Here is a 71820-nt window from a genome sequence, read left to right as displayed (position 1 = left end):
CAAAGGCAATCGCCCAACCAACTGAGCCACCCAGGCGCCCTTTCCTATTCTTATTTTATAGGTATTATATCTTGTTGCTCCTCTTTAAAGATCCTAATTATATGAACCAGAAACTTTTTTTTTAAGGTTTCTTATGTTCCCTGCATCATTTTGTTTACTTCTCGTTCATTTTTCTATTTATTTTGATTTGGAAGCCTTCCTTATATACCTTTTGATCCTTGATTGTCTATATCCACTTAAGAGTAAGACACGGAAATGTCGATTGAGACCTCTATGTATAGGTGGAGTTTTTATATTGATAGACTTCACTTTAGGGGATTAAATAGGAAATCAGTAATTCACTAGAGGACCTCCAAGTACCAGTATGTTGAGGCTTGCATTTCTGGGGTTGTTGTTTCTCCAAAAAAAGAAAGAAAGAAGGAAAGAAAAAAGTCTTGTTTTTTTACCTTTTAGTTAGATGTTAGAGTTTTGCACTAGGTTGAGGAGTGAGATAAAACTAAGTTTTCTTTTATTCAGGGAAGTTCCCACCCACATTCTCTCATTTACATTACCTACATTTGAGTTTGTGACCCATAGTATTGTAAGAATTTTTCTGTACAAGGTAGACTTTGTGCCACTCTCAAAATTCTCTTGCTTTTGGCCCACCATGTTCATTCTTGTTGCCAGGTACTTTACAACAACATGGCAGATACTGCAAGTTGCCTACTCAGCAGTCATTCCAAATGCCTTCTCCCTTGCCTGACTCTTACCAAAGTAACTGAAAAAGCCAGATATTTATGTTCCTAGACCACTAAGCATCCAGGAGTAATCATGTGATTAACCTGGTAATGACCAATAAGACATAGGGCTACTCCTGGGGGAGTTTTGGGGAAAGATTTTTCCTCCATGATTAAAGGCAAGAGATATAGGAGGAGAAAGAAACGGTCCCATACCCTTTTCCTCACCTCCAGCCTTTGAATGAGAGTGTATGAGGATTGAAGCCATGGAGTCCATCGTGGTTCATGATGGAAAGGCCAAGAGCATCCCAGAGTCACTGAAGCAGTGTCTTGATACCAATGGGCCATGGGTCCCAGCTGGCTCAGTGGCTTTGACTCCCTGGTTTTTCTGAATCACCTTTTCCTCCTACTCTTTCTTTTCTTACCTCCCATCTCCTTTCCCTTCTCCTCTCTTCTCTTCACCCTCCCACGTCTTTAAGGGTTTTTGAAGCTGGGATGGGATGGGTCAAGGACACAGGCAAAGTTCCAGGCCCTCAACTGCCCTCATTAAGTCTTTTCTGAAACCAGACGGGGTGTGGAGAAACAAAGGAGTGGCTCCCCCTCTGTTTATTCTCGCCACCCTCCCATCTCTCCTCATCTGTAGGCCACTCTCCTGCTCTTGTCCTCCACTGGCTTCTCATGTCCTATAGGATAAAATCTAAATTCATTAACCAGGTTTCTCAAAGCTCTCCGGAGTCTGACCCCTGCGTCCTCCCCACCCTCATCCTCCACCACTTGCCCTGTGCCCTGGCCTTGCTGAGGCACTCGGGGCTCCTGGAGTGTATGCTGTGCCATTTCATCTCTGGGCCTCTGTTCTTCCTGCCAGGAACACACTTCTGCCCACAGGCATGAACCGCCCCTTTGTTCAAATGTCACCTCCTCTGGGAAGCTTTCCCCTCTCTCCCAGGCATGGCTAGTGGCTCAGCCTTTTAACCTTGGAGCGTCCCCCTGAGAGAGCTGTTTCCTCTTTGAAGTGAGTGCATTTATGTGTTTCTGCAAATGTTTTCCCCACGAGACTGTGAGCTGGTTGAGAGAAAAATGTATGTCTTTTTTTTCTTTAAGATTTTATTTATTTGTTTGACAGAGAAAAAGACAGCGAGAGCAGGAACACAAACAGGGGGAGTGGGAGAGGGAGAAGCAGGCTTCCCGTTGGGCAGGGAGCCTGATGCGGGGCTCGATCCCAGGACCCTGGGAGCTGAAAGCAGACGCTCAATGACTGAGCCACCCAGGTGCCCCCCAAATTTTGTCTTTTTTTGGTATCCCCAGCGCTGAGCATAGAGGTGCACCCAGACATGCCTCTTGCAGCTTTTTAACTCTTCAAGACATTTCACTTCAAATGAGGAGTTCCATACTTAACAAAAGTTTGCTGAATGCTCACCATAGACCAGGTACGATATACCAAAATAATCACATTGTAATCAACTTGTAAAACAGAGAAAGGCAGAGGATTAACCATCCATAGTCCAACATCCCTTACCACGTTTGTTGTTGGGATTTAGGTATTTACTGCAGGTATTTTTGAACAAACCAACTTTTAAAGTGGTTCCAGTGAGCCTTATTAGCTGCAGTGTCCATGGATCTCTGTGGTGCTTCCATTAAAAGTTTACAGGCCCCAAGAGAGGTGGACGAGCCAGCTTAGCCCTCCCTTGGGTTATGACCTTCCACTGGGGCCCAGCAGTGAGTTATTTTCCAATGGGGATTGTCAATAAGGTTGATAAACTATCGTTTGAATACACTTTCTATTTTCCATATTCATACAGCAGCGGTAGTTCATATGTTCTCATCTATAACCCTCACTGTGCCCACTGCGCAGATGAAGAAATGGAGGTGCTCAGCGAGGGGTGATGGAAAGAGCATTAGTAAAATAGTGCTGTGTGTAAGAACCACTATGCTATTAACCAATCATCTGACTTGGAGCAGGTTATAGCATGTCTCCAGGCCTCAGTTTCTACATTTGTAAAAGTAGAACGTTGGATTAGATGACCTCTCAAGGCTTCATAGAGCTGCAAAATTCCATGACTATTTGTGCTATTCAAGGTTATGTATGTAGGGTTCAAGGGCAGGCTTCCCCAAAATGTGCCACTTCGGCATATTGATTATTTTAAATAAAAGTTACTCAAGAGATGCCCTGTGCAAGAAGGACACTCAGATCCTCCTCTGTCCCCCTGAGAGCAGGAAATCAGTTTCCTATGTGAAAGTTACCCTCCTTGTACCAGGAGGTAAAAAGACATCCTTATCACCAGAGGCAGGAAATTTAAAGCCAAAGAGGCAGCATAAACAAGGCTTGTTGCTTTTACTAATTTACTACGCCTGCCCAAATTCTGTTTTAGAATTCCTTACTAATTGAAGCTCACAAAGTTTTTTTCTTTGTCCTGTCAATGCCTCACAGATTTGTTGTCTCTTTGTCTAGAAATTATAAAAACTGTCTGCTTTGCTTATTTCTTTAGGTCTCAATTTCATTGTTGGGTCTCCGTTTGCACATAATAAAACTTATGTTTTTTTTCCTCCTGTTAATTGTCTCATATTAATTTAACTCTTAGTCTTGTTGGAAGACCTTGAAGGGTAGAGAAAAACTTTTTCCTTCCCAACAGTTAGTTACATGGCTTGTTTGTGGCAGAACCATGGCAAGAATCCAGTTTTTTTTGGATGGTCCAGTGCTTGTCCAAACATAACTACAAAATAATCTGAGTTCCTCCATGAGGAGGAGAATTTCCTCCAGAATGAGTGGATGCTGTGGCTTCTAGCCTCCTTCTCCTCCATCCACTGTTGGGATAGAAGGATTTGGCTGGAGGGAAGGAACAGGGAGGGGGCTGGGTGAGCTGGGAGGGTAGATGAAGTAAAGAAAGAACAAAGCACTTAAATCTGGTCTGTAAGGAAGAGGAATCCAAGGTAAAAGTAGTAGAAATCTTGGGGAAAGTGGCCAAGCCACTTTTTGGGAGCATTTTGAAGAGGAAAAGAATGAAACTCAGTCACATATCCTCAACCTTGAGTAAGGCAGCTTTTAAAATAGTAAGATAAAAATAAATCTGATTTTAGGGCACCTGGCTGGCTCAGTCAGTAGGACATGCGACTCTTGATCTCAGGGTCATGAGTTCAAACCCCACGTCAGGGGTAGAGTTTTCTTAAAAAAAAAAAAAATTCTGATTCCATAAGCAGAAATATCTCTGAAAGGTAACATAAGGCAGGAGACAGGAGAGGCACCTAACCAAGGGCAGATGTGGAAGTTTTGTGAATCTGTAAAATAGCCTCAAGGTTAAAGCAGGAATGAGCTGAGCCTTTGGATAAGGAAAACTAATCCAGAGCAATTTGCCCAGGAAAGCGAAGAGACCACAGAGCTCTTAAGCTCCTGTTAACTCCCTTTCACTCTAGCAAGGGGTGACTTTTAAAGCAGAAAGGACCCAGGAACACACATGCATGCACATGGAAATGAGACCCTGGAAAGATAGGAAGATGGTAAGTCCAGATCATCAGGCCCAGGCAAGCTCACCTCTCAGGCAAACTCTGACTGCGTGTGAACTTAGCCATGCTTGTGATCTTTTTTCAGATTGGATAATGTTCATTGCACTATCTTCAAGTTCACTTCCCATTGTCATCTCCATTTAAGCCCCTCAGTGAGTATTTTATTTCTGTTGTATTTTTCAGTTCTAAAATTTCCATTTCGTTCTTTTTCTACAACTGTCATTTCTTTGCAGAAAACTGCTATCTTTCCCTGTGTTTCAAGGGTGTTCACTTTTACCTCACGGAACATGGTGATAATAGCTACTTTAAAGTCTGTGTTTGATCATTTCACATCAGCATCATGGTAGGGTTGGTGTTTATTGTCTTTTCCTTGCAAGTTGTAGAGAGTTGTCCTGTTTTCTTTTTCTTTTAATGTTGAATAATTTTGGATTTTATCTTGGAAATATTATGTTGTGAGACCTTGAGTCTGTCAACGTCCTCTGGAGAATGTTGACTTTGTTTGTCTGTTTAGCTGTCAGTTAATCCTTCTCATCCTGACCTAGCTTGTGTGAGGTGTGCTTCCAATGTCAGCAGACTTCAAAACCTTTATAGTTCTATTATGGTTGGCACCATGTCTGTGTCACCTAGGAGCCAGGCTGGGACCCTGTCAGTGGTGCACACTATACCTCAGTTCCGAAAGCTTTTGCTACGCTACTTCACATCAGTGCCGCCTATGTACGGATTTAAGGATCCCTTTCTCTCCATCATTTATGACGTCTGGTTTCTAGGGACCCCTTTTCCTGGTGCTCTGGCTACAAAGCGAGGGTTTTCACATCCCTGTGTTGTCATGAAATTCCTATGACTAAATCTGTCTTGGAACAAAGTGGTGAAAATTGAGAGAGAGAGAGAGAGAGAGGAAAAAAAAAAACCCATGAGAATCCCCCACCCTCTATTATATGGACCTTGTGAGTCTCTTGCCAGATCCTCTGGCAAAAGAGGGGTTTGGGTCAGAGTCTTAAGTGTCTGTGCAGTTGCTGCAGGATTGTATTTCTATGACCGGGCTTTACTTGGGATAGGTCCAGGAGAAGAAAAAGAGAAAGAGGGAAAAATGGAGATTTTCCCATATATTCTTAGTTCTGCAGTGGTCCCTTTCCCAGTCCTCTGACCATAAAGAGAGGGCTTTTCTTACACCTTTTTTTTTTGGTACACATCCACTGAACACTTCTGGGACTCTAGAATCTAAGGCAATAGCTATGGAAGGGAAAAACAAGTCAGGGAACCAGCTACCATATTGCTGGTATTCAAGTTTTTACTTCCCTTCCCAAACAGCCTGCTATGCTTTCTGTTTGGTGTCCTCAGATTTTCGTTTTAGTCTGTAATAAGTGGGAGAAGTTGGATGGTGCCTTTAGAACCTCTACATGTACTTTTGATTTGTTTGGTGGACATGTCCTTCTGGTGTGATCACATTGTCCTTGGGCTATTACACTGTTCTTTAGTCTTTTCTTTCTCTCTCTCTCTCTTTTTTAAATTTCTTTTAACAACTTTGTATGGGATTTTCCCTTAATTTTTTTTCTGTGGCTTTTTTTGTGTGTGTGTGGAAGTAGTTTTGCTGAACTTTTGGAAGAGGGCATGATTCACACATCCTCTCTCTGTTGTTTTTATGTAGTATTCAACAATGTGGTTTCTTGCTTTCTGAGATTTACTAGCTCTGTTAGAGCCATCTCTGCCCTCCCCACCATTTTTGTCTGTAACGTCTATTTCCTTTGTTTCTTTGTCTCATCTGGATCAGTTTTTATTTCATTTCCAGCAGCTTCTCTTCCATGTGGGGTGTGTGCTGGAAAGAGGCTCTGGTTTATCAGTTCTCAGAGATTTGACTCCAAGCTTCTTACATTCACCCTCCACTGGATTTGGAAAAAACCACTCTCTTTTAGCTGCTATTATTGAATTGGCTTGCCATACTTTCCAGAGAATACCTGTTGGCTATTTTTATTTTCTTCTTTTCAGTTCTGTTAGGCATCTTGTTGCTTCCCTCTGCTTCCTCCTTCACAGATGCTGAGACCATGCAGCCCTTGTGCAGGGATTTTCCTCACTTGCCTGTTGGGGTTTGTGGACCTTGTTATCTGGTTTTATTGTAAATGTTGTCTATGGTATTTACTTTGCTATCTATTGTTCTGCTGGTTTTTTTTTCTAATTATTTTATTTTGGAGATAGGGAATAGAAGTTGAGAAAGCGTAAGTGACATTCCAAAGGACATACTGTTAATTTGTAGTAGACCGATACTATAGCATATGTCTTCTGAATTCTGGTCCAGTGTTTTGTTGTTGTTGTTGTTGTTGTTAACTAAAATTATTGTGGATTGATATGCAGCTCTAAGAAATACTAGAGATTTCTTGTGCATTTCTTATACAATTTCTTCCAGTGGTAATGTTTTATAGAGGTAGAATCTCATCCAAGATACTGCTGGATATTTTAAAATATTGAAATCATATAAAGTATCTTCTCTGACTATAATGGAAAGAGGCTAGAAATTAATAAAAGGAAAATGAAAATTTTCAAATATGTGGAAATTAAACTACATTCTTAAACAGCAAATGGATAGAAAAAGAAATCACTAGGGAAATTAGAACATACTTTGAGATGAATGAAAACAAAAACACAACACACCAAAACTTATGGGATGCAGTAAAAGCAGTACTTGGGGGGAAGTTTATAGCATACATGCCTACATTAAAAAAGAAGAGGGGTGCTGGACTGGCTCAGTCGGTAGAGTGTGTGACTCTTGATCTCGAGGTTGTGAATTCAAGCTCCACATTGGGTGTAGAGATTACTTAAAAAAATCTAAAATAAAAAGAAGAAAAATCTAAAACCAACAATCTAACTTTAAGGAACTAGAGAAAGAAAAGCAAACTAAATGCAAAGCCAGCAGAAGGAAGGAAATAATAAAGATTAGAGCAAGATAAATGAAACAGAGAATATAAAAAGAATAGAAAGAATTAACAAAACCAAAAATTGATTCTTTGAAACGATGAACAAGATTTAGAAACCTTTAGCTAAACTAAGAAAAAAAGAGAAGATGGGCGCCTGGGTGGCTCAGTCAGTTAAGTGTCTGCCTTCAGCTCAGGTCATGATCCCAGGGTCCTGGGATTGAGCCCCACATCAGGCTCTCTGCTCAGTGGGAGTCTGCTTCTCCCTCTCCTTCAGCTTGCTGCTCTGCCTACTTGTGCTCTCTCTCTCTATCAAATAAATAAATAAAATCTTTAAATAAAAAAGAGAGAGAGAGATGTAAATAAATAAAATCAGAAATGATATCAGAGACCAACTTTATGGAATGAAAATAATTTGCTAGAATAGAATGTATTACCAGCCTTATTGAAATGAAAAGGATTAAATAGAATACTATGAGCAGTTATATATAAACAAGTTAGATAATCCATATTAAATGGACAAATTTTTGGAAACACACAAATTACAAAGGTATTACTCAAGAAGAAATAGAAAATCTCAACAGATCTCTATAAGTAAGAATGAATTAATATTAAAAAACCTCCCAACGAAGAAAAGTCCAGGAGCAGATGGTTTCACTGAATTCTACCAAACATTTAAAGGAGAATTATCAACAATACTACTCAAATGCTTCCAAAAAATAAAAGAAAAAGGAACACTGTCTAAGACATTATATAAAGTCACCATTACCCTGATACCAAAGTCAAAGGTAACACAAAAAAATAAAACTACGGACCAATATTCTTTATAAATATGGAAGCAAAAACCCTCAACAAAATTCTAGCAAACCAACAGTATATTAAATCCAACAGTATGATTAAATTTATTTATATTAAATCCCACATGACCATGTGGGATTTATGCCAGGGATGTAAAGATAGTTTGCCACAAGAAAATCAATCAATGTAATATGCCACATTAATAAAATGAGGGAAAACCCCACATAATAATGTCCATAGATGCATTAAACACATTTTTATGATAAAAACCCTCACAAAATTAGGATTGGAAAGGAGGCATTTATTTTTTTTATGATTTTATTTATTTATTTTTTTATTTGAGAGAGAGAGTGGGAGAAGGAGCAGAGGGAGAGGGACAAGCAGACTCCTCAAGGGTGCCCAATGCGGGGCTCAATCTCATGACTGTGAGATCATACCCTGAGCCAAAATCAAAAGTCAGACACCTAACCAAGTGAGCCACGCAGGAGCCCCAGGAAGCCGGGCATTTATGAAACTCACAGCTAACGTGATAGTCAATGTTGAAAACCTGAAAGCTTTCAAGAAAAAGATGCCCACTTCACCACTGCTGTTTTCAATACTGTACTGGAAGTTTTACCCAGAGCAAATAGGCAAGAAAGAGAAATAAAAGGCAGGACAAAAAGAAGGAGGAAGTAAAACTGTTTGCAGAAGACATGGTTCTCTATATAGAAAATACCATAGAATCCACAAAAACTATTAGAACTAATAAACAAATTCAGCAAAGCTGCAGTGTGCAAGATCAAAATGCACATTTTAGTTGTGTCTCTATAAAACCAATTAGAAAAAGAGTTAAGAAAACAATTCCATTAACAATAACATCCAAAAGAATAAAATTTTAAGAAAAATTTAACTTAGGAGGTGAAAGACTTGCACACTGAAAAAATTGCTGACTAAAATTAATAAGGATTTAAATAAACAAAAAGACATCCCATGTTCATAGATTGGAAGGCTCAATGTTGTTAAGATGGCAATACCCTCCAAGGTGATCTACAGAATCAATGCAATTCCCATCAAAATTCCAATGGGCTTTTTTTTTTTTTTTTGCAGAAATGGAATGCACAATCTTCAAATTCATATGCAACCTACAAGGAGCCTCAAATAGCTAAAACAACATTGAAAAAGAAAAACAAAATAGGAGGACTCACAATTCCTAATTTCAAAACTTATGACAAAGCTACAGTAATCAAAACATTGTGGTACTGGCATAAGGATAGACATCTAGACCAATTGAAGAGAATTGAGTGTCCACATAAAAAGTGCTCAACATCACTCAGCATCAGGGAACCACAAATCAAAATCACGATGCGATACCACCTCACACCATTCAGAATGGCTAAAATTAACAAGTCAGGAAATGACAGACGTTGGTGAGGATGCAGAGGAAGGGGAACCCTCCCACATTGTTGGTGGGAATGCAGGCTGGTGCAGCCACTCTGGAAAACAGTATGGAGGTTCCTCAAAAAGTTGAAAATAGAGCTACTCTATGACCCAGCAATTGCACTACTGAGTATTTATCCCAAAGATACAAATGTAGTGATCCAAAGGGACACCTACACCCCAATATTTATAGTAGCAATGTCCACAATAGCCAAACTATGGAAAGAGCCCAGATGTCCATCGACAAATGAATGGATAAAGAAGATGTGGTATATATATGTACAATGGAATATTATGCAGCCATCAAAAATTGAAATCTTGTCATTTGCAATGATATGGATGGAACTAGAGGGTATTATGCTAAGTGAAATAAATCAGTCAGAGAAAGACAATTATCATATGATCTCACTGATGTGTGGAATTTGAGAAACAAGGCAGAGGATCATAGGGAAAGAGAGGAAAAAATGAAACAAGATGAAACCAGAGGGGGAAACAAACTATAAGAGACTCTTAATCTCAGGAAACAAACTGAGAGTTGCTGGAGGGGAGGGTGGGGGAAATGGGGTGGCTGGGTGATGGACGCTGGGGAGGGTATGTGTTGTGGTGAGCGCTATGAATTGTGTAAGACTGATGACTCACAGACCTGTACCCCTGAAACAAATAATACATTATATGTTAATGATAAAAAAAAAAACAAGAGAGAGAATTGAGTGTTCAGAAATAAACCAACACATCTACGGCCAATAGTGCCAAAGACATTCAATGGAAAAAGAGTCTTTTCAAAAAATAATGTTGGGACAATTGGATAACTATATGCAAAACAATAAAGTTGGACTCCTACTTCACTCCAGACATAAAAATGAACTCAACATGAATCAACTATCTATATAAAAGAGCTAAAACTATAATACTGCTAAACAAAAACATAAGAGTAAAGTTATGACCTCAAATTTGGCAATGGATTTTAAAATTAAAAAAGCACACTAAAAGCACAAGCAACTTAAGAAATAATAGATGTATTAGACTTCACAAAAATTAAAATCTTTTGTGCACCAAGCACATTATCAAAAATATGACAAAATAACCTACAGAATGGGATATGCTATTTGCATATCACACATCTTATAAGGGTTTAATATCTAGAATACACAAAGCATCTTTGTAACTCAAAAAACGAAGATAATTCAACTAAAAAAGGACAAAGGATTTGAATAGACATTTCTCCAAAGAAGATATACAAATGGCCATTTAACACATGAAAAGATGTTCAACATCATCGATCATTAGGAAATGCAAATCAAAACCGCAATGAGAGGTACAAGACAAGGATGTCCACTCTCACCACTTTTATTCAACATAGTACTGGAAGTCCTAGCCACAGCAATCAGACAACAAAAAGAAGTAAAAGACACCCAAATTGGTAAGGAGGAAGTAAAACTTTCATTATTTGCAGATGACATGGTACTATATACAGAAAACCCTAAAGACTCCACCAAAAAAACTACTAGAACTGATAAATGAATTCAGTAAAGTCACAAGATACAAAATCAATGTGCAGAAATCTGTTGCATTTCTATGCACTAATAATGAAGCAGCAGAAAGAGAAATTAATAAAACAATCCCATTTATGATTGTGCCAAAAGTAAAAGATACCTAGGGATAAAACTAACCAAAGAGGTGAAAGACCTGTACTCTGGGGCACCTGGGTGGCTCAGTTGGTTAAGCAACTGCCTTCGGCTCAGGTCATGATCCTGGACTCCCTAGATCTAGTCCCTCATCGGGCTCCCTGCTCAGCAGGGAGTCTGCTTCTCCCTCTGACCCTCCCCCCTCTCATGTGCTCTCTCCCTCAAATAAATAAATAAAATCTTAAAAAAAAAAAGACCAGTACTCTGAAAACTATAAAACATTGATGAAAGAAATTGAAGATGACACAAAGAAATGGACTGGAAGAACAAATATTGTTAAATTGTCTATACTACCCAAAGCAATCTACCGATCTAATGTAATCCCTATCAAAATACTGACAGGATTTTTCACAGAACTAGAACAAAAGATCCTAAAATTTATATGGAACCACAGAAGACTCTGAATAGCCAAAAACAATTTTGAAAAAGAAAAGCAAAACTGGAGATATCACAATTCCAGACTTCAAGTTATAGTCAAAGCTCAAGTAATCAAAACAGTATGGTATTGGCACAAAAATAGACACATACACCAATGGAACAGAAAAGAAAACCCAGAAGTAAACCCACAATTATGTGGTCACTTAATCTTTGACAAAGCAGGAAAGAATATCCAATAGGAAGACAATCTCTTCAACAAATGGTGTTGGGAAAACTGGACAGCAACACGCAGAAGAATGAAGCTGGACCACTTTCTTACACCATTCACAAAAGTAAACTCAAAGTGGATTAAAGATCTAAATGTGAGACCTGAAACCATAAAAATCCTAGAAGAGAGCACGGCAGTAATGTCTCTGACATCAGCCAAAGCAACATTATTGTAGATATGTCTCTGGAGGCAAGGGAAATAAAAACAAAACAAACTGTTGAGACGGCATCAAAATAAAAAGCTTTTGCACAGTAAAGGAAACAATCAACAATACTAAAAGATGACCTACTGAGTGGGAGAAGATATTTGCAAATGACATATCCAACAAAGGGTTAGTATCCAAAAGATATAAGGAACTACTACAACTCAATAGCAGAAAAACAAATAATCCAATTTAAAAATGGGCAGAAGACATGAACACACATTTCTCCAAAGAAGACATCTAGATGGCCAACAAACACATGAAAAGACACTCAACATCACTCATCACCAGGGAAATACAAATCAAAACCACAATGAGATATTACCTCCCATCTGTCAGAATGGCTGAAATCAAAAACACAAGAAACAACAAGTGCTGATGAGGATGTGGAGCAAAAGGATCCCTCATGCACTTTGGTGGGAATGCAAACTGGTGCAGCCACTGTGGAAAACAGTATGGAGGCTCCTGAAAAAATTAAAAATGGAACTACCCTACAATCCAGCAATTGCACTACTGGATTTACCCAAAGAAAATGAAGACCCTAATTCAAAGGGATGCATGCACCCTTATGTTTATAGCAACATTATTTATAATAGCCAAATTATGGAAACAGCCCAAGTGTCCATTGATAGATGACTGGATAAAGAAGATGTAGTACATATATACAATGGAATATTATCCAGCCATAAAAAAGAACGAAATCTTGCCTTTTGCAACAACATGAATGGAGCTAGAGAGTATAATGCTAAGTGAATTAAGTCAGTAAGAGAAAGACAAATACCATTTGATTTCACTCATATGTGGAATTTAAGAAACAAAACAAGTGAGCAAAGAGAAAAAAGAGAGAAAGAGAGACAAACCAAGAAACAGACTCTTAGGGCTTCTGGCTGTCTCAGTCAGCAGAGCAAGCGACTCTTGATCTCGGGGTTGTAAGTTCAAGTCTAATGTTGGGTGTAGAGATTACTTAAACGTGAAATCTTAAAAAAGAGAAAGAGACAGAGAACAAACTGGTGGTTACCAGAGGGGAGGTGGGGGGTGGGATGGATGAAATAGGTGATGGGGATTAAGGAGTGCACCTGTTGTGATAAGCACAGGGTGATGTATGGAATCGTTAAATCACTGTATTGTACACCTGAAACTAACACAACACTGTATGCTAACTCTACTGGAATTTAAAATGAAAACAAAACCACTATGAAATGTTTCACTCCCACAGGATGGTAATAATAAAAAGACAGATAATAAGTGTTGGTGGAGAAATTGTCACAGCTCAGATGCTGCTGGTAGGAATATAAAATGGTGCAGCTGCTGGAAAACAGACTGGCAGTTCCTTAAAAGGTTAAACATAGAGTTATCATATGAACCGGTATTTCACCTCCCAGGTATATATTCAAGATAATTGAATACGTATGTCCTCACAAAAACATGTGTGCATATATTATAGCAACATTATTCATAGTAGCCAAAAACTAGAAACAAGCCAAATGCCCAAGAACTGATAAATGATAAACAAAAGTGGTATGTCCACACAATGGAATATTATTCAGTTGTAAAGAGGTACTAATAGAACATGGAAGAACCTTGGAAACATTATGCTTGGAGAAAGAAGCAAGAAGAAAGAAGACTACACATACAACTCCATTTATATAAAGTGTCCAGAATGGGCAAATCCACGGGGACAAAAAGTAGATTAGTGATTACTGGTTGCCAGGGCCCGGGGATAGAACAGACTGGACAGTCACTGCTAGAGAACAGGAGGTTGCTCTCAGAGTGAGGAACATGCTCTGGAGTTAGACAGTGGCTGGTGATGGTTACACAAACCTGTGAATATATGAAAACCAACTGACCTGTGCACTTTATGGCATGTGAGTTCTATCTTGAGGGTAAACTTAGCCAATTTGTATTAAGGAGGTCACACTGGCAGTGAGGAGAGGTGGGGGTGAGAGATGCCTTAACAAATGGACATGTGAAAAAGGCTTTGGAGTTTACAGAGGGCATGACCGGGACCATGTCCTAGAATAGAGCTTACTTTTTCAACTACAGTGGTAGAAGCAGAGGTTGGAGGCCTTGCACTGCCCATGGTGCTGACCTCAAAGGATTTGGTTCTTATAAACCTCCCCGGGAATTTATTTCCCATAAGTTTCTTCCTCTTCTTCATCTTGGCCCTATGATCACTGCACCCGGAGCATTGGGACCCAAGGCAGTTTCTCAATGATAATGTGCATCTGATGCAACAGCTTACACACTTTTTTAATCACTCCCAGTGCTCCTGCCCTCAGCAGCCTCAGCCCAGCTTCAATTCATGAATTAAGCCTAAGTGTTTTTTCCCTGAGGAGTGTCTTTCCCTTAAGGCCAATCCTCTGTGTGTTCTTGGTCTGACAGAGGCCAGGAAAAGAATGGAGCTGCAGGAGAAGAGGGTAGCCTGGAGGGTGAAGGTTCTAGTCCCCTTGGCCACTTTGGGCCGGAGGTAGGTGATGGCTGCAGTGTCCTTCCCATGGACAAGTCCACACTGAAAAGGCTCCTGCAAAGCCTATTGTAAGGCAAGCATGGGGTGGAGGCAGGGTAGGGGAAGTCACTGGGCAAGAATGCTGGGGGACAGGGCTTGGGGGAACAATTAATTTTATCTGGAACTAAAACTTTTGTCTGTACTGGCTTATATGTTGTGTGGAATTCAGGACAGGGGGTAGGAGGGAGAGCAGAAGAGATACAGTTGGTTTCTAGCCCATCTCCCACACACATACTCCAGCTTCTTCCCACACCTAGAAGAAAACACCAGGTCTTTCTCTCACACTTCCCACTCTCTACTGTTTCCCTTTTAATCCTCTGTTCTTCCTCCTCCTCCTGCCCGCTGCTCTCCCACTCCGAGTCTCCATTCCTTCTCTGCTGCTGTGCCTCCACCCTCCCTTCTTCTCTATCTTGTCTTAATAAGACCTGTTAATATTTCCAAGATGACCACAGACTAGATTCACCCCCATTTTTGGAACCACGTGGTCCCCCTCCCCTCCTCTCTCAGCCCTGCATGGACGAGTTTCATTAAGAGCAAGATGGATGGGAAACAAGATTGAGCAACAACAAAAAGGGTCTGGAATCCTTCTCTTTCCCTGTTCATATCCATGCCCCTCAGTATGTCTCTTTATTTTGCTTTCCCATCTAAATCTATTCTTTTTGCAAGTAGGTGGAAGAATCATTTCCAAAGATTCTTACAAGTTCGTGGAAAGCATGCTAGCCATGCTAAGAGGATGCTTTTAGGTTTGTAAATCTGGTGATGCTGGGAATTAGGATTTGGGGTTCCCTTCAAACTCCCTTGAACTGAACTCTCATTCGGTGGCGACTTACTCTCTTTTCACCTCTCACAGTGGTCTGGCCCATCCCAGCACTCCGCCCACCATCAAGCCATCAAGCATTCTTTTGGGAGCCATCTATGAGAAAGGCTATGCGTGCCCTAAGAACCGCGTAGCACTCAACATATCAGACTTGCGTTGAAATTACAAACATAAGTGAGGAGACAGAGCCATCTTTATGGAAAAATACCAGTCCATGGTAACGTTAGGAAATAGCTCATTATTCTCAGGCCTTGAAGGAGGGGTAGGATTCAGATAGATGAACAGGATGGGAAGGCAATCCAGGTGGGGTACTGGCCTGATGAAAGGTCCTGGCGCCTAAGGACCTGAGGAGGGGATCAGTTTGGTTGAAGTCAAAGGTTCTTAGCAGGGAGCAAGTAAGAAGAAAATAGTAGTTAGGAGTGCAGAATCTGGGACTAATCAGACCTGGGTCAGAGTTCCAGGTCTGCTACTCACTCTCAGTGTGAGCCGGGGCAAATTATTTAACCTTTTTAATCCTCAGTTTATTTATCTGTAAAGTGGGGATAATTAATAGTACTTAGTATATTTTATAAGCATGCAAGTACTATATGAGAATCAAACAGGCTAATGTTTATAAATTGCTTAGCATAGTGCCTAGCACATAGCGAACACTCAGTAAATGTCTACCTACAATGACAGCAATTCCTGCTACAACTACAAGAAATGTTTACTACTTCAACAACAAAGGGTTAGTATCCAAAAGATACAAGGAACTTCTACAACTAAGTGGCAGATGGTTCTGCAAAGAAAGGTAGGAGCCCTTGAAAAGCCATCTAAGTGTGAATTCTTTCTTATAGGCAGTGAAGAATCATGGAAAATTTTGAAAGTTTTGATTTAGAGGGAAAAATGTCTTTTGGAGTTGACATTACAGAGTGTGCATCTCTGACTGACAAAGGCATATAGAAGTGTGTGACCGTTGTAATTTTTATAGGAATAAAGATAAAAATAGGGATAATAAAACTATGCTGTTGGCATTTTAGGAATCCATAATCAGGTGAGAGGGTTGGGGTTGGGGGTAAAAGGTTAAGGGTCAGGGGCTTTCTCAGAGAGGCCCAACCAGGCCATTTAAGATGCTGCCCACCCAGTCTAAACTTGACACCATGTGGTACAGCAAGGACATAAAGCTAGACACAAAGATGTATTACTCTTTGTAATTACTCTACTTTGTAGGGTTGTTCTGACAACGCCCCTGGAATGTCTGCTCCTCTCCCGCCTGTCTTGGGGATTTCTACCCTAGTGTGCTGGGATAAGCCTATTTTCACCTTGTTTCATCACATTATTTCCCACCAAAGGGCTTACAGGGGTTCTCAATTGTCCATGGGGACGCTTTTCAAATAGTCTTATGCTGGAAGTTGGTGAAGCCACAGAATAAAGAAAGTGTATCTTCCTGGAACACCATTTTACACAAATATTGGGGATAAATGTGAATTCTAGATAAAGTAAACATGACAATATTTTGAGTACTGTAACAACTCACAGATAATTTCAGAGATAATTCTGTTTCATATTTGTTGATAGAAATCTTTTTACACATATTCATTCAATTCCCTGTGAAAAGTACATCAGTGCAATTGCTATTGTTCTTCTCTTATATCCAGTGGGAACCAGGGAGGGGAAATCCTTTTATGTTCTAATATCTTCACAGGGTCAGGCCTCAGGGCAAATTTTTCTGAACAATTAGAGAAAATTTTAGAGAGGTGTAGCTCAAGGGAGTAGGCTTTAATATTAAAGAATTCAGTTTATTTTTCAAGTGAATGCCTTCTAGAACTTTCACTTACTGAACTGAAGAAATCTCTTTCTTCTTTATTCTATATTTTCTATAACTCCTTGGTTTTCATAATCAAAGTTTACAAGCCACAATACTTAAATTTTAAGAAGTCCCTCAAAGATTGTCTAGAGATATGCGTATAATAGAAGGGTCACATAGTTTTTAAAATATAAAGCTTGAGAGTTCAAGGAAATTGTGCATTTGTCCAGGGCTGTTTTGAGGTACCTCTGCAGATGGCCCCATGGCAACAATGCCATTAGAGAAGTATTTATGTGGAAAAGTTTGAGAAGTACTAATATCCCAGCTTCAGCCAAGATCATCTGCTTGTTTGATTTACATTTGGTTCCAAATTAGGGCATGACAATTTCTTCTAATCTACACCTCTCTTCCTTCAGCAATGAATCATATGCAGCTCCTCAAACCTCTGCCATGACAAAGCATCTATCTGTTTATCTAAAATCATTAGTCTCTATATCCTGTCAAGATTTTTGCATCCAGGATGATGATATTTGTGGTCACATGTACTTGCTGACATGTTTATTCATTTTTTTCATTGATTCAACCATATTTGTGGAGCCTGTATTTCACAAGACACTATGTCGGGCACATCGGGTATGAATCAGACATGAAACCTGTGAGACAAGGACAGAGTGATACAAAGGGGGAAAGACCCGTAAATGTCTGTGATACAATGTAGGGTGTGGTTAAGGAGATAAGTCTGTCAAAGCCTTGAAAATATATTTTTCTCCTTGGAAGTTTCTCCTAAGTTCCATCTTGGAATATATTCAACAATGACTTTGATCAAATTATTCCTGACTCTCCAAAGGAAAATGATGGAATTTTCACGATTTTTTTGTTCTGCATGGTTTTTCTTTAGGCATGTGGGGAGGATCCCATGGAAACACAGAATATCACACATGTGTCAGAGTTTGTCCTCTTAGGATTCTCACAGACCCACGAGATCCAGAAGTTCCTGTTCCTGGTGTTCCTATTTGTCTATGTCACCGCTGTTGTGGGAAACATCCTTATCATGGTCACAGTGACTTCTGACTCCCGGCTCCACATACCCATGTATTTTCTGCTCCGAAATCTGGCTGTCATAGACCTCTGCTATTCCACAGTGACTTCTCCAAAGATGCTGGTGGACTTCTTTCATGAAGCCAAGACCATTTCCTACCAGGGTTGCATGGCCCAGATCTTCTTCTTTCACCTCTTGGGAGGCGGGACTGTCTTCTTTCTTTCAGTGATGGCCTATGATCGCTACATAGCCATCTCCCGGCCCCTCCACTATGTCACCATCATGAACACTCGACTGTGTGTGGGGCTGGTGGTGGCTGCTTGGGTAGGGGGATTTGTTCACTCCATTGTCCAGCTGGCTCTGATGCTCCCATTGCCTTTTTGTGGCCCCAACGTCCTGGATAATTTCTACTGTGATGTCCCACAGTTACTGAGACTTGCCTGCACTGACACCTCCCTCCTGGAGTTCCTCATGATCTCCAATAGTGGAACGTTGGTCCTTATTTGGTTCCTTCTCCTTCTGATATCTTACACGGTCATCCTGGTGATGCTGAGGTCCCACTCAGGGCAGGCAAGGAAGAAGGCAGCTTCCACCTGCACCACTCACATCATTGTGGTGTCTATGACCTTCATTCCCTGTATCTATATTTACTCCCGGCCCTTCACCCCCTTCCCCATGGACAAGGCTGTGTCCATCAGCTACACAGTCATGACCCCCATGCTCAACCCCATGATCTACACACTGAGGAATCAGGAGATGCAGGCAGCCATGAAGAGATTAGGCAAGCACCTTATGATATGTAACAGGGAGTCAACTTAAAATATCTTGAGTTTAAATGACAAGTCTTCCCTCTAAATTTTTGTTTTCCCATGTGAAAGGTGGAGGGAAGTCTTTATAGAGTGTGACGTTTGAGATTAAATCAATATTTCTCTGGACCTACTCCTGTGTCAGGTATTGTGTTAGACACTTTCTCACTTTTATCTAATCCTCATAAAATGGACAGTGGATATATTATTTTATATTAAACACTTTAACAAATGAGAGAACTCAGAGAGAAATAACTTGCTCAATGGTGAGCAGCAAGTATGTTCCTGGCAGAGGAACAGGCAGAGGCCAGGATGTGGTTCCTCTGACTCCAAGTTTACAGGCAAGGCTATGGGTGGGATGTGAAATTCAAGGTTTCCCACAAACACAAGGGAAAACCTGGAGAGTTCCTCAGCTATGGATGAATATCTGTGATGACTGGTGAACAATCTCATCTTAACTGTGGAATAATCACAATCTTTTCTTCTCCCTGCTTTTACTCTTCTTTCTTTATCTTTGGAGTTCTGTAACTTAGTGTCAACTATGTCAACTGATTGTTGTCAGTTTTCTTTTGCCTGTTCAATCTATTGATTCCATTTGTAAATGACCAGAAGTCACTTACTGGTTCAATTTTTTTAAAAAAGTTATCCTGAGTCCCTTTCTTAATTTATGAAAATTTTACTTTTATGTGATCCAGAATATCAGTTCTAAGGATGGTAGGAAGCATAGATGCTAATTATAATCTATAACATTGACCTAAAGGAGAGAAATGGGAGACATTTCCTCAAATGTACTTACATGTGAGCTCACAACATTTACTCAGTTTTGAACTGAATTTGTTGAGAAATACCTCCTTTAGATGAACACAGCTATATCCTTGAGAATTTAAGACATCTCTTACTGAAACTATGCTATGTTTATGATATAAATGTGATTCAGATGTAAATTTATTAACCCTAAATGGGTTGGTGCAATGTTTTTCGCTATAAGGACAGTAGAGAAAAAATTTAAAAGAAGTTGTTCATAGGGTTCATGGGTGGCTCAGTCAGTTGGGCAACCGATTCTTGGTTTTGGCTGGGGACATGATCTCATGGGTCCTGTGATTTGCCCCAGGTCAGGTTCCACTCTCAGCAGGGAGTCTTCTTGAAGATTCACTCCTTCTGCCCATCTCCCCACTCGTGCACTCTCTCTCTAAAGTAAATAAATAAATCTTAAAAAAATGTTCATAAAATGGCCTAAATTAAAAACACTCCAAACATTCTGATGCTGTCTTAAATTGTATAGTGAGACTCTAACAGGATTTGCAGCCTTGGCACTCAGTCCGGGCTCTAACTCCTACTTGTTGTGCTCCTTTTGGACATCACTGAATCTCCACTTCTTTAGCTATAAAATTTCCATAACTGCTCACAGTGTTGTGTGGGTCAGTGGGGTACATGGAAAAATTCCAGCACAGGACTTGGCATATAGTCGGCATTGTTAGTTCCTCACCCATTCCCATTTACAATTATTTTTTGACTTCTCATCAATACTTTTTCTTAAATTTTAATTCCAGTATGGTTAACTTACAGTGTTAAATTAGTTTCAGGTGGGGCGCCTGGGTGGCTCAGTTGGTTAAGCGACTGCCTTCGGCTCAGGTCATGATCCTGGAGTCCCGGGATCGAGTCCCGCATCGGGCTCCCTGCTCAGCGGGGAGTCTGCTTCTCCCTCGACCCTCTTCCCTCTCTTGCTCTCAGTCTCTCATTCTCTCTCTCTCAAATAAATAAATAAAATCTTTAAAAAAATTAGTTTCAGGTGTACAGTATAGTGATTTAACAATTCCATCTATTACTCAGTGCTCATCAAGGTAGGTGTCCTCTTAATCTCCACCTATTTCATCTCTCCCCCCACCCACCCCTCCTCTGGTCACCGTCAGTTTGTTCTCCATAGTTAAGAGTCTGTTTCTTGGTTTGTCTCTTTTTTCCCCCTTTGTTCATTTGTTTTGTTTCTTAAATTCCACATGTGAGTGAAATGATATGATGTTTGTCTTTCTTTTACTGATTTATATAACTTAGCATTATACTGTCTAGACCCATCCATGTTATTGCAAATGGCAAGATTTCATTCCTTTATATGGCTGAATAATATTCCATAGTGTGTGTGTGTGTGTGTGTGTGTGTGTGTGTGTGTGTGTGTGTATATATATATATATATATATATATATATATATATATATATATATATATATATACCACATCTTCTTTATCCATTCATTTGTCGATGGACACTTGGGCTGTTTCCATAATTTGGCTATTGTAAATAATACCTCAGTAAACATATGGGTGCATATATCCTTTCAAATAGGTGTTTTCCTACTCTTTGGGTAAATATGGAGTAGTGCAATACTGGCCCATAGAGTAGTTTTATTTTTAATTGTTTAACGAACCTCCATACTGTTTTCCACAGTGGCTGCACCAGTTTGCATTCCCACCAAAGTGCATGAGGATTCCTTTTTTCCACATCCTCATCAGCACTTGTTGTTTCTTGTGTTTTTGATTTTTGCCGTTCTGATGGGTGTAAGGTAATGTCTCATTGTGGTTTTGATTTGCATTTCCCTGATGATGAGTGACATAGAGTGTCTTTTCATGTGTTTGTTGGCCATTTGGATGTCTTCTTTGGAGAAACATGTGTTCATGTCTTCTGCCCATTTTTAAATTGGATTGTTTGTTTTTCTGCTGTTAAGTTGTAGAAGTTCTTTACATCTTTTGAACACTAACCCTTTGTTGGGTATATCATTTGCACATAGCTTCTCCCATTCAGTAGGTTGTCTTTTAGTGTTGTTGTTTCCTTCACTGTGAAGAAGATTTTTATTTTGATGTAGTCTCAACAGTTTATTTTTGCTTTTATTTCCCTTGCCTCCAGAGACATATCTACAAAAATGTTGCTTTGGCTGATGTCAGAGACATTACTGCCTGTGCTCTCTTCTAGGATTTTTATTGTTTCAGGCCTTACATCTAGGTTTTTAATCCATTTCAAGTTTGTTTTTGTATGTGGAGTAAGAAAGTGGTCTAGTTTCATTCTTTTGCATATAGCTGTCCAGTTTTCCCAAAACCATTTGTTGAAGAGACATCTTTTTCCTGTTAGCTATTCTTCCTGCTTTGTCAAAGATTAATTGACCATATAATTGCGGATTTACTTCTGGGTTTTCTATTCTGTTCCATTGGTGTATGTGTCTGTTTTTGTGCCAATACCATACTGTTTTGATTACTTGAGCTTTGTAATATAAGTTGAAGCCTTCCCACCAATACTTTTAAATTAAACCAGGATAGTCATCTGGTTCTTTAGGGTCTAAACAATCAGGCCTAGTCAAGTAATGCTCTTTTGTCCTTTTGTTTATATAGAACTAGTGAAAACAGCTCTCTTAGAAGTTGTTGATGGGAGGCTGTAAATTATTTCAGTTTTAGCAGATTAAAAGAATTTTTTATTTGAGTGTAACTCTACTCAACTGACACACAGGGTACATTACTTTCAGGTAAGTCCTGCCCTCAAGGCTCTTTAACTCACTGAATCAGCCACATCCAGATTATCTAAGAAATTCTCTTTCACTTAAAATCAACTGATTATAGACAGCAATCCCATCTGTGAAGTACCTTCACAGCAACACCTACATTAGTGTTTGATTGAATAGCTGGGAACTATTGTCAAATTGACATATAAACCCAACCATCATAACAGGAGAATTATTGATTATCAGCGATGCTTGGGCACCCCCAAGGGGAATATAAGTGAAGTTGCTTCTGGATGTATCCTGCATCCATTTAAGTTTGAAGTGGTAACAATAGTTAAGTCTAACAAATATTTATTTTCTTAGCTATATGGTACATAAGGAAATCATTTTCTCAGTTCAGTTTTCCGTGTCTGGGTCTTTAGCATGATTCCTCTATTCCTGCTATTCTGGTCTTTGGAATTCATTCTGTTGGCTAGTGGATGCAGTGAACAGATGAGGTTTGGTGGACATTCTACAGACCCATATGTGTTTTGACAGGGGAAATATATTAACTGAAACATACTAGTTTCCTCTTAGTGAAAGCTAAGTCAGAATCAGAACTCAAAATCACCCACATGACAGTCAATGAAATGTACAAGTCCTGTCCCCTTCCCCAGAATCAGTCCAGGCCAATTGGTTCCAAGTGATTAAATTTTGAAGAGGACTGAGGCTCTAAATAAGAGTTAGCGGTTGGTTTGTTTTTCAGTCTACATCTCTTGTATGTGGGTGATCTACACATTATATTCTTATCTGCCAGAGGCAGAAACTTTATTTGGCCAAGTGTAAACATGTTCAATGAGAGAATTTAGACCAACTTGGAAATGCTATGTAGATCAGAGAGGTCTAAGAAATCAGGGTTTACAGCACATCAAGTTTACAATGGCAGTCAATGTTGGTTTTGATCACTTTCTCATAATGAGAAATTATAGGAGTTTCTTGTAGCAATCTGTGTGTTAGTAGCAGTAATAATTCACATATAAAAAATGCTAGCATTTTTGGCGGCATCACAATTCCGGACTTCCAGCTCTATTACAAAGCTGTCATCATCAAGACAGTATGGTACTGGAACAAAAACAGACACATAGATCAATGGAACAGAATCGAGAGCCCAGAAATGGACCCTCAACTCTATGGTCAACTCATCTTTGACAAAGCAGGAAAGAATGTCCAATGGAAAAAAGACAGTCTCTTCAACAAATGGTGTTGGGAAAATTGGACAGCCACATGCAGAAGAATGAAACTGAACCATTTCCTTACACCACACACAAAAATAGACTCCAAATGGTTGAAAGACCTAAACGTGAGACAGGAGTCCATCCAAATCCTAAAGGAGAACACGGGTAGCAACCTCTTCGACCTCAGCCGCAGCAACTTCTTCCTAGAAACATCACCAAAGGCAAGGGAAGCCAGGGCAAAAATGAACAATTGGGATTTCATCAGGATAAAAAGCTTTTGCACAGCAAAAGAAACAGTCCAGAAAACCAAAAGACAACCGACAGAATGGGAGAAAATATTTGCAAATGACATATCAGATAAAGGGCTAGTATCCAAAATCTATAAAGAACTTATCAAACTGAACACCCAAAGAACAAATAATCCAATCAAGAAATGGGCAGCCAACATGAACAGACATTTTTCCAAAGAAGACATCCAAATGGCCAACAGACACATGAAAAAGTGCTCAACATCGCTTGGCATCAGGGAAATCCAAATCCAAACCTCAATGAGATACCTCCTCACACCAGTCAGAATGGCTAGAATTAACAAGTCAGGAAACGACAGATGCTGGCGGGGATGCGGAGAAAGGGGAACCTTCCTACACTGTTGGTGGGAATGCAAGCTTGTGCAGCCACTCTGGAAAACAGTATGGAGGGTCGTCAAAAAGTTGAAAATAGAGCTACCATACGATCCAGCAATTGCACTCCTGGGTATTTACCACAAAGATACAAATGTAGGGATCCGAAGGGGTACGTGCACCCCAATGTTTATAGCAGCAATGTCCACAATAGCCAAACTGTGGAAAGAGCCAAGATGTCCATCAACAGATGAATGGATAAAGAAGAGGTTGTATATATACACAATGGAATATTATGCAGCCATCAAAAGGAATGAGATCTTGCCATTTGCAACGACGTGGATGGAACTGGAGGGTGTTAGGCTGAGTGAAATAAGTCAATCAGAGAAAGACATGTATCATATGACCTCACTGATATGAGGAATTCTTAATCTCAGGAAACAAACTGAGGGTTGCTGGAGCGGTGGGGGGGTGGGAGGGATGGGGTGGCTGGGTGATAGACATTGGGGAGGGTATGTGCTATGGTGAGCGCTGTGAATTGTACAAGACTGATGAATCATGGATCTGTACTTCTGAAACAAATAATGCAATATATGTTAAGAAAGAAAAAAGAAGAAGAAGATAGCAGGAGGGGAAGAATGAAGGGGAGTAAGTCGGAGGAGGAGACGAACCATGAGAGACGATGGACTCTGAAAAACAAACTGAGGGTTCTAGAGGGGAGGGGGGTGGGGGGATGGGTTATCCTGGTGATGGGTATTAAAGAGGGCACGTTCTGCGTGGAGCACTGGGTGTTACGCACAAACAATGAATCATGGAACAGTACATCAAAAACTAATGATGTAATGTATGGTGATTAACATAACAATAAAAAATTATTTTTAAAAATGCTAGCATTTTATAGATAATGTTAGTAGACCTGGATATGGATGGTAAATCAACACTGGGGGCCTGGGTGGTAAAATAAAGGACAAGATTTTTTAAAGTATGGATTGTATTATACAAATGTTTTCCGATTGATGACTTTCTCTAAATAAAGATCAATTAAGTTTAAAGAAGAAAGAAAGGGAGAAAGAGAAGAAGGAGGAGAAGGAATAGAGAAAAAGTAATCATCAGTTAGCTTGATGATTCTGCACACTCTCAGAGAGAGAACGAAAGAGAAAAAGAAAGAGGGAGTGAGAGAGAAAACAGACAGTGGTGCTGAATGTGTGACCCAGAAACAGGAGCATGAGCATTATCTGAGAACTTGTTCCAAATACAAATTCTTGGCCCTATTACTGACTAATTGAATGAGAAAGTCTGGGACTGGGGACACACTACTCACTCTTCACAAGCTCTCCAGGTGATTCTTTTAAGGGTAAGAATCACTGGTCTAACCAATGGGTTTGTCTAAAACTCCCAGAGTCTGTTTCTTTGGAAGAGACTTTTTCCTTTAAGATTGTGGCTTGAGAATCCCACAATCTCCACATCTCTAAAGTTTTCAATGTCCTTGGTACTTTGGCTCCCAAGGAAGACCTCACAGAGAGTTAAGTGTTTTTGAGACCTTTTAGAAACTTTTTAATAACCCCCTTTGTTCCCTTGCCTCCAGTGGGAATCGGGGTGGGGGTGGAATCAGCTCAGCTCTGTTTCTAGAGCTGAGCCCAGTCCAATAGTGTGTCCCTAAGGATATGCCCTCTTTCCCTAGGGTCACCCTTGCTGTCATAGGTGATGTGTGGGCAGTGGCCAGGGAACTGACGCTGCAGGAAAAGGCTCTCCAAGATGATGTGAGACCTGAAGCCATTCTCCCATTCTGGGCTGGAGGAAGGTGAGACACCAAGGTTTTCTCCTCTGTAGATAAATCGGCTGCAAAAACCACCCAGAAACACTTACTGGAAAGAGGGGAGATTAAACAAGTAGACATAGACTGGATGGTAGTAAGTCTAAAGGGTGAGGAGAGTCTCGGGAAAGAATGCAGGGAAAATATAATGTTGAAAACAGATGCCTCAGGTTGCGTGTGAAAACCCAGGCTTTTAACAACCAAGCAGGAATGGAGCGTGCTGAGAGCAGAGTGTGAGGAAAAGCACCACAAAATTCCCACTTAGTTGTAGAAAACGAGGTCACAGAATTACCTACTAATACGTTAATTTAGCAAACATGTTTGGAGCAACTTCTAAGTCAGCGTTGCTGTTCTAGGTGTTGGCGTTATAACATTACTGTATTACCGTCTAGTTAAGAGGGACAAGAGAAGAAAGTGATAAATGCTCTAATGGAGCTATTTATAAATTCTTATTGGAACCCAGAGAAAGAAGAGATTAATTCTGCTTGGGAGAGACAGGGAGAGGAGGTGATATCCCAGTTTTTTAGGGTGAGAAGGTAGTAGAGGGCCTTTCAGGAAACAGAACACATTACCAAGGCTACGGAAATAACCGAGCATATGGCACATGTGAGAAGCTGTCACACAGGTCTTGGCATATAGTAGACATTCAATTCATATGAATTTCTTGAATAGCAATCTGTTCATGGTGGGGGATACTGATTACAAAGCTAGGTGAAGGCTAAGTTTTATAGCCTTGTGTGACACGCTGAGAGGGAGTTGCATGCACATAGGTAAGTGTGATTTTCGACTCTGTATAATCCACAAAGCATGTTAGGCAGCTTCAAAGAGTTTGAGTTATAAGCCAGGGGCACTAGACAGTCACCGGAAGATTATAAGGAGAGAGAAACCAGATATGAGCTTAAAAGGTCTCGTTGACAGTCTTATAGAACCGGCCTGCAGTGGAAGTAAATGGAAGGCAAAGGATGAGATGAACCTGACCCTTAATCCATGATGGACTGCAGTAGGCACATGAGAGAGGATGGGACTGAGACAGGGCAGGAGGAGTGGGGAGGACCCCTCACCCCTAACCCGTCCCCCTCCATCTCTCCCCCTACACCTCCTTCTCCAGCTTTGCCCTGTTCCCTCCTCCACCCACCACCTTCCCATTTCCCCTCCGTCACCTGCTCTCTTCCTTCCTCTCCCACCTTGATTCCTTTATCCGTTTCTATGCTCTTATTTCAACATCCTCCTCCTCCTTCTTGTATCAGTAACATCTTCTAAACTTCTTGTTCCTTTCAGCAGAGCTCTCAGGGTCTCCCTCATGAAATACTCATAACTATTTCTTAAACCAGAGACTCTCTCACCCTGGCTTCTCTCTTGTCTCAGCACACACTCTGTAACTTTCTGGGCCTCACCAGGTAAGGGGCTGCACCTCCCAGCTCCCCCCCCCCCACCCAGCATCAACACAACCTGATTTTGGAGCATTGACTGTCCACCAAGATGGGCACTGTGGGGCACAAATAAAGATCCTTGTCTCTGCTTCTGGGAGCTTTCAGTTAAGTTGTGGAGGAAAAACATAGTCACAGGAAAAGCCCATTAACATGAGGATGTGTTAAATGTTGCATGAAAAATCATTGCTAGAAAAGTTTATTTGAGACTGGAAGAAGGGAGGGTGTCTTAGAGGAGGAGACTACCCAGAAGGAGTGATTGCCAGAGTGATTTATTTCCAGGCACTTTCCAGGAACTTGATGTGTTATCTATTTCATGCCCTAGACAATTCTATAAAAAAAGATGTGTTTATTCCTATCTGACAGATGTGGAAACTGAGACTCAGAGAGATTAAGTAGCCGAATTACGGTCAAATCTCAAATAACTAGAAGCCCTGCATTTGACTGCTGTTGTGTTGGACTCCAACTGTCTCCCCAAACTGGATCACACAGAATCTTTGAAAGGCAGGTTGCATATGCTCTGGATGGCTTTAAGATATCTCATGAATGTATATTATAGCACCAGTTTGTATACTGTCCACTGATGAGTCCATTAATAATCAGCACCAGGGGGGCGCCTGGGTGGCTCAGTCAGTTAAGCGACTGCCTTCGGCTCAAGTCATGATCCTGGAATCCCGGGATCGAGTCCCACTTCGGGCTCCCTGCTCGGCAGGGAGTCTGCATCTCCCTCTGACCCTCCCCCGTCTCATGCGCTCTCTCTGTCTCTCATTCTCTCTCTCAAATAAATAAATAAACAAAATCTTTAAAAAAAAAGAATCAGCACCAGGTGATATATCTGCACATGAGGATCCATCATCTGCACCTGGACAACTCAGTTTGAACCCTGAGCACTAAAAGTGACTTCATGCATTTGTGTCTATGATTTCTTTTCTTTAGGAGTATGGAGAAGATGCCATGGAGGCGGCGCCTGGGTGGCTCAGTTGGTTGAGCGACTGCCTTCGGCTCAGGTCATGATCCTGGAGTCCCAGGATCGAGTCCCGCATCGGGCTCCCTGCTGTCAGCGGGGAGTCTGCTTCTCCCTCTGACCCTCACCCCTCTCATGCTCCCTCTCTCTATCTCATTCTCTCTCTCAAATAAATAAATAAATCTTAAAAAAAAAAAAAGGTGCCATGGAGGCAAAAAACCTCACGTGGGTATCAGAGTTTGTCTTTTTGGGGTTCTCAGAGACTCGAGAGCTCCAGCTTTTCCTGTTTTTGGCATTCCTGTTTGTCTACACCACCACTGTCATGGGAAACCTCCTCATCATGGTCACAGTGACCTCAGACACCCGGCTCCACACACCCATGTACTTCCTGCTCCGAAATCTGGCTGTCTTAGACCTCTGTTTCTCCTCTGTCACTGCCCCAAAGATGCTGGTGGACTTCCTCTCTGAAAAGAAGACCATCTCCTACCAGGGCTGCATGGCCCAGATCTTCTGCATTCATCTTCTTGGTGGCGCGACTGTCTTCTTCCTCTCGGTGATGGCCTTTGACCGCTACATAGCCATCTCCCGGCCCCTCCACTATGTCACCATCATGAACACTCAGTTGTGTATGGGGCTGGTGGTGGCTGCTTGGGTAGGGGGATTTGTTCACTCCATTGTCCAGCTGGCTCTGATGCTCCCATTGCCTTTTTGTGGCCCCAACGTCCTGGATAATTTCTACTGTGATATCCCACAAGTGCTGAGACTTGCCTGCACTGACACCTCCCTCCTGGAGTTCCTCATGATCTCCAACAGTGGAATGTTGGTCCTTATTTGGTTCCTTCTCCTTCTGATATCTTACACGGTCATCCTGGTGATGCTGAGGTCCCACTCAGGGCAGGCAAGGAAGAAGGCAGCTTCCACCTGCACCACTCACATCATTGTGGTGTCTATGATCTTCATTCCCTGTATCTCTGTCTACTCCCGGCCTTTCACCACCTCTTCCTTGGATAAGGCTTTATCCATCAACTACACAGCTATGACCCCTATGCTCAACCCCATGATCTACACGCTGAGGAATCAGGAGATGCAAGCAGCCATGAAGAGATTACGTAAACAGCTCGTGATATGTAACAGGGAGTGAACTTAAAATGTCTTGACTAGGGCCACCTGGGTGGCTCAGTTGGTTAGGTGTCCAACTCTTGATATCAGCTCAGGTCTTGATCTCAGGGAGTGAGTTCAAGCCCTGTGTGGAGTCTAATTAAAGAAATCATTTTGACTTTAAATGACAATTTTTCCATCTGAACTTTTGTTTTCCCATGTGAAAAGTAGAGGAAAGTCTTTATAGATTGTGATATTTGACATTCAATCAGTATATCTTTGTACCTACTCATGTTTGGTATTATGTTAGGCACTTCCTCACGTTTATTTTTTAAAGATTTGTTTACTGATTTGAGAGAGAGAGAGAGAGAGAGAGAACCCGGGGAAGGGGCAGAGGAGATGGAGAGAGAGAATCTCAAGCCAGACTCCCTGCTGAGCACATAGTGGGTTCTCAGGACCCGAAGATCATGACCTGAGCTGAAATCAAAGGGCTGGATCCTCAAATTACTGAGCCACCCAGGTGCCCTGGCACTTTCTCACTTTTATCTCATCCTCATAAAATGGACAGTGGGTATATTATTATTATATAAACATTTTAACAATGAGAGAACTCAGGGGGAGGTAACTTGCTCAGTGGTGAACAACAAGTGAGTGGCAGAGCTTGGCCAGGACTTGGCTCCTCTGACTCCAAGTTTACAGGCAAGGCTATGGGTGGGATGTGAAATTCAAGGTTTCCCACAAACACAAGGGAAAACCTGGAGAGTTCCTCAGCTGTGGATGAATATCTGTGATGACTGGTGAACAATATCATCTTAACTGTGGAATAATCATAATCTTTTCTTCTCCCTGCTTTTACTCTTTCTTTATCTTTGGAGCTCTGTAACTTCATTCAACTATGTCTTTGCATTCACTGATGGTTGTCAATTTTCGTTTGCCCGTTCAATCTAGTGATTCCATTTGTAAATGACCAGAAGTCACTTGCTGGTTCAATTTTTTAAAAAAGTTATCTTGAGTCCCTTTCTTAATTTATGAAAATGTTACTTTTATGTGACCCAGAATATCAATTCTAAGGATGGTAGGAAGCTTAGAAATGCTAATTATAATCTATAACATTGACCTAAAGGAGAGAAATGGGAGACATTTCCTCAGTGTATCTTACACATGATCATTCCACACATGAGATACTCAGTTTTGAACTGAATTTGTTGAGCAATACCCCCTTCTGATGAATACAGCTATATCCATGAGAATTTTTTTATTTATGAGAATTTAAGACAACTCTATTGGAAGATAAAGATAACTTATGTCTATGTTTATGATGTAACTGTGACTCATATCTAAATATATTAACCCCATGGGGCATCTGGGCTTCTGTTGATTGAGTGTCTGACTCTGATTTCAGCTCAGGTCATGATCTCTGTGTGGTAAAATCAAGCCCCTGGTCGGGCTCCGTACTGAAGAGTGGAGGCTGTTTAAGATTGTCTCTCTCCCTCTGCCCCTCCCCACTAGCTCATGCTCTCTTGCTCTCTATCTCAATAAATAAAAAAATAAAAATAAATAAAAAATTTATGAAGCCTTAATGGATTGGTGCAATGTCTTTCATAAAGACAGTAGAGGAAAAATTTAAAAGAAATTGTTCATAAAATGGCCTAAATTAAAAACACTCCCCACATTCTGATGCTGTCTTAAATTGTATAGGGAGACTCTAACAGGATTTGCAGCCTTGGCGCTCAGTCCGGGCTCTAACTCCTGCTGGTGGTTCTCCTTTTGGACATCACTGAATCTCCACTTCTTTAGCTATAAAGTTTCCATAATTGCTCACAGTGTTGTGTGGGTTGGTGGGGTACATGGAAAAATTCCAGCACAGGACTTGGCATATAGTCGGCATTGTTAGTTCCTCACCCATTCCCATTTACAATTATTTTTTGACTTCTCATCAATACTTTTTCTTAAATTTTAATTCCAGTATGGTTAACTTACAGTGTTAAATTAGTTTCAGGTGTACAGTATAGTGATTTAACAATTCCATCTATTACTCAGTGCTCATCAAGGTAGGTGTCCTCTTAATCTCCACCTATTTCATCTCCCCTCCCCCCCCACCTCTCCTCTGGTCACCGTCAGTTTGTTCTCCATAGTTAAGAGTCTGTTTCTTGGTTTGTCTCTTTTTTCCCCCTTTGTTCATTTGTTTTGTTTCTTAAATTCCACATGTGAGTGAAATGATATGATGTTTGTCTTTCTTTTACTGATTTATATAACTTAGCATTATACTGTCTAGACCCATCCATGTTATTGCAAATGGCAAGATTTCATTCCTTTATATGGCTGAATATATTCCATAGTGTGTATATATATATATATATATATATATATATATATACCACATCTTCTTTATCCATTCGTCTGTCGATGGACACTTGGGCTGTTTCCATAATTTGGCTATTGTAAATAATGTTGCAAGAATCATATGGGTGCATATATCCTTTCAAATTACCGTTTTCATTTTCTTTGTAATGAAAGAATGTTTTCTTGGTAAACAACCAGTAGTGTGATTACCAGGTCTATTTTTAATGTTTTGAGGAACCACCATACTGTTTTCCACAGTGGCTGCACCAGTTTGCATTCCCGCCAAAGTGCATGAGGGATCCTTTTTCTCCACATCCTCGCCAGCATTTATTGTTTCTTGTGTTTTTGATTTCTGAAAGGTATGAAGTGATATCTCATTGTGGTTTTGATTTGCATTTCCCTGGTGATGAGTGACGTAGAGTGTCTTTTCATGTGTTTGTTGGCCATCTGGATGTCTTCTTTGGAGAAACATGTGTTCATGTCTTCTGCCCATTTTTAAATTGGATTATTTCTTTTTCTGCTGTTGAGTTGTAGAAGTTCCTTATATCTTTTGGATACTAACCCTCTGTTGGATATGTCATTGGCAAATATCTTCTCCCATTCAGTAGGTCATCTTTTAGGGTTGTTGATTGTTTCCTTCACTCTACAGAAACCTTTTAGTTTGATATAGTCCCATAGCTTATTTTTGGTTTTATTTCCCTTCCCTCCGGAGACATATCTACAAAAATGTTGCTATGGCTGATGTCAGAGACATTACTGCCTGTGCTCTCTTCTAGGAATTTTATGGTTTCAGGTATCACATTTAGGTCTTTAATCCATTTCAATTTTACTTTTGTGTATGAAGTGAGATCGTGGTACCGTTCATTTTTTTGCATGGGCTGTCCAGTTTTCCCAACACCATTTGTTGAAGAGACTTCTTTTTATTGGCTATTTTATCCTGCTTTGTCAAAGATTAGTTGACTATATAATTGTGGTTTTACTTCTAGGTTTTCTATTCTATTCCATTGGTGTATGTGTCTATTTTTGTGCCAGTACCATACTGTTTTGTCACTTGAGCTTTGTAGTATGATTTGAAATCTTCACATAATATCTTTATTTTTCACTTTTTAAGATTTTGTTTCTAAGTAATCTTTACACCCAATGTGGGGCTAGAAATTACAACCCCCAAATCAAGAGTCACATGTGCTACCGACTGAGCCAGCCAGGCGCTTCTCCATCAATACTTTCAAATTAAACCAAGAAAGTTAGTCAACTGGTTCTTGAAGATCTAAACAATCAGGTGTAGTCAAGTAATGCTCTTTTGTCCTTTTGTTTATATAGGATTAGTGAAAACAGCTCTCTTAGAAGCTGTTGATGGAGGGCTCTAAATTATTTCAGTTTTAGCAGATTAAAAGAATTTTTTATTTGAGTGTAACTCTACTCAACTGACACACAGGTACATTACTTTCAGGTGTGCAGCATACTGATTCAACTTCTCTATCTGGTATGCTCAGTGATAGTTTGATTCTCACTCAGAGAATATTTCACGTCTCAGCCTTATTAATCTGTAGATCTTGCCATTCCAGGTGGATTTATAATCAAGTTCAAGGATGACTGAGGTGTGAGGAGGAAAAGACCTCAATCAACTTTGCCTAAAATGTTTACTTTACATTGGATCCATAAAAGGTGATGTATCAGTCCGAGTTTCACCAGAGCAACAGGACCAGTTGGATATAGATAACATATGTCTGTTAAGAGATTTATTGCGAGGAATTGGCTTACATAATTGTGAGACTGACCCCTGGGCCAGTATAAATGCATAGGACAGGGGTCAGGAAGGGCAGGCGGGGACGCTGCATGAACTGAAGCCATAGTCCAGAACATCACCTTCTTCAAGGAAATCTCAGTCCTGCCCTCAAGGCTCTTTAACTCATTGAATCAGCCACATCCAGATTATCTAAGAAATTCTCTTTTACTTAAAATCAACTGATTATAGACAGCAATCCCATCAGTGAAGTACCTTTACAGCAACACCTACATTAGGGTTTGATTGAATAACTGGGAACTATAGACTACTCAAATTGACATATAAACCCAATCATCATAAGAGGAGGATTATTTATTTATTTATTTATTTATTTATTTATTTATTTGAGCGAGAGAGTGTTCAGGTAGTGGGGGAAGAAAGAATCTTAAGCAGACTCTGTGCTGAGTGTGGAGCCTGACACAGGGCTGGATCCTACCACCCTGAGATCATGACTTGAGCTGAAACCAAGAGTCTGACACTTAATTCACTGAACCATCTAGGTGCTCCTTTTTTTTTAATAATTTTTATTGTTATGTTAATCACCATACATTACATCATTAGTTTTTGATGTAGTGTTCCATGATTCATTGTTTGTGCATAACACCCAGTGCTCCACGCAGAACGGGCCCTCTTTAATACCCATCACCAGGCTAACCCATCCCCCCACCCCCCTCCCCTCTAGAACCCTCAGTTGGTTTTTCAGAGTCCATCGTCTCTCATGGTTCGTCTCCTCCTCCGACTTACTCCCCTTCATTCTTCCCCTCCTGCTATCTTCTTCTTCTTTTTTTTTCTTAACATATATTGCATTATTTGTTTCAGAGGTACAGATCTGTGATTCAACAGTCTTGCACAACTCACAGCGCTCGCCATAGCACATACCCTCCCCAATGTCTATCACCCAGCCACCCCATCCCTCCCACCCCCCCACCGCTCCAGCAACCTTCAGTTTGCTTCCTGAGATTAAGAATTCCTCATATCAGTGAGGTCATATGATACATGTCTTTCTCTGATTGACTTATTTCACTCAGCCTAACACCCTCCAGTTCCAACCACGTCGTTGCAAATGGCAAGATCTCATTCCTTTTGATGGCTGCATAATATTCCATTGTGTATATATACCACATCTTCTTTAGCCATTCATCTATTGATGGACATCTTGGCTCTTTCCACAGTTTGGCTATTGTGGACATTGCTGTTATAAACATTGGGGTGCACGTACCCCTTCGGATCCCTACATTTGTATCTTTGTGGTAAATACCCAGTAGTGCAATTGCTGGATCGTAGGGTAGCTCTATTTTCAACTGTTTGAGGAACCTCCATACTGTTTTCCAGAGTGGTTGCACCAGCTTGCATTCCCACCAACAGTGTCGGAGGGTTCCCCTTTCTCCGCATCCCCGCCAACATCTGTCGTTTCCTGACTTGTTAATTTTAGCCATTCTGACGGGTGTGACGTGGTATCTCATTGAGGTTTTGATTTGGATTTCCCTGATGCCGAGCGAATAACAGGAGGATTATTGATTATCATGATGCTGGGCACCCTCAAGGAGAATATAAATGAAGTTGCTTCTGGATGTATCCTGTATCCACTTAAGTTTGAAATGATAACAATAGTTAAGTCTGTCAAATATTTATTTTCTTAGCTGTATGGTACATAAGGAAATCACTTTCTCGGTTCAGTTTTCTATGTCTGGGTCTTTAGCATGATTCCTCTATTCCTGCCATTCTGGTCTTTGAAATTCATTCTGTTGGCTAGTGGATGCAGTGAACAGATGAGGTTTGGTGGACATTCTACAGACCCATATGTGCCTTGACAGGGGAAATATATTAACTGAAACATACTAGTTTCCTCTTAGTGAAAGCTAAGTCAGAATCAGAACTCAAAATCACCCACATGACAGTCAATGAAATGTACAAGTCCTGTCCCCTTCCCCAGAATCAATCCAGGCCAATTGGTTCCAAGTGATTAAATTTTGAAGAGGACTGAAGCTCTAAATAAGAGTTAGCGGTTGGTTTGTTTTTCAGTCTACATCTCTTGTATGTGGAAGATCTTCACATTATATTCTTATCTGCCAAAGGGAGATACTTAATTTGGCCAAGTGTAAACATGTGCTATGAGAGAATTTAGACCAACTTGGAAATGCTATGTAGATCAGAGAGGTCTAAGAAATCAGGGTTTACAGCACATCAAGCTTACAATGGCAGTCAATGTTGGTTTTGATTACTTTCTCATAATGAGAAATTATAGGAGTTTCTTGTAGCAATCCTAGTGTTAGAATGCACATAAAATGCTAGCATTTTATGTTAGCTATGTCCTTGGTACTTTAGCCCCCAAGGAAGACCTCTCAGAGAGTAAGTGGTTTTGAGACCTTTAGAAACTTTTTAACAACTCCCATTGTTCCCTTGTCTCCAGCGGGAATCGGGGGGGCATCGGCCCAGCTCTGTTCTAGAGCTGAGCCCAGTCCTATAGTGTGTCCCTGAGGATATGCCCTCTTTCCCTAGGGTCACTATCATAGGTGATGTGTGGGCAGTGGCCAGGGAACTGACGCTGCAGGAAGGGGCTCTCCAAGATGATGTGAGACCTGAAGCCATTCTCCCATTCTGGGCTGGAGGAAGGTGAGACACCAAGGTTTTCTCCTCTGTAGATAAATCAGCTGTAGGAAGGACCCAGAAACACCGAACATTGGGAGATTAAACAAGTAGACATAGACTGGATGGTAGTAAGTCTAAAGTGTGAGGAGAGTCTCGGGAAGGAATTCAGGGGAAATATAATGTTGAAAACAGATGCTTCAGGTTGCATGTGAAAACTCAGGCTTTTAACAACCAAGCAGGAATGGAGCGTGCTGAGAGCAGAGCATGAGGAAATGCATCACAAAATGCAGAAAACAAGGTCACAGAATTACCCACTAATACATTAAGTTAGCAAGCACGTTTGGAGCAACTTCTAAGTCAGCTTGGCTGTTCTATGTGCTGGCACTATAATGTTACTGTTAAGAGGGACAAGAAAAGAAAGTGAAAAATGCCCTAAGGGAGTTATTTATAAAACCTTATTGGAACCCAGAGAAAGAAGGAATTAATTCTGCTTGGGAGAGATAGGGGGAGGAGTCACAGAGCAGGTGGTGTCCCAGTCCTTGTAGGGTGAGAAGGTAGTAGAGGGCATTTCAGGAAACAGAACTCATTACCAACGCTACCAAGGAAATCACCGAGCATATGGCACATGTGAGAAGTTATGAATTTCTTGAATGGCAATCAGTTCCAGGGTCACTGGGATACTGATTACAAAGCTAGGTGAAGGCTACGTTTTATAGCCTTGTGTGACACGCTGAGAGGGAGTTGCATGCACATAGGTAAGTGTGATTTTCGACTCTGTATAATCCACAAAGCATGTTAGGCAGCTTCAAAGAGTTTGAGTTATAAGCCAGGGGCACTAGACAGTCACCGGAAGATTATAATGAGAGCGAAACTTGATCAGATATGAACTTAGAAGGTCTCGTTGACAGTCTTATAGAACCGGCCTGCAGTGGAAGTAAATGGAAGGCAAAGGATGAGATGAACCTGACCCTTAATCCATGATGGACTGCAGTAGGCACATGAGAGAGGATGAGACTGAGACAGGGCAGGAGGAGTGGGGAGGACCCCTCACCCCTAACCCGTCCCCCTCCATCTCTCCCCCTACACCTCCTTCTCCGGCTTTGCCCTGTTCCCTCCTCCACCCACCACCTTCCCATTTCCCCTCCGTCACCTGCTCTCTTCCTTCCTCTCCCACCTTGATTCCTTTATCCGTTTCTATGCTCTTATTTCAACATCCTCCTCCTCCTTCTTGTATCAGTAACATCTTCTAAACTTCTTGTTCCTTTCAGCAGAGCTCTCAGGGTCTCCCTCATGAAATACTCATAACTATTTCTTAAACCAGAGACTCTCTCACCCTGGCTTCTCTCTTGTCTCAGCACACACTCTGTAACTTTCTGGGCCTCACCAGGTAAGGGGCTGCACCTCCCAGCTCCCCCCCCCCCACCCAGCATCAACACAACCTGATTTTGGAGCATTGACTGTCCACCAAGATGGGCACTGTGGGGCACAAATAAAGATCCTTGTCTCTGCCTCTGGGAGCTTTCAGTTAAGTTGTGGAGGAAAAACATAGTCACAGGAAAAGCCCATTAACATGAGGATGTGTTAAATGTTGCATGAAAAATCATTGCTAGAAAAGTTTATTTGAGACTGGAAGAAGGGAGGGTGTCTTAGAGGAGGAGACTACCCAGAAGGAGTGATTGCCAGAGTGATTTATTTCCAGGCACTTTCCAGGAACTTGATGTGTTATCTATTTCATGCCCTAGACAATTCTATAAAAAAAGATGTGTTTATTCCTATCTGACAGATGTGGAAACTGAGACTCAGAGAGATTAAGTAGCCGAATTACGGTCAAATCTCAAATAACTAGAAGCCCTGCATTTGACTGCTGTTGTGTTGGACTCCAACTGTCTCCCCAAACTGGATCACACGGAATCTTTGAAAGGCAGGTTGCATATGCTCTGGATGGCTTTAAGATATCTCATGAATGTATATTATAGCACCAGTTTGTATACTGTCCACTGACGAGTCCATTAATAATCAGCACCAGGGGGGCGCCTGGGTGGCTCAGTCAGTTAAGCGACTGCCTTCGGCTCAGGTCATGATCCTGGAATCCCGGGATCGAGTCCCACTTCGGGCTCCCTGCTCGGCAGGGAGTCTGCATCTCCCTCTGACCCTCCCCCGTCTCTTGCGCTCTCTCTGTCTCTCATTCTCTCTCTCAAATAAATAAATAAACAAAATCTTTAAAAAAAAAGAATCAGCACCAGGTGATATATCTGCACATGAGGACCCATCATCTGCACCTGGACAACTCAGTTTGAACCCTGAGCACTAAAAGTGACTTCATGCATTTGTGTCTATGATTCCTTTTCTTTAGGAGTATGGAGAAGATGCCATGGAGGCGGCGCCTGGGTGGCTCAGTTGGTTGAGCGACTGCCTTCGGCTCAGGTCATGATCCTGGAGTCCCAGGATCGAGTCCCGCATCGGGCTCCCTGCTGTCAGCGGGGAGTCTGCTTCTCCCTCTGACCCTCACCCCTCTCATGCTCCCTCTCTCTATCTCATTCTCTCTCTCAAATAAATAAACAAATCTTAAAAAAAAAAAGTGCCATGGAGGCAAAAAACCTCACGTGGGTATCAGAGTTTGTCTTTTTGGGGTTCTCAGAGACTCGAGAGCTCCAGCTTTTCCTGTTTTTGGCATTCCTGTTTGTCTACACCACCACTGTCATGGGAAACCTCCTCATCATGGTCACAGTGACCTCAGACACCCGGCTCCACACACCCATGTACTTCCTGCTCCGAAATCTGGCTGTCTTAGACCTCTGTCTCTCCTCTGTCACTGCCCCAAAGATGCTGGTGGACTTCCTCTCTGAAAAGAAGACCATCTCCTACCAGGGCTGCATGGCCCAGATCTTCTGCATTCATCTTCTTGGTGGCGCGACTGTCTTCTTCCTCTCGGTGATGGCCTTTGACCGCTACATAGCCATCTCCCGGCCCCTCCACTATGTCACCATCATGAACACTCAGTTGTGTATGGGGCTGGTGGTGGCTGCTTGGGTAGGGGGATTTGTTCACTCCATTGTCCAGCTGGCTCTGATGCTCCCATTGCCTTTTTGTGGCCCCAACGTCCTGGATAATTTCTACTGTGATATCCCACAAGTGCTGAGACTTGCCTGCACTGACACCTCCCTCTTGGAGTTCCTCATGATCTCCAACAGTGGAATGTTGGTCCTTATTTGGTTCCTTCTCCTTCTGATATCTTACACGGTCATCCTGGTGATGCTGAGGTCCCACTCAGGGCAGGCAAGGAAGAAGGCAGCTTCCACCTGCACCACTCACATCATTGTGGTGTCTATGATCTTCATTCCCTGTATCTCTGTCTACTCCCGGCCTTTCACCACCTCTTCCTTGGATAAGGCTTTATCCATCAACTACACAGTTATGACCCCCATGCTCAACCCCATGATCTACACGCTGAGGAATCAGGAGATGCAAGCAGCCATGAAGAGATTACGTAAACAGCTCGTGATATGTAACAGGGAGTGAACTTAAAATGTCTTGACTAGGGGCACCTGGGTGGCTCAGTTGGTTAGGTGTCCAACTCTTGATATCAGCTCAGGTCTTGATCTCAGGGAGTGAGTTCAAGCCCTGTGTGGAGTCTAATTAAAGAAATCATTTTGACTTTAAATGACAATTTTTCCATCTGAACTTTTGTTTTCCCATGTGAAAAGTAGAGGAAAGTCTTTATAGATTGTGACATTTGACATTCAATCAGTATATCTTTGTACCTACTCATGTTTGGTATTATGTTAGGCACTTCCTCACGTTTATTTTTTAAAGATTTGTTTATTGATTTGAGAGAGAGAGAGAGAGAGAGAGAGAACCCGGGGAAGGGGCAGAGGAGATGGAGAGAGAGAATCTCAAGCCAGACTCCCTGCTGAGCACATAGTGGGTTCTCAGGACCCGAAGATCATGACCTGAGCTGAAATCAAAGGGCTGGATCCTCAAATTACTGAGCCACCCAGGTGCCCTGGCACTTTCTCACTTTTATCTCATCCTCATAAAATGGACAGTGGGTATATTATTATTATATAAACATTTTAACAATGAGAGAACTCAGGGGGAGGTAACTTGCTCAGTGGTGAACAACAAGTGAGTGGCAGAGCTTGGCCAGGACTTGGCTCCTCTGACTCCAAGTTTACAGGCAAGGCTATGGGTGGGATGTGAAATTCAAGGTTTCCCACAAACACAAGGGAAAACCTGGAGAGTTCCTCAGCTGTGGATGAATATCTGTGATGACTGGTGAACAATATCATCTTAACTGTGGAATAATCATAATCTTTTCTTCTCCCTGCTTTTACTCTTTCTTTATCTTTGGAGCTCTGTAACTTCATTCAACTATGTCTTTGCATTCACTGATGGTTGTCAATTTTCGTTTGCCCGTTCAATCTAGTGATTCCATTTGTAAATGACCAGAAGTCACTTGCTGGTTCAATTTTTTAAAAAAGTTATCTTGAGTCCCTTTCTTAATTTATGAAAATGTTACTTTTATGTGACCCAGAATATCAATTCTAAGGATGGTAGGAAGCTTAGAAATGCTAATTATAATCTATAACATTGACCTAAAGGAGAGAAATGGGAGACATTTCCTCAGTGTATCTTACACATGATCATTCCACACATGAGATACTCAGTTTTGAACTGAATTTGTTGAGCAATACCCCCTTCTGATGAATACAGCTATATCCATGAGAATTTTTTTATTTATGAGAATTTAAGACAACTCTATTGGAAGATAAAGATAACTTATGTCTATGTTTATGATGTAACTGTGACTCATATCTAAATATATTAACCCCATGGGGCATCTGGGCTTCTGTTGATTGAGTGTCTGACTCTGATTTCAGCTCAGGTCATGATCTCTGTGTGGTAAAATCAAGCCCCTGGTCGGGCTCCGTACTGAAGAGTGGAGGCTGTTTAAGATTGTCTCTCTCCCTCTGCCCCTCCCCACTAGCTCATGCTCTCTTGCTCTCTATCTCAATAAATAAAAAAATAAAAATAAATAAAAAATTTATGAAGCCTTAATGGATTGGTGCAATGTCTTTCATAAAGACAGTAGAGGAAAAATTTAAAAGAAATTGTTCATAAAATGGCCTAAATTAAAAACACTCCCCACATTCTGATGCTGTCTTAAATTGTATAGGGAGACTCTAACAGGATTTGCAGCCTTGGCGCTCAGTCCGGGCTCTAACTCCTGCTGGTGGTTCTCCTTTTGGACATCACTGAATCTCCACTTCTTTAGCTATAAAGTTTCCATAATTGCTCACAGTGTTGTGTGGGTCGGTGGGGTACATGGAAAAATTCCAGCACAGGACTTGGCATATAGTCGGCATTGTTAGTTCCTCACCCATTCCCATTTACAATTATTTTTTGACTTCTCATCAATACTTTTTCTTAAATTTTAATTCCAGTATGGTTAACTTACAGTGTTAAATTAGTTTCAGGTGTACAGTATAGTGATTTAACAATTCCATCTATTACTCAGTGCTCATCAAGGTAGGTGTCCTCTTAATCTCCACCTATTTCATCTCCCCCCCCCCCCCCACCTCTCCTCTGGTCACCGTCAGTTTGTTCTCCATAGTTAAGAGTCTGTTTCTTGGTTTGTCTCTTTTTTCCCCCTTTGTTCATTTGTTTTGTTTCTTAAATTCCACATGTGAGTGAAATGATATGATGTTTGTCTTTCTTTTACTGATTTATATAACTTAGCATTATACTGTCTAGACCCATCCATGTTATTGCAAATGGCAAGATTTCATTCCTTTATATGGCTGAATATATTCCATAGTGTGTATATATATATATATATATATATATATATATATATATATATATACCACATCTTCTTTATCCATTCGTCTGTCGATGGACACTTGGGCTGTTTCCATAATTTGGCTATTGTAAATAATGTTGCAAGAATCATATGGGTGCATATATCCTTTCAAATTACCGTTTTCATTTTCTTTGTAATGAAAGAATGTTTTCTTGGTAAACAACCAGTAGTGTGATTACCAGGTCTATTTTTAATGTTTTGAGGAACCACCATACTGTTTTCCACAGTGGCTGCACCAGTTTGCATTCCCGCCAAAGTGCATGAGGGATCCTTTTTCTCCACATCCTCGCCAGCATTTATTGTTTCTTGTGTTTTTGATTTCTGAAAGGTATGAAGTGATATCTCATTGTGGTTTTGATTTGCATTTCCCTGGTGATGAGTGACGTAGAGTGTCTTTTCATGTGTTTGTTGGCCATCTGGATGTCTTCTTTGGAGAAACATGTGTTCATGTCTTCTGCCCATTTTTAAATTGGATTATTTCTTTTTCTGCTGTTGAGTTGTAGAAGTTCCTTATATCTTTTGGATACTAACCCTCTGTTGGATATGTCATTGGCAAATATCTTCTCCCATTCAGTAGGTCATCTTTTAGGGTTGTTGATTGTTTCCTTCACTCTACAGAAACCTTTTAGTTTGATATAGTCCCATAGCTTATTTTTGGTTTTATTTCCCTTCCCTCCGGAGACATATCTACAAAAATGTTGCTATGGCTGATGTCAGAGACATTACTGCCTGTGCTCTCTTCTAGGAATTTTATGGTTTCAGGTATCACATTTAGGTCTTTAATCCATTTCAATTTTACTTTTGTGTATGAAGTGAGATCGTGGTACCGTTCATTTTTTTGCATGGGCTGTCCAGTTTTCCCAACACCATTTGTTGAAGAGACTTCTTTTTATTGGCTATTTTATCCTGCTTTGTCAAAGATTAGTTGACTATATAATTGTGGTTTTACTTCTAGGTTTTCTATTCTATTCCATTGGTGTATGTGTCTATTTTTGTGCCAGTACCATACTGTTTTGTCACTTGAGCTTTGTAGTATGATTTGAAATCTTCACATAATATCTTTATTTTTCACTTTTTAAGATTTTGTTTCTAAGTAATCTTTACACCCAATGTGGGGCTAGAAATTACAACCCCCAAATCAAGAGTCACATGTGCTACCGACTGAGCCAGCCAGGCGCTTCTCCATCAATACTTTCAAATTAAACCAAGAAAGTTAGTCAACTGGTTCTTGAAGATCTAAACAATCAGGTGTAGTCAAGTAATGCTCTTTTGTCCTTTTGTTTATATAGGATTAGTGAAAACAGCTCTCTTAGAAGCTGTTGATGGAGGGCTCTAAATTATTTCAGTTTTAGCAGATTAAAAGAATTTTTTATTTGAGTGTAACTCTACTCAACTGACACACAGGTACATTACTTTCAGGTGTGCAGCATACTGATTCAACTTCTCTATCTGGTATGCTCAGTGATAGTTTGATTCTCACTCAGAGAATATTTCACGTCTCAGCCTTATTAATCTGTAGATCTTGCCATTCCAGGTGGATTTATAATCAAGTTCAAGGATGACTGAGGTGTGAGGAGGAAAAGACCTCAATCAACTTTGCCTAAAATGTTTACTTTACATTGGATCCATAAAAGGTGATGTATCAGTCCGAGTTTCACCAGAGCAACAGGACCAGTTGGATATAGATAACATATGTCTGTTAAGAGATTTATTGCGAGGAATTGGCTTACATAATTGTGAGACTGACCCCTGGGCCAGTATAAATGCATAGGACAGGGGTCAGGAAGGGCAGGCGGGGACGCTGCATGAACTGAAGCCATAGTCCAGAACATCACCTTCTTCAAGGAAATCTCAGTCCTGCCCTCAAGGCTCTTTAACTCATTGAATCAGCCACATCCAGATTATCTAAGAAATTCTCTTTTACTTAAAATCAACTGATTATAGACAGCAATCCCATCAGTGAAGTACCTTTACAGCAACACCTACATTAGGGTTTGATTGAATAACTGGGAACTATAGACTACTCAAATTGACATATAAACCCAATCATCATAAGAGGAGGATTATTTATTTATTTATTTATTTATTTATTTATTTATTTATTTGAGCGAGAGAGTGTTCAGGTAGTGGGGGAAGAAAGAATCTTAAGCAGACTCTGTGCTGAGTGTGGAGCCTGACACAGGGCTGGATCCTACCACCCTGAGATCATGACTTGAGCTGAAACCAAGAGTCTGACACTTAATTCACTGAACCATCTAGGTGCTCCTTTTTTTTTAATAATTTTTATTGTTATGTTAATCACCATACATTACATCATTAGTTTTTGATGTAGTGTTCCATGATTCATTGTTTGTGCATAACACCCAGTGCTCCACGCAGAACGGGCCCTCTTTAATACCCATCACCAGGCTAACCCATCCCCCCACCCCCCTCCCCTCTAGAACCCTCAGTTGGTTTTTCAGAGTCCATCGTCTCTCATGGTTCGTCTCCTCCTCCGACTTACTCCCCTTCATTCTTCCCCTCCTGCTATCTTCTTCTTCTTTTTTTTTCTTAACATATATTGCATTATTTGTTTCAGAGGTACAGATCTGTGATTCAACAGTCTTGCACAACTCACAGCGCTCGCCATAGCACATACCCTCCCCAATGTCTATCACCCAGCCACCCCATCCCTCCCACCCCCCCACCGCTCCAGCAACCTTCAGTTTGCTTCCTGAGATTAAGAATTCCTCATATCAGTGAGGTCATATGATACATGTCTTTCTCTGATTGACTTATTTCACTCAGCCTAACACCCTCCAGTTCCAACCACGTCGTTGCAAATGGCAAGATCTCATTCCTTTTGATGGCTGCATAATATTCCATTGTGTATATATACCACATCTTCTTTAGCCATTCATCTATTGATGGACATCTTGGCTCTTTCCACAGTTTGGCTATTGTGGACATTGCTGTTATAAACATTGGGGTGCACGTACCCCTTCGGATCCCTACATTTGTATCTTTGTGGTAAATACCCAGTAGTGCAATTGCTGGATCGTAGGGTAGCTCTATTTTCAACTGTTTGAGGAACCTCCATACTGTTTTCCAGAGTGGTTGCACCAGCTTGCATTCCCACCAACAGTGTCGGAGGGTTCCCCTTTCTCCGCATCCCCGCCAACATCTGTCGTTTCCTGACTTGTTAATTTTAGCCATTCTGACGGGTGTGACGTGGTATCTCATTGAGGTTTTGATTTGGATTTCCCTGATGCCGAGCGAATAACAGGAGGATTATTGATTATCATGATGCTGGGCACCCTCAAGGAGAATATAAATGAAGTTGCTTCTGGATGTATCCTGTATCCACTTAAGTTTGAAATGATAACAATAGTTAAGTCTGTCAAATATTTATTTTCTTAGCTGTATGGTACATAAGGAAATCACTTTCTCGGTTCAGTTTTCTATGTCTGGGTCTTTAGCATGATTCCTCTATTCCTGCCATTCTGGTCTTTGAAATTCATTCTGTTGGCTAGTGGATGCAGTGAACAGATGAGGTTTGGTGGACATTCTACAGACCCATATGTGCCTTGACAGGGGAAATATATTAACTGAAACATACTAGTTTCCTCTTAGTGAAAGCTAAGTCAGAATCAGAACTCAAAATCACCCACATGACAGTCAATGAAATGTACAAGTCCTGTCCCCTTCCCCAGAATCAATCCAGGCCAATTGGTTCCAAGTGATTAAATTTTGAAGAGGACTGAAGCTCTAAATAAGAGTTAGCGGTTGGTTTGTTTTTCAGTCTACATCTCTTGTATGTGGAAGATCTTCACATTATATTCTTATCTGCCAAAGGGAGATACTTAATTTGGCCAAGTGTAAACATGTGCTATGAGAGAATTTAGACCAACTTGGAAATGCTATGTAGATCAGAGAGGTCTAAGAAATCAGGGTTTACAGCACATCAAGCTTACAATGGCAGTCAATGTTGGTTTTGATTACTTTCTCATAATGAGAAATTATAGGAGTTTCTTGTAGCAATCCTAGTGTTAGAATGCACATAAAATGCTAGCATTTTATGTTAGCTATGTCCTTGGTACTTTAGCCCCCAAGGAAGACCTCTCAGAGAGTAAGTGGTTTTGAGACCTTTAGAAACTTTTTAACAACTCCCATTGTTCCCTTGTCTCCAGCGGGAATCGGGGGGGCATCGGCCCAGCTCTGTTCTAGAGCTGAGCCCAGTCCTATAGTGTGTCCCTGAGGATATGCCCTCTTTCCCTAGGGTCACTATCATAGGTGATGTGTGGGCAGTGGCCAGGGAACTGACGCTGCAGGAAGGGGCTCTCCAAGATGATGTGAGACCTGAAGCCATTCTCCCATTCTGGGCTGGAGGAAGGTGAGACACCAAGGTTTTCTCCTCTGTAGATAAATCAGCTGTAGGAAGGACCCAGAAACACCGAACATTGGGAGATTAAACAAGTAGACATAGACTGGATGGTAGTAAGTCTAAAGTGTGAGGAGAGTCTCGGGAAGGAATTCAGGGGAAATATAATGTTGAAAACAGATGCTTCAGGTTGCATGTGAAAACTCAGGCTTTTAACAACCAAGCAGGAATGGAGCGTGCTGAGAGCAGAGCATGAGGAAATGCATCACAAAATGCAGAAAACAAGGTCACAGAATTACCCACTAATACATTAAGTTAGCAAGCACGTTTGGAGCAACTTCTAAGTCAGCTTGGCTGTTCTATGTGCTGGCACTATAATGTTACTGTTAAGAGGGACAAGAAAAGAAAGTGAAAAATGCCCTAAGGGAGTTATTTATAAAACCTTATTGGAACCCAGAGAAAGAAGGAATTAATTCTGCTTGGGAGAGATAGGGGGAGGAGTCACAGAGCAGGTGGTGTCCCAGTCCTTGTAGGGTGAGAAGGTAGTAGAGGGCATTTCAGGAAACAGAACTCATTACCAACGCTACCAAGGAAATCACCGAGCATATGGCACATGTGAGAAGTTATGAATTTCTTGAATGGCAATCAGTTCCAGGGTCACTGGGATACTGATTACAAAGCTAGGTGAAGGCTACGTTTTATAGCCTTGTGTGACACGCTGAGAGGGAGTTGCATGCACATAGGTAAGTGTGATTTTCGACTCTGTATAATCCACAAAGCATGTTAGGCAGCTTCAAAGAGTTTGAGTTATAAGCCAGGGGCACTAGACAGTCACCGGAAGATTATAATGAGAGCGAAACTTGATCAGATATGAACTTAGAAGGTCTCGTTGACAGTCTTATAGAACCGGCCTGCAGTGGAAGTAAATGGAAGGCAAAGGATGAGATGAACCTGACCCTTAATCCATGATGGACTGCAGTAGGCACATGAGAGAGGATGAGACTGAGACAGGGCAGGAGGAGTGGGGAGGACCCCTCACCCCTAACCCGTCCCCCTCCATCTCTCCCCCTACACCTCCTTCTCCGGCTTTGCCCTGTTCCCTCCTCCACCCACCACCTTCCCATTTCCCCTCCGTCACCTGCTCTCTTCCTTCCTCTCCCACCTTGATTCCTTTATCCGTTTCTATGCTCTTATTTCAACATCCTCCTCCTCCTTCTTGTATCAGTAACATCTTCTAAACTTCTTGTTCCTTTCAGCAGAGCTCTCAGGGTCTCCCTCATGAAATACTCATAACTATTTCTTAAACCAGAGACTCTCTCACCCTGGCTTCTCTCTTGTCTCAGCACACACTCTGTAACTTTCTGGGCCTCACCAGGTAAGGGGCTGCACCTCCCAGCTCCCCCCCCCCCACCCAGCATCAACACAACCTGATTTTGGAGCATTGACTGTCCACCAAGATGGGCACTGTGGGGCACAAATAAAGATCCTTGTCTCTGCCTCTGGGAGCTTTCAGTTAAGTTGTGGAGGAAAAACATAGTCACAGGAAAAGCCCATTAACATGAGGATGTGTTAAATGTTGCATGAAAAATCATTGCTAGAAAAGTTTATTTGAGACTGGAAGAAGGGAGGGTGTCTTAGAGGAGGAGACTACCCAGAAGGAGTGATTGCCAGAGTGATTTATTTCCAGGCACTTTCCAGGAACTTGATGTGTTATCTATTTCATGCCCTAGACAATTCTATAAAAAAAGATGTGTTTATTCCTATCTGACAGATGTGGAAACTGAGACTCAGAGAGATTAAGTAGCCGAATTACGGTCAAATCTCAAATAACTAGAAGCCCTGCATTTGACTGCTGTTGTGTTGGACTCCAACTGTCTCCCCAAACTGGATCACACGGAATCTTTGAAAGGCAGGTTGCATATGCTCTGGATGGCTTTAAGATATCTCATGAATGTATATTACAGCACCAGCTTGTAAAATCTCTACAGACAAGGCCATTTAATCAGCACCTGGTGGTATGGTCTGCACATAAGGATTCATCATCTGGACTTGGACAACTTGGTTCGAGACCTGGGCATTAAAAGGGACTTCATGCATTTGTGTCTATGATTCCTTTTCTTTAGGAGTATGGGGAAGATGCCATGGAGCCAAAAAACCTCACGTGGATATCAGAGTTTGTCTTTTTGGGGTTCTCAGAGACGCGAGAGCTCCAGCTTTTCCTGTTTCTGGTGTTCCTGTTTGTTTACACCACCACTGTCATGGGAAACCTCCTCATCATGGTCACAGTGACCTCAGACACCCGGCTCCACACACCCATGTACTTCCTGCTCCGAAATCTGGCTGTCATAGATCTCTGTTTCTCCTCTGTCACTGCCCCAAAGATGCTGGTGGACTTCCTCTCTGAGAAAAAGACCATCTCCTACCAGGGCTGTATGGCCCAGTTCTTCTTCTTCCACTTTCTGGGAGGCGTCATGGTCTTCTTCCTCTCGGTCATGGCCTATGACTGCCTTTTTGCCATCTCTCGGCCCCTCCACTATGTCAACATCATGAACACTCAGCACTGCGTGGGGCTGGTGGTGACAGCCTGGATGGTAGGTTTCGTGCATTCCATTGCCCAGCTGGCTCTAATGCTCCCATTGCCCTTCTGTGGCCCCAACATCCTGTATAACTTCTACTGTGATGTCCCACAAGTGCTGAGACTTGCCTGCACTGACACCTCCCTCCTGGAGGTCCTCATGATCTCCAACAGTGGAATGCTGGATGTCATCTGGTTCTTTCTCCTCCTGACCTCCTACTCAGTCATCTGGGTGATGCTGAGGTCCCACTCTGGGCAGGCGAGGAGGAAGGTGGCTTCCACCTGCACCACCCACATCGTCGTCATGTCTATGGTTTTCATTCCAAGCATTTACCTCTATGCCCGGCCCTTCACCTCCTTCCCCATGGACAAGGCTGTGTCCATCAGCCACACGGTCATGACCCCCATGCTCAACCCCATGATCTACACCCTGAGGAACCAGGAGGTGCAGGCAGCAGTGAGGAGACTAGGGAGACGCCGGCTGGTGTGTAAAAGGGAGCAACAATGAATAGGTCACTTCTCCTTGGCTTTGTTTTCCATTCGTAGAATGGAGGGAAAGCTACTGTATTGGCTGACTTCATAGTTGGTGGGTATGTTGTGGAGGTCGTCACAGAAGTGACTGAGTTTCGAAACTAAGCAACTGACTCAGATTTTTAGGAAAAGGGAAAAAGTCCTCTTTGGTGGCTAAGGTTTATGCTGAAGTTCTAAAACTCCTGCTACAATGAGAAGCGTTCTCATGGCTCCAGAAAGCCACACCCCTCTTTTCGTCTTCTTGGTGGATAGTTTCCTCTTCTGAGGAGGCTATTTCCCCAGGGAGAGCAGTTCTGGTTTAGGTGTTTTCCCAGCCACTTTTGGTCTGTGTCCAGAGTGTTAGAGAAAGCACAGGTTTTGAAGCCTTAGCCCTAAATTGAGAGCCGCTGACGCATTCGTTCCCAGACTGGTGACCTGGAGCAGCTACCTGGCTTCTCTTGAACCTATGGATTCTTCCTCACCACCCTGGCATAGGGCAACATCTGTCCACTGATCTCACAGATTTGTTATAAGATTCCAAAACATGTAGAAGAATATTTTATAAACCTTACATAGAACCTAGGCAAGGATTATTGTCATTGTCATCCTTCTTCCTGGTATTTCTTCTCTCATCAGAGGCGTAGTGTTTTGGAGGGGTTTGGCGGCAATTCCTCAGCGCAGTGAGGGAGGCCTGGAGGGGGTGGGGGCTGAGCTCCAGAGGGCCTTGCCACATGCCCAGGAGTGACACAGAGAACAGAGGGTGAGCATAAATTCAGGGGCATGTCTTCAAGAAAATATTCTTATTTTCATTTGTGATGGATGATTTGAGCTCTTATGACAATAAGATGTAGTCTCCTGGAAGCATTCTGGACAGCCACACTCTCATTTCTGCCTTCTTGGTGGACAGTTTCCCATTATGATGATACCGTTTCTCCATAAGAGCTATCTACTGTCTGTATTTTGACCTCTTTTTCCAATACTCTGTTTTGGTGTGAGTCTGGATTGTTGGAAACAGCACAAGATTTCAAAGTTCATCTTTAAACCCACCACTTACCAAACTGACGATGACCTGGGGATGATTCACTTGGCCTCATGACTTCTTCAATAAATTTGCTTAAATTAACATCTGACCTCCAAACTCCACGTTTATTATAAGAGTCAAATAAAAAAAATCATGTGAGATAACATTGGGTAAACCATTAACTATTTTCTTCCAGCCTTTTTTTTATCTTTAAATTTTTTTCTTGTTATGTTAATCACCATACATTACATCATTAGTTTTTGATGTAGTGTTCCATGATTCATTGTTTGCAGCCTTTTTTGTTGCTTTTATTTTATTTTCAAATTTGAAAAATGTCATCAATGTTCAGAATATTTCCTTTTACATTTTCAGTGTAGTGTAGCAATTGTTACAAACAAAAGATTATGTGTAAAATACATGTAAGTTATAAAACATTATAGCATTATGAAAGCTCCCATAAAGACTACTTGATTCAAGACATAGAAGTTACCAGTAACTGATACCTACTACCCAGAGGGTCCTTTTCCTCACATTCACTCACTCCTCCCCAGTGAAACCATTTTCTTGAATTTTGCATTTGCCATCCTATTGCTTCTAAAAACACTTTTATCACATTTTATCACATCAGCATATTGTTTTGCTTATTTTGAGCATTATGAAAATATCCTACTATACATAACATTCTGGGATTTGCTTTTTTTTATTCAACATATTTTTAAGCTTATTTGGGTTGTTTCCAAGTTTGTTGGGTTTTTTTTTTTTTTTTTTGCTATTGCCAACAGTGCTATTTTCAATATTCCTCTATTTGTCTCCAATTGCCCTGTTAAAGAGCTATGGGTTATATATCTTGTAATGGGATTGCTAAGTTTTGAGATCTCCAAAGACATAACTTTATGAAAGAGGGCCAAATTGTTTCCCAAAATTGTTGTGCCCAATTATATGTTCATAAGCGGTGTCTAAATGTTCCTATTGATTCACATTCATCTAAGAGTTGATATTGGTTTGTTGTTTTTTTTTTTTTTTTTTTTGCCAGTTTAGTGGGTAAAAAATATTTCTCTGCAGTCTGTAGAAATTTGCACTTCTCTCTTCCCTAAGGTTTCTTTCCATGTTTTTATTGCATTCACTTTCCCCATGAACACCTTTTGTTAATTTTTCTCTTGACTTTTTCTAGTGAGTGTATGAATTCTCATATCATTTGGTTACTGGTCTATTGTCAGTTATGTCATTGCAATATCTTCTTGCAGCTTGTGGCCTGTCTTCTCTATATGTGGTGTTAATTTTAATGTAGTCAGGTGTATCAGTCTTCCGTTTTAATATTAACTCTTACTGATATCTAATTTTTAAAAATTGTTTCTTACCCAGAGGACAGAAAGATATTCTACATATTTCTTTTACTTTAACTTAAACATTTTTTTTAACTTAAAATATTTGGTGGGGGGCGCCTGGGGGGCTCAGTCAGTTAAGCAATTGACTCTTATTATTAAAAAATTTTTTTTAACTTCTTGAAAGCTTTCAAACTTCCAGAAAAGTTGCCAGTGTAGTATAAAGGACTTTATTTCCTGAAGACTTGAGGGTAAGTAGCCAACCTGATGCCCACCATTCCTTAATACTTAAACATGCATGTTCTGCAGACATTTTCTTACGATACTGCCATACAGTCATTTACATTAATACCATAACAATACATTGCTAGAATCCAATCTTCAGCCTCTATTCAAGTTTTGCCAAATGTCCCGGTAAAGTTGTATGGAAAGAGAATCTGGTTCAAAATTGCATGTTGCATTTAGTTGTCATGTCTTTTTAGGCTCCTTGAATCTGGAAGAGCTTCTCCTTGAATTTAGTTATCTTGGCACTTTCAAAGATTACAAGCCAGTGATTTTGTAGAATGTCCCTTAATTTGGATTTTTCTGATGTTTCATGGTGATTAGACTCAGGTGATGCATTTCGGTGACTTTTTCAGGGACATCCCAGAAATCATGCTGTGTTCTTATTGCATCTTATGAGGTGCAAATGATTTTTCTTTGTCCCATTACTGCTGTGCTATCACTTTGATTGCTTGTTAGGCTTCTCACCTTCATTATCATTTTCTCTTGAAAAATAGTAAATATTTTATGGGCAGGTACTTTGAGACTACGTCAATATATGGTTCCTTCGCAAACTTCCAATTTATTCTTTTGTTTATTTATATCTGTGTGGACTTGTATTTTCCTTTTTTAAATCAATTGAGTTATAATCTATTACTAATTTGCCCCAGATTTGGCCAGTTGGAGCTTTTCCTAGCTAGCTTCCGTGTTCCTTTCTTTCTTTGAGTACATCCTTACTTTCTGGCCCAGTGACATGACCATGCTTATCTTGTATTTCTCTGTTCCAGCTCTGGAATCAAGCATTTCCCTAAAGAGTCCTGTTTCCTTTTGCTGAGGAATGGCCTTTAGGAGTCACTACCTGGCTGCTAGGCGTGCTCATTCCTATATCCAAGGTCATGAAGATTTACTCCAGTTTTCTTCTAAAAGTTTTATAGCTTTAGCTCTTACGTTTAGATATTTGATCCATTTTGAGTTAATTTTTGTATATGGTCTGAGGTAGTAGTCCAATTTTTTTCTTTCATGTGGATATCCATTTGTCCCAGCACCATTTGTTGAAGAGATTATTTTTTCCCCACTGAAGAGTCTTTTGAAAATCAATTGACCGTAAATGTATGGATTTATTCCTGGACTCTCAATTCTATTCTTTGGTATATATATCTTTTCAGAGTTTCTGTGGAGGGATGGGCCCTTGGAGTTCTCCACTCCACCATTTTCTCTGACATCGCTTTATCCTTAATTTACTAACTTATTTAATGCATCTCCCTCTATACAACCAATCTCCCTTACTAGTTCCATTTCCTCACTCCAGCCCTTGACTCAGGCAACTTTCTTACCCTACTCATGCTCCAAAACCTCACATCCCAATATCCCTCATGTGGACACCCTCCTCGCCCTGCTTGGTCTCCAACACCTGATGTCAGACCGCACCTCTGCATGAACACACTTCTCATCCCTTTGAAGCTGTGACCTCTCGCCCTGAGCCGTCTCCCTCTGGGGACATTCTGCTCACCTTGCCTGAATGCCCACAGTGGGCAGCTGCCAGGAAGGGACATCCAGACTCTCACAACCCACACTGGGCCCAATCCTGTGGATGCCCTTTTCAGACTACGTTTTTAGTCTACATTCAGAAACAATTCTCTCAACTTTATTTTCCAATTCCTCCATTATAGTTTTCTTTTTTTTTTAAAGATTTTATTTATTTATTCATGAGAGACAGAGAGAGGAAGAGGGAGAAGCAGGCTCCCAAGGAGCAGGGAGCCCGATGCGGGACTCGATCCGAGGACCCTGGGATCATGACCTGAGCCGAAGGCAGATGCTTAACCATCTGCGCCACCCAGGCGCCCCCTCCATTATAGTTTTCGTGTCTGTCAACATATTTTTAATTTTTGAGAGTTCTTTTTTGTTCTGTGACTTTTGTCCATCCTGTCCTGTTCTTATTTTGTAGCTATTATATCTGCTGGCTTCTCTCAAAGGATGCTAATTATATAAACAGGAGATTTTTTTAAAAAGTTTTCTTCTGTTTCCCAGGCCATTTCTGTTTCTTCTCACTCATTTTCCTACTTATTTTGCATTTGCTCTTTGTGTTGGTGGTCTTCCTTAAACTCCTGGTGATCTTTGTTTATCTGCATTTGAGAGTAAGGCAATATAATGCTAGTTGCTACTTCTATGTATAGGTAAAGCTTTTAGACTTCATTTCAGGGGTTCAGGTGGGAAGCAGCTATTTGCTGAAGGACCCCCAAGTGTCAACACACAAAGGCTTACTTTTCTGAAGTTTTTTCCCCTAAAGAAAAAAATCTTAATTTCCTGTCTTTGGCTCAGATGCTGGAATTTTGCCCTGGAGGGAGGTGGGTGATGAGCCTCAGTACATCTTTGGAGAGAGAGATTCCTACCTGACCTCCCTCTCTCTCATTTACATCACTCACATTTGAGCTCATGACCTCTGCTATTATGAATTTTGTTATTTAAGAGAAACTTTGCATCACTGTCAAGATTCTCTTGTCTCTGGCCCATTATGTTCATTCCTGTTCCCAGGTGTTTATAAGAACATAGCATTGCTCTTGGGGGCCTACCCAACAGTCATCCTCAACCACTTCCCCCTTGCTTGTCCCCTAACATAGGTGTTCACTTCACCAGAACACTTAAAAGCTAGGAGTGCTCACGCGTTCAAGTGATCCAGAAATGACAAATACAACAAAAAGTGTGTTTGCTGGGGAGCTTCTCAGAAAGATTTTTCTTCCATGATTAAAAGCAAGAGATATAGGAGGAGAAAGAAACTGCCCCCACCCCTTTCCTCACCTCCAGCCTTTGAATGAGAGTGTATGAGGATTGAAGCCAGGGAGTCCATCGTGGTTCATGATGGAAAGGCCAAGAGCATCCCAGAGTCACTGAAGCAGTGTCTTGATACCAATGGGCCATGGGTCCCAGCTGGCTCAGTGGCTTTGACTCCCTGGTTTTTCTGAATCACCTTTTCCTCCTACTCTTTCTTTTCTTACCTCCCATCTCCTTTCCCTTCTCCTCTCTTCTCTTCACCCTCCCACGTCTTTAAGGGTTTTTGAAGCTGGGTTGGGATGGGTCAAGGACACAGGCAAAGTTCCAGGCCCTCAACTGCCCTCATTAAGTCTTTTCTGAAACAAGACGGGGTGTGGAGAAACAAAGGAGTGGCTCCCCCTCTGTTTATTCTCGCCACCCTCCCATCTCTCTTCATCTGTAGGCCACTCTCCTGCTCTTGTCCTCCACTGGCTTCTCATGTCCTATAGGATAAAATCTAAATTCATTAACCTGGTTTCTCAAAGCTCTCCGGAGTCTGACCCCTGCGTCCTCCCCACCCTCATCCTCCACCACTTGCCCTGTGCCCTGGCCTTGCTGAGGCACTCAGGGCTCCTGGAGTGTATGCTGTGCCATTTCATCTCTGGGCCTCTGTTCTTCCTGCCAGGAACACACTTCTGCCCACAGGCATGAACCGCCCCTTTGTTCAAATGTCACCTCCTCTGGGAAACTTTCCCCTCTCTCCCAGGCATGGCTAGTGGCTCAGCCTTTTAACCTTGGAGCGTCCCCAGAGCTGTTTCCTCTTTGAAGTGAGTGCATTTATGTGTTTCTGCAACTGTTTTCCCCACTAGACTGTGAGTTGGTTGAGAGCAAAATGCATGTCTTATTTTGGTATCCCCAGCACTGAGCATAGAGGTGCACCCAGACATGCTCTCTGTGCTCTCCTGCTCTTCAAGAGGGACAGCTTCCCCTCACACGAACAAACATTTACTGAACTTTCACAGTGGGTCAGCTACAATACTCCCAAACAATAAGCCACAGTGCAATCAGTTTTTTAAAAAAGATTTTATTTATTTATTTATTTGAGAGAGAGAGCATGAGGGGGGTGGTCAGAGGGAGAAGCAGACTCCCTGCTGAGCAGGGAGCCCAACAGAAGACTCGATCCCGGGACTCCAGGATCATGACCTGAGCCAAAGGCAGTTGCTTAACCAACTGAGCCACCCAGGAGCCCCAGTGCAATCAGTTTTTAAAACAGATCAATCATCCACAATCTCCACACTGAGGAATCAACTTTGATTGAGTTGAGATGTGGCCTAGCAAACATTTTACAGACATTTGTGTGCCTTGAGAGGAGAAATATATAAACTAGAACATACATGGGCTTTCTTATTGGGAGCTAAATCAGAATCATAAGGAATTAATCTAAGTAATTTAATTACTGTTAACAATGTTACAGTTAGTGACATCTGATAGTCAGTGAGACTGGTAAAAACCTATTGCCTTCCTGGGCATTAACACAGGCTATTTTTACAAGTGGCTGGATTTTATTTTTTTAAAGATTTTATTTAATCATATGTATATATAGAGAGAGCACAAGCAGGGGAAGCAGTAGGCAGAGGGAGAAGCAGGCTCCCCACTGAGCAAGGAGCCCGATGCAGGACTTGATCTCAAGACCCTGGGATCACAACCTGAGCCGAAGGCAGATGCTTAACCGACTGAGCCACCTACACACCTACAAGTGGCTGGATTTTAAAAAGGATTCAAGCGCTAAATATTGGGAAGAATTTTAGATCTATAGCTTCTTGCAGCCACTCTGGAAAACAGTATGGAGGTTCCTCAAAAAGCTGAAAATAGAGCTACCCTAAACCCAGCAATTGCACTACTGGGTATTTACCCCAAAGATACAAATGCAGGGATCCGAAGGGGCACATGCACCCCAATGTTGATAGCAGCAATGTCCACAATAGCCAAACTATGGAAAGAGCGTAGATGTCCATCAACAGATGAATGGATAAAGAAGATGTGGTACAATGGAATATTATGCAGCCATCAGAAAATGAAATCTTGACATTTGCAGCGACGTGGATGGAATTAGAGGGTATTATGCTAAGCGAAATAAGTTAATCAGAGAAAGACAATTATATGATCTCACCGATATGTGGAATTTGAGAAACAAGACAGAAGATCATAGGGGAAGAGAGGAAAAAATGAAACAAGATGAAACTAGAGAGGGAGACAAACCATAAGAGACTCTTAATCTCAGGAAACAAACTGAGGGTTGTGGAGGGGAGGGGGGTGGGAGGGATGGGGTGGCTGGGTGATGGACATTGGGGAGGGTATGTGCTATGGTGAGAGCTGTGAATTGTGTAAGACTGATGAATCACTGACCTGTACCCCTGAAACAAATAATACATTATATATTAATAAAAAGAAAAAAAAAACTATAGCTCTTGTATGTGAGAGAAACCAGAGCTTTGTGTAGTGTTTTTATATGCCAGAGGGACTTCATTTTGCTAAGTATAACTATTTGCACTGAAAGAACTCAAACCAACCTGGAAATCTCATGAAGACAGAGAGCTCTAAAAAATTACAGTTTTTATAGTACACCAAAGTTATAAAGCCAGGTAATTCCAATTCTCACCAGTTCACCATAATAAGAAAATGTATGCACTTCCACTACTAGTCCTTGTACAAAAAGAAAGATCTTACTGAGTAATACTCATATATAAGGAGCACTAGAATTTTACAGATAGTCCAGTAGAATTGGATATGGATGAGGAATCAACTTCGTGGTCTGGTTGGCAGATAGGAAATAAAGTTTACACGGTTTCGGTTTCCAAGGTCATATACAAACATTTTCCCACCTATGACTTGCCCAAGTTAAGATCAATTAAAATTATTTTTTTGAGATATCAAACCAGTGGTGTTGGTGATGCTGTAAGAGAGAACTGTTCATGTGCCATGCTGACAAACTTGAAGTGGTTCTCAAACTGTGGTCCAGGGAAGCAGCATCAGCAGCATCTGAAAACTTGTTAGAAATGCAAGTTCTCAGGTGCCACCGAAGACCTACTAAATCAAAATTCTGTGTGGGGTTTCTGAGTTTCAACATGCCCTGCAGGTGATTCTCATGCATGCTCAAGTGTGTGAACCACTGTTCTATGAAATGGGTCCTTCCAAAAATCCCAGAAATTTGACTTCTTTTTTTTTTTAAGATTTTATTTATTTATTTGACAGAGAGAGACAGCGAGAGAGGGAACACAAGCAGGGGGAGTGGGAGAGGGAAAAGCAGGCTTCCCGCCGAGCAGGGAGCCCGATGTGGGGTTTGATCCCAGGACCCCAGGATCGTGACCTGAGCCGAAGGCAGACGCTTAACAGCTGAGGCACCCAGACACCCCTTGACTTCTTTTGAAGAGACTCTGTCCTTTCTCATCTTGGCCTCCTAATCCTATTTCATGAATCTCTACAATTTTCCATGTCCTTGGTAGGGTTTCTGTTTGTTTTTTGCCCTCAAGGCAGACCTCTCATATAGTGTTTTGAACTTTTTAACAACTCCCATTGCTCCCTTTCCCCCAGTGGGAATCATTCCAGCTCTGCTTCCTGAGCCCATCCAATAGCTCCTCCCTGAGGATATGCCCTCTTCCCCAGGGTCATGCCCACGAGGATGCGTGTGAGGTGACTGAGGGGCTCCTCACCTGCCGATAGGTCAGCAATAATTGGGTTCTTGAAAATACCTGCTGGAGGGTGGGCAGAATAAATAGGTGACAGACTTGATGGTGACCAAAGTGTGAGGAGAGCCTCAGGAAGTAATTCACGGGGAATGTGCTGTTAAAACAGCGGCTTCAGTTTACATGTAAAACCCAGTAATTTTAGCAACTGGGCATAGAACCAGCCTTATGAGGTAGGGGCAGAGGACAAGTAACATTACTCAAAAACTCTCCACATAATCAATTACCTATTTTTTTTTTAAAGATTTTATTTACTCATTTGAGAGAGAGGGAGAGAGAGAGCACAAGCAGGGGGAGCAGCAGGCAGAGAGAGAGGGAGAAACAGGCTCCCCAGTGAGCAGGGAGCCCGATGCAGGACTTGACCCCAGGACCCTGGGATCATGACCTGAGCTGAAGGCAGACACTTGACCTACGGAGCCACCCAGGCGCCCCTCAATTACCTAATTACTACATTAATTTGACAACGTTTATTGAGCATGTGCCATATCAGAGTTGCTGTTCCAAGTTCTAGGGTTACTAAGATATGGAAATTACAATGTAGTTGGTTGACTGGAGAAGATGGGACAAATAAATGATGATAAGCCTACAAATGAGGTGTTCTTAAAATATTACAAGAAGCCCAAGAAATGGGAATTAATTTGCAGGGGAGAATGGGTGAAATGAGTGCCAAAAAGGGTGAGGTCCGAGTGAGAATTTTCCAAGGCGGAGAAGGTAGCGAACAGAATTCTAGGACACAAACATGGAAATGAGAAAATAGGTGGCAGGTTGAAGAAACTACAATCCATTAAAGAGCCAGTGGGCCTCGGAGGCCGAGATCCTGATGAGAAGGGCAGGCGGAGGCTTTGTTTTGACAGCCCACAGCCTGCCTGACACGCTGCATGGCTGCCGTTTGCGCACATGCAGGTAAGTGCTTCCACTGTGACGGGATCTACGAATGTTTGGCTCCTAAGGACCACTAGTTATCGCGCCGCACTGCAAGAACGAGAGGGAGGCATGGGGTCGCACAGAGAAAGTTCTCCGGGACAGCTGCGCAGAAGGTGGACTGTAGGGAAAGCAAATGGATGTGGGAGATAAGAACAGAAAGATCTCTAGTAGAGCTTTCTAGAGTAGGCTGCACAGGCAGGTGGGAGAGGATGGGAGACTGAAGCCATCCCACCTGGAACCTTGCCCTCCTCCCTCTCTCCCTCCCTCCCCTGTCCACCACCTTCTTGTTTCCCCTTCCTTCACCTGCTCTGTTCCTCCCTCTCCCTCCCTCTTCATCTTCCTTTAGTTCTTCATCAGTTTCCATTACTATTCCCGCAACATTTTCCTTTCCCTTCTGCCCTGGGATTCAGTACCGTCTTCTGAAATTGTCATTCTTTTGGAAGAGTGGAGTCTTCTCCAAACAATATATTCATCATCTATTACTTAATGCAATGAAAGTCCCCTATCCCTCTGCTTCTTGTGTTGCCTATGTTCTGGGGAGTCCCACCAAGTAAAGGAACACCTACACTAGGCGGTGGGGAACACTGGATATCCCAGGCGTCCAACCGTGTCCAGGGGCTCCTCTACTCGGACTGCCCACCCCGCAGTCAACACCAGGTACTTAACTAAGCACTGACTGTGAGCAGGGATGGGCAAGGAGGAGCACAAATATATTGTGAAATCGAGACATATGTAGGATCATATAGGGTTGGATTGCGGAGGGAAAACAGACAACATAAAAAGTTCATTAACATTATGATGTGTTAAATATTGTGTGAAAAGTGGCTGGTAGAAAAATTTATTTGAGACTGGAAGAAGGAAGAATGTCTTTAGAGGAGGAGACGACCCAGAGAGTGATTATCATTTATTTCCAGGTACTGTTCTAGAAACTTTGCATGTGTCATTCTACTTAAGCCCTTAGAAAATGCCATAAAGTATTTTTATTCCTAACTTTCAGATGAGACAGACCCAGAGAGATTAAGTAAACTTAAACAAGGTCAAATCTTAAGAAAATGGAAGACCTGAAATTCGACTGATGTTCTATTGGACTCCAAGTGTCTCCCCCACCACTATATCACAGGGAGTCTTTAAAAAGTAGGTTGCATATGTCTCTGGATGGCTTTAAGATATCTCATGAATGTATATTACAGCACCAGCTTGTAAAATCTCTACAGACAAAGCCATTTAATCGGCACCTAGTGATACGGTTTGCACAGAGGACACCCATCATATAGACCCGGACAACTCAGTTTTCAGCTCCAGAGCACTAAAAGGGCAAGTAGTAACTTCATGCGTTTATGCCTGTGGTTTAGTTTCTTTAGGAGGATGGGGAAGATGCCATGGAGCCAAAAAACCTCACGTGGGTATCAGAGTTTGTCTTCCTAGGACTCTCCCAGACTCCAGAGCTCCAGCTTTTCCTGTTTCTGGTGTTCCTATTTGTCTACACCACCACTGTCGTGGGAAACCTCCTCATCATGGTCACAGTGACCTCAGACACCCGGCTCCACACACCCATGTACTTCCTGCTCCAAAATCTGGCTGTCATAGATCTCTGTTTCTCCTCTGTCACTGCCCCAAAGATGCTGGTGGACTTCCTCTCTGAAAAGAAGACCATCTCCTACCAGGGCTGTATGGCCCAGATCTTCTTCTTCCACTTTCTGGGAGGCGTCATGGTCTTCTTCCTCTCAGTCATGGCCTATGACCGCCTTGTTGCCATCTCTCGGCCCCTCCACTATGTCACCATCATGAGCACTCAGCTCTGTGTGGGGTTGGTGGTGGCTAGTTGGGTAGGAGGCTTTGTGCATTCCATTGCCCAACTGGCTCTGATGCTCCCATTGCCCTTCTGTGGCCCCAACATCCTGGATAACTTCTACTGTGATGTCCCACAAGTGCTGAGACTTGCCTGCACTGACACCTCCCTCCTGGAGGTCCTCATGATCTCCAACAGTGGAATGCTGGATGTCATCTGGTTCTTTCTCCTCCTGACCTCCTACTCAGTCATCTGGGTGATGCTGAGGTCCCACTCTGGGCAGGCGAGGAGGAAGGTGGCTTCCACCTGCACCACCCACATCGTCGTCATGTCTATGGTTTTCATTCCAAGCATTTACCTCTATGCCCGGCCCTTCACCTCCTTCCCCATGGACAAGGCTGTGTCCATCAGCCACACGGTCATGACCCCCATGCTCAACCCCATGATCTACACCCTGAGGAACCAGGAGGTGCAGGCAGCAGTGAGGAGACTAGGGTGGCGCCGGCTGGTGTGTAAAAGGGAGCAACAATGAATAGGTCACTTCTCCTTGGCTTTGTTTTCCATTCGTAGAATGGAGGGAAAGCTACTGTATCGGCTGACTTCATAGTTGGTGGGTATGTTGTGGAGGTCGTCACAGAAGTGACTGAGTTTCGAAACTAAGCAACTGACTCAGATTTTTAGGAAAAGGGAAAAAGTCCTCTTTGGTGGCTAAGGTTTATGCTGAAGTTCTAAAACTCCTGCTACAATGAGAAGCGTTCTCATGGCTCCAGAAAGCCACACCCTTCTTTTCCTCTTCTTGGTGGATAGTTTCCTCTTCTGAGGAGGCTATTTCCCCAGGGAGAGCAGTTCTGGTTTAGGTGTTTTCCCAGCCACTTTTGGTCGGTGTCCAGAGTGTTAGAGAAAGCACAGGTTTTGAAGCCTTAGCCCTAAATTGAGAGCCGCTGACGCATTCGTTCCCAGACTGGTGACCTGGAGCAGCTACCTGGCTTCTCTTGAACCTATGGATTCTTCCTCACCACCCTGGCATAGGGCAACATCTGTCCCACTGATCTCACAGATTTGTTATAAGATTCCAGAACATGTAGAAGAATATTTTATAAACCTTACATAGAACCTAGGCAAGGATTATTGTCATTGTCATCCTTCTTCCTGGTATTTCTTCTCTCATCAGAGGTGTAGTGTTTTGGAGGGGTTTGGCGGCAATTCCTCAGCGCAGTGAGGGAGGCCTGGAGGGGGTGGGGGCTGAGCTCCAGAGGGCCTTGCCACATGCCCAGGAGTGACACAGAGAACAGAGGGTGAGCATAAATTCAGGGGCATGTCTGCAAGGCTCTAACAACTTACTGCTCTCCTTGCCCCCCTCACCCCTATTTTCAGACTCCACACTTCCGGCGGATAGGATTGGGAAGATCTGTTCCCGTGTTCATTCATTCATTTTCGTGAACACACGTTGGGGGCCTGCTGCAGCACTGGTGCGTAGACAGTGCTCTCTAGCACGTGCTGACTCTCATTCCTCTTACCCTCCCCCTTTTCCCTCCTCTCCCTCCCTACATTGATGTCTGCCAGTTCAGTCTTTACGTCCGTCCATGGGGGCTTTCCCCCCGCCTCCAGTTCAGTGGTGTCCCTTGCTTCCTCTCTTCCTGGACCTCATTGCCACACACCCGTCGCATGTGTCCTTCACTCTCACACTGGACCTTTGGGATCAGGTTGTTTGGCAGAGTTGAAGAGAAAAAGTGGGTTATGGTTACAGTTGCAAAGGGCTGCAACCCTGGCTGCTTTTATTTAAATCCTGAAGTTGTGCATTGTGGGGATAAGAAGCCGTCGGGACAGAAACAGCTGGTCTCTCCTCATTCCTGCCCTCTCTGTCCTTACGCAGTCATCTTGTATACGACTCAGAAGGGAGCCTCCACCCGAAAACCGGGCCTTCCCGTTCTGCTTTCTGCAGTTAACTAGCTCAGTGTCTCAGGTTCAAACTCTAAAGCCCTATGAGAATAATCTGATGGGCTGAGGTTGGGCCACATGTCCCATGTGGCTGAGGTGATGTGCAGGTCATGTGACATAAGCATGGCATCGAGGTACATCCCTCCAGCAGGAATCGTGGGTGAGGGTTGTTCCCAGAGAAGGAGCATGTGCGTGGACAGACTCCCCTCCCAGGTATGTCTGCCATGAAAGGCACGAGCAGGGGACTCCTCAAATGACACCATCCAAGGAACTTGTAATTATTTATGTCTAGACATTCATGTTTTTATTCATCCATTAAACACCATTACACAAGGATTTATTGAGTGCTTCCAATTTAGTTTTTCTGTCCTGTTTCCCCCTAAGTTCTTAGGGAAGAAAAGACAGGACCCTGAGGAAGCAGGGAATCCTGTGAAAACTCATGTGGCTGCAGCAGTGGCTAACCCAGTAGGAACCATCAGCAGTTGCTAAGGGAGCTGGGATGGAGCGAGAGCTGAAAGCGGGAGAGGAAGCAGCTGGGGCACCAAGGACAATGATGCTTCCTGGAGAGCTGCCTATGGGCATGTCTCCTACGTCCCATGGATAGAGGGGCATACAAGGAAAGGGCAGAGCATGACTGTGCAGGCCATAAGAGGTTCTTTCTCCGTGGAGAATTTAAAACGGTAAAACTGACTAAAGGTGCTTCAATAAGTACCATGCCTGAGCAACTCTGAACAATATCAGAGCTAAAATTCTCCCTGCCAAGTGGGTTATTCCCATCCCCCTGCTCTTCATGAACCTGGAGTGTGTGTGTGTGTGTGTGTGTGTGTGTGTGTGTGTGTGTGTGTGTGTGTGTGGTGTGCATGAGACCCTGAGAAAAGTGGGGGAAAGAATTAGAACTAGAGTTGGGGAGAAGACCAGAGGCCTTATGAAGGAGGAGAGTGTGAGCAGCAGAAAGAGAAGACCTCACGCTCTCTCTGATTCTGTACTGGTGTCAATAAAACAGCAAGGCTATGGGGTGACCGCTGAGGAGAAGGCCAGGAGGGAATGAGGAGGCCCTGTCTCCCAACACAGGGAATGTGTCCAGGAAGCCCCTTGCCTCTCCCAAGAATGTGAAAATGGGGCCCACAGGCCCCTGGGCTTGCCCTACGGCGTGAATTGACAGAGAAGCCACAAAGACCAGGAGACCCACGGCCTTGCTTTGAGAACTCTCATGAGGAAAAGTCACATTATTTTGTCCTCCCCACAAGAGGTGCTGGAAAGAGGAAGGAAGAAGTGTGAGGAGATAGATAAGTAATAGGTGGACAAATAAATGATTTCATGAATAAAAGCCATGAAAGAAATGCATGGGGTAATGTGACTGGTAAGGTGGGCTGTATTATAAGATGTGGTTGGGGAAGAAATCTCTGAGGAGGGGGTATTTGAGCAAAGATCTGGTTAATGAGGAGCCAGGCAGACCAAGATCTGGGTGATAGGCAAGCATTCCAGATAGAAGAAACAGCAAGTGCAAATGTCCTGAGGTAAGAATGAACTTGGTGGCCAAAGGGAAAAGAAAAGAGAGCGTAACTGGAGTGTGGTGAACAAAGAGGATTTTGGTAGGAGGTGAGTTCTAAGATGTTGTATTAGTTATCTACTACTGCATAACAAATCAACACTAAACCTAGCAATTTAAACAAGTAGTCCTGTATTATATCTCACAAGTTCCATGGGCCAGGAATTCTGGCAGGCCATGGCAGAGACAACCTATCTGTGCTTCTTGGGCCTCTGCTGGAAGACTCAAGGGCGAGACAAGAAGCAACATGTTTGGCTGTTGATGTTGGTGTCGGCTAGGTACCTAGGTGGGGCAGTTGATTGGTCTACCACAACATGGTAGTCTGGGTCCAAGGATACGTGTCCCGGGACAGAGAGCCTGGTGGAAGTTATAACCTTTCTGCCACTTGGTCTCAGAAGTCACAGAGCATCTACTTCTACTGCATTCTCTTAGAAGTGAGCCACCAAGTGCAGCCCACATTCAAAGGAGGGAATTAAACTCCATCTTTTGAATGAGGAGTGTCAAAGAATTTGTGGACGTATTTTTAAGTACTATGGCTATGTAGATAAGAGCCGGTTGAGGAGAGAGTTTGAATTTTATTCTAAATGCAATGAATCTTTGGAAGGCATGAAAGGAGGTTGGGGGCGGGTAGCATGATCTAATTTATACTTTAAAAGGGACATGTTGGCTACCGGGCAGAGAATGAGTTACAGAGGTCAGACCTGGTATAGGGGGTTAAAAATTTGACGTGGAGAAAAAAGACCTGGATTCAAGTTCAAGTTCTTGCATTAACTAGCTGTTACCTTGGGCAAGTCTCCTCACATGAGGATATAGGAGTACACTTTCCCATTTACATGGGATGTACCTAGGTCTTTTCCTCCCTCAGACCTGCAGGGGGCAATGTTTGTTTTATGTCTCTCCTCTGTTAGATGCCTGTTTTTGCTCACCTCCATAACCCGGCACAGGACCTAGAATGGGAAGGCTCTCCACAAGTATTTGTTGAAAGAATAAGGGAACCAATACTATTGTAAATATTGGTCCTTGACAACAGATCTCTCTGACCTTCTCGTTCTGGAGTGTATCCACCAACCCAACAAGCCCTCAGGGATAGGGCTGTGTCAGGAGAACTGAGGGAGCATGTGGCTCCATCTCTTCTGGAATATTCCTACTGCCCATTGTGTATTGGAGGCCACAAGGCCCGATTGCATTCAGAACTGTCATCGCTGCCCAGATGGATATAACGAAAGCCAAGACCTGTCCTCGCCGAACCCAACACCAGTGGCAGACTCAGAACAGCCCACTCTGGGGCTCTGAGGGCTAAAGGAGGTATCAAATAGTAGTACCTTCATGCTTGGCTACTGCGCCCCGAGGGGAGGAGCCTCACTCTTTCCATGACAGCACCAGAAGACTGCACTGTGGGGGCCGGACAGGCAGAGTAAAGAGAGAGAGAGCGACCCTCACCTAGCACAAAGGGCCCAGCTAGGAGGCTTTCTGCCCCATAGGCAGGGCGCTGGGTCCAGCCACTTCCTGCGCAGGGGCGGGGCTGGGGCCATCCCCAAGCTCATCACCCCCACCAGAGATACTGGGGAGGCTGTGACCGGGAGGGTAGGGGTAAGAGATGCACAATCTTTCCAGTCTTTGTTTGCATTTTTTTAATCTTTTTTTTTAAATAGTCTCTACACCCAGCATGAGGCTTGAACTCACAACCCCGAGGTCAAGAGTTGGCCGCTCTACCACTGAGCCAGCCAGGCACCACTCAAGTCATTGTTTGCATTTTTAAAACTCCTAAACTGTAAGTGTCCCAGGCAAGAGACTATTTGTTCAACAGGGTGTCTAAATTTCTACAGCCTTCAGGCATTTATTCTTTCTAGATATATTTAGATGCCAGGATGCAAAGACGGATCAGTGTGGGCCCTTTCTTGTGGAGAGACTGTTTGAGGTTTTTATTCAGAGTGTGAGGCCAAGGGGTCTGAGGTCAGGCTCTGGGGTCCAACCCCTACCCCTTCCTGTGCTCCTCCCTGTCCCGCCTTGCCCCAGAGTGGATTCCATTCCGCTCCCCCACCACCACCCCAACAGGGGCAGCCACCACAGCAGCCTCTCCCAGCAGGGAGCCCAGAGAGTACTGCCAGGGCGGCCTGTCAGACTGCCCTAAGTCCTACTCAGAGGCCACCAGGCCTGCCTTTGTGTGCTCAAGCCCAGGTCACCTTCCCAGTCTGTCCCATCTGTGCCCTTGGGAGCTTGGGGGAGAAGGAGGCGGCTTGTCGAGTAAGACCCAGGTTGAGATCCCCCCTGGCTCCAAGACCATGACAAGTTTTCACTCTACCTCAACAATAAAACCGAGGTCTCGGGGGCAGCCCCTGCCTCATAGGGTTGCGGTGAGGACCCAGGTGAGCAGAGTAAAGCACAGAGTCCAGGCTGGCAAAGGACAAAGACAATAAATCCCTTTGAGCCAGCTGGCGGGCTCCCTCTGGAACGGGTACTGCTTGGCCTCAGTTACCCCACAAGCAGCAATGCCCTGTGGGTCCTGTGCCCCACTGAGCCCCTCTCACTCACTATATTGCTGCTTTGTCTGCAAGCCCATAACCCTTCCCCTGCCCCCGGTCCCTGCCCCTGGGAGCAGCCAGTCCGACAGAGGAGGCGAGGTCCGGCTCCCACAGAATGCCCAGGCAGGAAGGGGGAGAAGGGAGGGGTGCTAGCCCTCAGCGGACCCCCCAGTCTGGACCCGCGCATCTCTCGAGTGTTCACCAGAGATTGCTCCTGCCTTCTGAACATTCCCCCTCATTGCTGACTAGCGGATCAGAGAGGTCAAGCCCTTATGCAAGGTCACAGAGCCAGGGTGGTGCTGGGCTTCCAGGCCAGCTCTCCGAGGCCCCACAGTTAAGTTTTTTCCAGTCTTGCTCAGGGAGAGTCTTCAGCTCTGGTGCACACACATGCACACACTCCTGGCCTGCCCTGGCCTCTGGCACAGCGTGGAGTCACTGCAGTTTGAGCCAAGCCCCTGCTCCCTGAAGACCTCAGGGTTTTTATCATGAGAATAGGGCCGAGGACCCCATTCCCGGAAACCCCCAGGAACAGGAGCAGGCTCAGCAGGCCCCTGCTGTCTCCATAGGGGCCGTTGGAGCTGAGCAGATAAAGAGATCCAATCAGGCCTGTGGCCAGCAGTTCCACCGTGGCTGGAGGACGGTTCTTACGAAAGTGGTTGCAGAGTCTTGAGGTTTCGAGATGGCCAGGGGAGGGGGGACAGGGAGGTTCTAGGGTATTGCAGCTAAAAGAAGCCAGGGAGGGAAGGCTCCCTTGTGGTCCAGGGTCTGGGCCTCAACCTGGCAGGGCCAGTCCTACAACAGCACCCACCAACCCAGACCTGGCCCAGCCCAGGGGGATCAGTGCCGCTGACCAGGGGCACCAGGTCCTAAACAATGAAAAGGCACAGATCCACCCCCTGGCCCAAGAGCTGGGACCGGCGAGGCCACAGCAGATGCCGCCATTCCACAAATCCTTGTTAAGGCCTTACCAGGCATTGTGTTCAGTGCTGTGGCTACAGTGAGCCATAGAACAGGCACATACAGACCGGTAGGGAGTTGGAGCTGCATCAGATCCAACCACAGAATACATGTATAGTTACATGAAAGGAGCTATAAGAGCAGGAAACAGGAAAACCCAGCCATCTGAGTCCTGGCCGGTGAGGCTGGGGCAGGCGAGGCTCCCTGGAGGGTCCTGGAGGGTCAGTAGGAGACACCAGGCACAAAAGGAGAAGGGCGTTTATGGTTGAAACCCACAGTAGGTGGACAAAGGCCTGTTGTAGGAGCTGAGAGCCAGTGGGTTTAGAGGGCCAGGAATAGAGAGTGGAGATGGGACTCTAGGAGGCGGGGGGAGAGGGGCAGGAAGCTGACGGTGTGAGCCCAGGGGCTCCTTTCCTTAGGAGAGGCTGTACGGAGGGCTGAGACGAGTCAGCAGAGGGAACAGAATGCTTATGACCGGTGGTGCCAAGTCCCCCAGGGCCTCATACCCCCATGGCCACCAGGGAGGGAGGGAGAGCAGTTGAGGCGCTGACCCACAAGATACCTCTACCCTTGCTCTGGCCCCCTTCTTCCCAGTCTCCTGCAGCCTCATCTCCTCCCATCACCCCAGGCTGTCTTTTTGGTGGGTCTCGAACAAATCCTTCCCTCCTGTGTGGCTCAGCCTTGGACTCTCATTTTGCCTCTTTCCCTTTCAGAGAAGAGCTCTCCTGCACGGCTCCCCAGCCTCTGAGGTCCAAGCGGACCACAGGCTGGAAAGAGCCTGGCCCATCCCCAGCAGCGAGTTACGGACTCCGCATATGGAGGGAAGAAGTCACCAGCGCCTGGCAAGGAGCCAAGCTTCCCAAACAACCAACCCTGGGGGGCATCCCACTCTGACGTCCTCGGCAAGTGGCCTCCATGCTCAGTTGACTGTTGTCGTCACGTGCCTCAGTCAGTACTCACTCCAACTGCCCCCAGTGCAGGCTCCTGGTCTCTCAGCCTTACACTGGGGATAGCCATGGGGCCCACCCAGTGCCCACCGCAAGGCTCTACATCGTCACCATAGTGGTTCCCCAACCCCTGCCGCACCCTGCCTGCCCAGCCTATCAGGGTCAGGATCCTGGGAGTGCCAGACTGCCACCTGGAGAAGGAAGAGGGGATCCCAACGGGGTGGGGGGGAGGGACATGTCCTCCTTCCCAGGGTGGAAAAGGGTATGCAGACTCATGAAGTTAAGCCGGGGCACAGCACGGTTCACTCATGTTCCACAAACATTTCTGAGCACTGGCCAAGGGCCCGGCCAGTGCAAGGTGCTAGAAATACAGCTGTAAACAAGATCAGGCCTGGGGTCCCCAAAGGACTCAAGGGCCAGTCCAGGAGATGGACATGGTGACAGTGTGCCTTTGGTACAGCCTGTTATGTGCTAAAAAAATCATCTGCTGATATAACTCAGACTGTGTTGGGGGGTGGACAGGAAAGGGATGAAGGAGGGGGTGATTTTCTCATCTGGGTTGCGCAGTTGAGTAGAAGTTCGTTGGGCAAAGGGAACACTACAAGGACCTGGAGGTGAGGGAGAACATAGTGCTTCCAGAAAGCATCAGGGAAGTCAAGGCTGGAGTGTGGTAAGCAGGTGGGGAGGGCTGAGTGGAGGCTGGAGAGGTCCTGTGGGGCCTGGAAGCCCATAAGCAGCCCTCTCCCCAGCCCCAGGTGCTCAGAGCCCCTGCTCCCCCTCCGCCCTCTCCCAGGCACCCGAAGTTGGAGTGTGTGAGGAGGGACTTGAAAGCCTCCTGACTTGTCTTTTATCAAGGACAAGTGGAAGGGGCAAAGCTCCAGTACCAAGGACAGGACAGAGGACGCGGTCACCTCCGTGCAGGAAAGAAGGGGTGCACTATCTGTAAGAAATGTAAGAGTCCTAATAACACAGACAAAGGGTCGGACTGCTCCTGATGATCGCCCCACTTAGGCAATGCTAGGCAGTGTCAGTGATAAACACTGTTCCCTAAAGACATCTTCTGTCGGTCTCGATTCTAAACAATTGCTGCAATTACTGTTGCTTTAATAATAATACGCGTAAGCTTCAAATGAATGCATCCTTTTTTTTTTTTTTTTAAAGATTTTATTTATTTATTTGAGAGAGAGAATGAGATAGAGAGAGAGAGCGTGAGACGGGGGAGGGTCAGAGGGAGAAGCAGACTCCCCGCTGAGCAGGGAGCCTGATGTGGGACTCGATCCTGGGACTCCAGGATCATGACCTGAGCCGAAGGCAGTCGCTTAACCAACTGAGCCACCCAGGCGCCCCCAAATGAATGCATCCTTATTACTTATCCTTTAATCGCACCGTATTCTCCATGGAAGTCATGTGGGAGAATTCTCACTCTACATGGTTCCCCGGGCTGCATGCGTGCATTCATCTGGGTGGTTCAGAGTCATGGTGTTACTTTGGCTGCACTTGGCGCCTTCCATCCCCCTGCCCCTTGTGCTGCATATTCTTGCTTTTTTTAAATAGTGGGTTTGATACAACAGTGAGAACACGGTGATTGCAAAGATAAAGAGGCAGAACTTGAGTTCTTTTAATTCTGTCATTTTCTGTGACCATTTGGAGTTATAATTTGTGTTTAAAATTTGAAACAGTGAAGCAGTGTAAACTGCAAAGTACAATGTTTTTAAAGTGCAAATTTTACTTCATACATGAATAGTTTACTGAATGTATCTTTACCATTGAAATTGATTCTTCTTTTAAAATTTCAAGTTGTTTATTTTAAAACTAAAAAACAAATCAAGAAAACAGAAACTGTAATAATATATTAACTATTATATTAAAACCACCAATATGTGGGTAGCTTTTCCCCTTTATTTAAAACACAGTCACATAATTAAAAAGTGTTAATCCAATACTCTTTTCCTTTTTTATATTTTAATATTTTATTTTTATTTCTTTACTGGTATGATTCCACGTACAAAGTTTAATACGAGAATATCCACACATTTCTGTTCTGAGCATTATCATTACTTGTTTCATTGAATGAGTATTACTGGAAATGATTTTGTTATGTAAAGGCGAGGCTATCAAAAAACCGTCTGCTCCCAGTATCAGATACTCTAGGTTGCCACTGGGCAACACTTAGCCGCAAGGAAAATCTAAAATCCCTCTCGTGAGGTCCCGGTGGGCATCGTGAAAGCCCCCGGGGGGAATATGTGGGGCTCCCGGCCCCAGCCCGTAGCCCTCTTCTGGTCTCTGGGTGTGTTCCACCCTGACCACAGAAAACAGCACACGTCAAAGCAAACCACTGTGTGACCTGGCAAGGACCCCATGGGGCCCGGCCTGCCTCCCAGTGAAGGTTACAGCAGGAGAAGGGTGCAGATCCCCAAGCTGGGGACCCCCTGGAGGGCTTCTCCCTCCATCACTGTCAGTCCACTGGGTTTCCCATAGCTCCAGCCCTGGCAGCTGGAATGCTGACTGACAGGAGGAAGAGGGCCCAGAGAGCCAGCGTCTGAACAAAGCTAAGAGGCCTGCCATCGTCCTTCCCTCCCTCTCTTCCCTTCCTTCCAGGTGCCCTGGCCTCCTGCCTTCACCCTGAGGGTAGTCGCT

At 43.1% G+C, this 71820-nt stretch overlaps 5 protein-coding genes across 5 annotated transcripts; all 5 read left to right on the top strand.

Annotated features, from left to right (window-relative positions):
- The first annotated feature begins 17889 nt into the window (after positions 1–17889).
- LOC113939081 (olfactory receptor 4D1) lies at positions 17890–18831 on the top strand. The gene has a single exon (XM_027624670.2). The coding sequence runs from the start codon at positions 17890–17892 to the stop codon at positions 18829–18831; it is 942 nt and encodes a 313-aa protein (XP_027480471.2).
- Positions 18832–28543: 9712 nt separating this feature from the next.
- LOC113907917 (olfactory receptor 4D1-like) lies at positions 28544–29479 on the top strand. Its single transcript, XM_027567677.2, has one exon. The coding sequence runs from the start codon at positions 28544–28546 to the stop codon at positions 29477–29479; it is 936 nt and encodes a 311-aa protein (XP_027423478.2).
- A 9258-nt stretch (positions 29480–38737) lies between these two features.
- On the top strand, positions 38738–39673 carry LOC118356390 (olfactory receptor 4D1-like). Its single transcript, XM_035724709.1, has one exon. It carries the CDS (start codon positions 38738–38740, stop codon positions 39671–39673), a length of 936 nt encoding a protein of 311 aa, XP_035580602.1.
- An 8845-nt stretch (positions 39674–48518) lies between these two features.
- Positions 48519–49460, top strand: LOC113939082 (olfactory receptor 4D2-like). The gene has a single exon (XM_035724413.1). It carries the CDS (start codon positions 48519–48521, stop codon positions 49458–49460), a length of 942 nt encoding a protein of 313 aa, XP_035580306.1.
- Positions 49461–60860: 11400 nt separating this feature from the next.
- On the top strand, positions 60861–61802 carry LOC113939083 (olfactory receptor 4D2). Its single transcript, XM_035724412.1, has one exon. The coding sequence runs from the start codon at positions 60861–60863 to the stop codon at positions 61800–61802; it is 942 nt and encodes a 313-aa protein (XP_035580305.1).
- The last annotated feature ends 10018 nt before the right edge of the window (positions 61803–71820 follow it).

Source organism: Zalophus californianus, chromosome 16 (assembly GCF_009762305.2).
Source record: "Zalophus californianus isolate mZalCal1 chromosome 16, mZalCal1.pri.v2, whole genome shotgun sequence".
Taxonomy (NCBI): Eukaryota; Metazoa; Chordata; class Mammalia; order Carnivora; family Otariidae; genus Zalophus; species Zalophus californianus.
This window is presented reverse-complemented; position numbering and strand designations above follow the sequence as displayed.

Coding starts and splice junctions, on each gene's coding strand:
- LOC113939081 (XM_027624670.2), top strand. CDS start 17,890: ATGGAAACACAGAATATCACACATGTGTCAGAGTTTGTCCTCTTAGGA.
- LOC113907917 (XM_027567677.2), top strand. CDS start 28,544: ATGGAGGCAAAAAACCTCACGTGGGTATCAGAGTTTGTCTTTTTGGGG.
- LOC118356390 (XM_035724709.1), top strand. CDS start 38,738: ATGGAGGCAAAAAACCTCACGTGGGTATCAGAGTTTGTCTTTTTGGGG.
- LOC113939082 (XM_035724413.1), top strand. CDS start 48,519: ATGGAGCCAAAAAACCTCACGTGGATATCAGAGTTTGTCTTTTTGGGG.
- LOC113939083 (XM_035724412.1), top strand. CDS start 60,861: ATGGAGCCAAAAAACCTCACGTGGGTATCAGAGTTTGTCTTCCTAGGA.